At 48.1% G+C, this 72,089-nt stretch overlaps 1 protein-coding gene across 1 annotated transcript; it reads right to left on the minus strand.

Annotated features, from left to right (window-relative positions):
• Nucleotides 1-870: 870 nt before the first annotated feature.
• On the minus strand, nucleotides 871-44,624 carry EIF4E3 (eukaryotic translation initiation factor 4E family member 3). The gene is made up of 7 exons (XM_062200202.1): nucleotides 44,458-44,624; nucleotides 24,957-25,029; nucleotides 15,291-15,385; nucleotides 14,158-14,218; nucleotides 11,674-11,740; nucleotides 7,242-7,397; nucleotides 871-2,814 (listed from the first exon to the last, which is right to left on the minus strand). Exons 1-7 carry the CDS (start codon nucleotides 44,622-44,624, stop codon nucleotides 2,768-2,770), a joined length of 666 nt encoding a protein of 221 aa, XP_062056186.1. The 3' UTR covers nucleotides 871-2,767.
• Between the last annotated feature and the right edge of the window lie 27,465 nt (nucleotides 44,625-72,089).

Here is a 72,089-nt window from a genome sequence, read left to right on the forward strand (position 1 = left end):
GTCAACTTACCCCTACAGTTGGCTACTGTTCGGCACAGCAACTTTATAGTGAATGTACGTGTTTGCTGTAAATGCCACATTTGTTTCAGAAATGTGAAAAAGTTGATGGGCAAGAGGAAATCTTCAAATAGAACAAGCCAACCTCGGAAGGTGCCTACGAAAGTTGACATGTGCACAGGTTACTTGAAATGGGCGCTAACCCTCCTCGTTTAATGGGTGTGACTTTCGCAGCCTAAGCAAGTGCCTACAGTAGGCCGTCTGGGCAAGAACGGGAGCAAAGGACACGTATTTGTTTCAGTGAGATGTCCTGGCTCTGCCTTGCAGACCCTGCGAGTTCCAGGAAAGGGAGCCCCGGGCTTCTGAAGGCTGTTTGCAGAGAGCACAGAGCTGCACCTGCAACCGCTCGGCTGCCCAAGATTCTACTGCAAGTTCCCGCTTTGCCCAGCATTGGCCACGATGGGTAAACCGCCCCAACACACAAGTCACATGCCCTGCCAGCTATTTCCTTCTATCTCAGGAGAGTATTAGCTGCTTTAATCTAAGAAGGTAATGAGAGGTTTTTAAACTGATTAAATCAGCTTAGTTCATACCAAGTCTATTATGACTAAATATTCAATTAAAACAATTTCCAAAGCAAAATCTGACAAAATCCTTTCTTAAAGCAATTTAGATGATAGGTTCTTAACATCAGGCAAACTCAATCCTTCTCACAGTTGGTATTTTCCAAAGGGTCAGAAAAAGTTGCAAAAGTTCACTGGGACAAAAATCCACTTTGTGTGCGAGCCATGTCCCATGAGCGTACACGAGAGAAACTAGGAAGCATGGATGTGAGCCTAGCATTCCTATTTATTTCACTTTATTTTTACTTCAAAGGCTACATACATGCAAAAGTTCAACATGTCATCACAAATCTTTTAATAAAGTTCAAAAAAATAAAAATGCTTCAAAATCCATTCACTTGTGGAAATATATATGACAAATATAATGAAGTCAATTATATCTTTTTTTCTCATCTATCAGAAAAATACTTATATTATTTTAAAAAAAAGTTTTAATTCATGTCCAGAATAATTTTTTTTTAAAAAAGCCTTTAGGAACAGTCATAAAACAAGGTGAATGTTAGTAAAGTGTTTAGAGAATCGAGTCCCAGGGTTTTGCTACATGGGTCTGATAGCCTCACACTTCAGTTTTGAAACTCATGTTTAGAAAAGAGCATCGTATAAAAGGGATTTTGATGATGCTGGCTGAGGCGTCAGTAACACAACTAAAGAGCACAGCGTTCATAAGCAGACGTTGTGGAAGTCCTTTAACATGTTCGAGCAGAGAATTTTATTTCACAAACACATGTTGGCAGCATAGAGTAGCCTGTCTCTGCTGGTCAGCACTGCAAGAGGCATTGGAGGGACAATGACATCCTGAGTGCACGCCTTTGGAGAAACGTGCAGGGGATGCCTGAGCTCTAGACACTGACAAAGCAAACTCACAGGAGGGAGCCTCTCTAGCTGGCCCTGGCACTGTTCAGCTAAAGGCAGCCAGAGGCTCGGCCAGGTCAAGAGAGGGAAACGGGCTCATTCCCAGTGAGCCTCCGTGTTCCCTGGGGTGACCGGTTCCTTCCATGAAAACCGGTATGCTGTTGGTAAATGGGATCAACTAGAGTGACGATTCCAACAGCTCCCGGGGAGAGAATGCACCCCGAAGCCCACCTTTGTGAATGTTCATATTCACCTGCGCCATGAGACTTGGCTTCCTGCTCCTCGTGAAGAAGAGCGGGGAGAACGGGCCACCGATGGCTAGAAGGGATGCTCCAGGTGAGCAGGAAAAGAGGGCACAAAACCGGGTGGGACTGACGTGCAAAGCCCTCAGTGGGCAGACACAGCCACCCTTTGGCAGAATCTTGGTTCAAGCAATTAAAATGTCACCTTCTCTTGAAATCAGAAATACCAGGTTTCCCAGCAGGAAAAACCCCTTGCTCCCACTCTAAGTCTTTCATTGAAAAGGCCGAATTGAAATTCTGCTTGGAAACATTTCCACGAAGGGTCCAAAGACCTCAGGCTTTGGTTTATATCCTGATCTGAACTGTGATGACCGTTTTCGTGTCAGGTAAACCCAACTCTTATTTTCCTTTGATCGCTAACAAGAACAAAACAACAACAAAAATATTTTAAAAATGAAAAATAAGAGATGTGTGTGCTGTTAGTGCCAAATCAAATGAAATATGGTTTTTTTTTTTCCCCTGGGTGAGAAAAGAACAATACCCAGCTCAGAGTGTGCAGGAATGTGTCACAACAGACAGACAGGAGACAGGTTTCACCAAGCTCGTATTCCTCCGTGTACAGCGTGGTTTTCAAAAACAGTATTGTCATGGCTGTGCACTTTCTCATTAACTAGGTACAGCAGAGCTACTTAAAGGCAAACTGATGCCTTGTGCCTCAATGAAAGAGGAGTGTAGAAAACAATAATTAGACTGAATAAGGAATTTTAAAGGGACCCCCAAAAAATTCAGAGTAAAAAGAAAACAATTTAAAAAGCAAAAATAATAATAATGTTTCTTCCCCAAGGAAACAAGTAATGTGACGGTAGGAACCCACTCCCTCTCCCCCCACCCCACCTGCCACTTTGAGTCCTAATTGCCCACTCTGTAATCACAGAAACCCACTCTAAGTGCACCAGCTCCGGGCTGCGGCAAGTCTTCTCTTCACTCTCCCTCCTGTTAAGACCGTTTCCAAAACCAATCAGCAAAGGACAAAGAATTCTTTACAGAGTGCAATTAGTGTTTTCCACGTCCACCTTCAAAAGCATGATGCTCTTCATGGGCTAAAGGACAGAAAAAAACAAAAAAGAAAAAAAGGAAAGAAAACTTTAAGCAAAGGATGGGCCAACCCTTCTCTCGCCATCTCATTCAGCTTCCCCAAATGTTGGCAAGAACTCAAAACACCTTTTCTGCCAGTAACTCTTAGCTAAGGCGTGCATTTCCTGAGAAGCGTAATAATGAAAATTAAATCAAGGGCTACACAAGCCATGGGCCGCACTGCCTGCTTCTGCTGTTCCCGAGAGGAGGAGGCAGCTGGCAAGCTCCGGAGGTGAATACACCCGAGCTCCAGGCAGAGGGTGCAGGGATGGGGGTTTGCACCCCACAAATGCAAGGGGAGGTCCTCCCATTACCCACAACAGAGCCATTCACAGGCCTACCTTTAAAAATAAAATAGAACAAAAACAAAATAAAACAGAAAACCACACAAGGGTGACAGCCATGGTACTCGACCCCTTCCCCCCAAGCACTCTGCTGGGGAAAATGAAGTCTCAAGATACTGAGAGGTCTTTTCTCATTCCCACTCCCCATTCGTTGGTTTGTTCTCCCCAGTGGATTTCCCGCCCCCTTGATGGCTTTCAGAATGACTAATTATAATTAGGAACTTGAGAGTTAAAAAAAAAATTATGCTACTGAACATACTTTCAAAGCATTTCTTAGAGTAGGAGGTGGGAAACAGGAGATCTGTGAAATGCATAATAAAGGCCAGTGGCCAAGTGTGAAAACCCCCATGCTGGCCTTGGTTAACCATCAGCAAGGTCTGACTCAGCAGGGGGGCGCTGAGCCAGAGCCTGTGCACTTTGCATCCTGGGCCCTTGCAGCCCCAGAATGGAAGGCACAGAGAAGGCAGACCCTGAAGCCCCTCCCACTTCGCTGTTGTCCACATGGACTGGCAATCCCTCAAGGATGGCTGCGTCGGGAGGGAAGACAGGACTATTTTCCCTTTAAGGCCATCTTTGATGTTTGCTCCAACCTGCTCTTTCCTTGCACGAAACACTGGGAAAGGCACACCTTGGAGATCCTGGGGATAGCTCAGGCTGTCCCGAAATCTGAACTAACTTCATTGAACACTTATGACAGCTGTTAACTATATAAACATTGCGTTTTGTGTATGTGCTCAGGGCAGTCACCGCCGCTCTGCCATAAAATAGATGGTGCTTTATGGCCGGGCAGAGGAGCGGCAGACCTATAGTGATCCTGGTCTTCAAATGATAACTCTGGAGGTGTGGACCAGCCAGGCTTCTGTGACTTATAGGTGTGAGAGACAGTCTGAGCTGGGGTGCCACCACCCTGACGTGTAAAGGAGACAGCAGAACAGAACCTTCAGCCCCTCCGAGCATCTGAGGGACCACAGGGGCTGCAGCTGCCCCTACATGAGCCTCGGCACAGAGGGACTTTATAACCGCTCCCAGCCACGGGCCGGAAACTTCCTGGAAAGGGGAAAGGAATGAATATTTCAGTCTTCATGGGCCCTACGGTCTCTGTCCCAACCATGAGCTTTGGCACCTTGGCAAAGCAGCTATGGACAATATGGACACAAGTGTGTGCTGCCGTATGCCAATAAAACTTTATGGAAGGACACTGAAATTTGATATCCATGTTGTGCTCAGGTGCCACAAAATATAGTTCTTTTGATTTTTTTTCGGCCATTTAAAAATGCAAAAGTACCATTCTCAGCTGCACCCCTATGCAAACGGGCAGGAAGAAGGGGAGGGGAGGGGAAAAGGCTGATTTGGCCAAGGTTCCCAGTTTGCCAATCCCTGCTCCACACAACTCGCCTACCAGAAAAGACCTCTGCTATCCAGCCACTCTGCAGAACTTAACAAAACGGGGAGGGAAGGGAAGGGTGTTTGCACACAGTGAGGTTCTCGGTGAAATAATCATATGCAAGTTATCAAAGGCCCGATCCTCGTCTCCCTGCTGTTGGCCGAGGGTGAACACGCTTGGGTTCTTTCTACGCACAAAGTCTGCGGTCCGCCTGCTTCTGTGCACCTGAGAATGCTCACGCCAGGATGCCATTGACAAGGCAGAGCAAAAGCGGGCTCTGGCCATTTCCAGCTGAGCACCCCCTGCCCCTGGGCTGCACCGTGCTGCGAATGGCGCTTCGGCCCAAACCTCAGCTTTCCAGACCACTTCTGCAGCACGTGGCGTGTAACCCTGCTCAGGAAAAGCCGCCTGCTTCATGTCAAGTAAAGTAGATCACTTGTTGTTTTTCCAATTTTTTATTTCAATAAGCCTTGCATTTTGAAATGTCCAATGATGAGATTCAAACCGTGGATGTCTGCGGAGACCCCGCAGCCAGTTCTGCAGCCCTCGTAACCTGCCATGGCATCCGCCTTTAGGGTGTGGTTCACCTTCATTCAACCGGCTGGGTACAACTTTCTTCCCCTCTGTTTGGCTTTCTTCTTCCCCCACCCATCACAAGAACTAAGCCATCAATCATCCTGCTCCGGGTCAGTCTTACCTGAGTGTGTGGCCATGGCTCTAGAAACTAGCCTAACACTCTGTGGCCTATTTATCCAACAAACCAGTATCTGTTGAGCCTGCTGTCAATCATCATGTGCCCTGGGAATTTAGTCAGAGAACTCTGAAGTGGAAGGAACCTTGGAGATCATCTAAGACCAACCTCCTCGATACTCCACAGTGGCACTGAAATCCAGAGTGCCCGGCTCAGCGACTCCTCCCTTGGGTCAAGGCTAGGGCAGAGTGAGTGATAAAGAACGTCTTAGCCCCATGCGTAAATGGCAGCGGAACACACTTCCGTCTGTGGACCTTCTGCCAGTTAGGTTTGCAGCGACCTTTCAAGTAGTATCTGGAGTGAAAATGCAATTACCGCAGCCCTGGAGAGTAAAAATGGCACCAACGAACGTGCCATGTCCATGCTGCGAGCCAATGAGCGCCTTCGGCGCTGCCACCCTTCTGGCTCTCATGGGGAAACCTTCATTTAGATTCCGGAGATGGGCACCTCCAGACCAGACTCACTGGGCACAGCCTGAATCGTTGGCCCGCATCACGCTACTCCTGACATCAAGCCTGAGCTGTAACAGCCTCTATCGCACTAGGACAATCGCAAAACAAAAATGTGATTGAAAAAAATCCTTGTTGGGAAACATGAAACAACCAGGCAGTGTATTTCAGCGATTCTAAGATGCACTGGGCCCCCACTGCCACACACACACACATATTTGAAGACCTCTGGAATCAATAACTGGTTGGGAGCTTTTTATTTTTCTTTCTTCATAAGACTTCAGTAACAGGGCATCTTGTCATCAAAAGGCACCTTAAGATTCAGTGAAATGTAATAGTTGAAAACAGTGGGTTCTTGATTCTAGCTTGGGATGTAGGATATTTATCACCTGATTCTAGCTTGGGGTGTAGGACATTTATCACTTGTGTGTGTAGGACTGTCCATCCTACCCTCTCACTCTCAGTTAAAAGTGCAATCTGGGGCTGGCGCCGTGGCTCACTTGGTTAATCTTCCACCTGCAGCACCGCTATCCTATATGGGCGCCAGGTTCTAGTCCCGGTAGCTCCTCTTCCAGTCCAGCTCTCTGCTGTGGTTCGGGAAGGCAGTGGAGGATGGCCCAAGTGCTTGGGCCCTGCACCCGCATAAGAGACCAGGAGGAAGTACCTGGCTCCTGGCTTCGGTTCGGCACAGCGGCTGCCGTAGCAGCCATTTTGGGGGTGAACCAATGGAAGGAAGACCTTTCTCTCTGTCTCTCTCTCTCACTGTCTATAACTCTACCTGTCCAAAAAAAAAAAAAAAAAAAAAAAAAGTGCAATCTGCAGTCTGATCTACCACACATTGGCTTTCATGGCGCTAAGATGTTTTCATTATGGAAAAGACGACTTTCTCCAAAGAGCACACAAAAGCAATGGACGTGAGTCACGATGGAAAAATGGGTCCACACACCTGTTCATCCTGGTAACCTCTCACCCAGCACGCGGGTGTTCTCTCGGTTCTGTGGCACAGTCACCCGCAATGAGGAAGTACTAGCACTTCAGCAGACCAGTCATGCCCAGGCTCAGAGCGAGCTGCCTCCACACATACAGATGCTACATATTACACACTGCTGTTGAGGAAGGCATGGCTGAATAGCCACCTGGCAGTTCACGTAATGGCATTTTTGTGATTGCTGTTTCCAATAGAATATCATTTTATTTTCTGAGCATAACAAAATTCAAACTCAGGTTTAAATTTCTGAGACTTAACAAAGACAGTACGTACTTCCTTTTCTGATCCAACCCGTGAGGCAAGAATCAAAGCTCGTGTTAATTTCTGAGACTAAACTTATCCAAAGGTATTTTAGTGAATTCTCTGCATTGTAGAATCTCAAATGATGCTGCCTTCGCCTCATTTGCAACACAGATTCTGACTCTGAGAGAACGACAGACTAGGTTAGAAAGTAGGAACCGGAAATGAAGCACTTACGTTTATAAAATACTGCTTTAAAAGAGAGGTGGGGCAGAAGTTCATGGATCTTCTCTAAGACGGTGGCTTCGCCTGCTAACGAGGCGTTGGCGTTCCACACCTGGACCACATCCTCGCGGTCCCGCACACTGACGCTCACTCCTATAACTTCGTCATCTGCGGGGAGGGCAGAGGAGGGGAAACCAAAGGGCCATGAGTGACCACGGCAAGGCAGCCCGATGGTCTTCAAGCACGGAGACGCTTTATCTGTAAGCGCGGGACAAGACAGGAAGAAGAAGGTGGCGCAAGAGCACCTGCAATCAGCCCGCATCTCTGTGAGGACGTGCGGGGAACGAGAGTTCATACACCAGAGCTGCTGCACTCCCATCTAGACACACAGATAAACAAAGCGCCTCTGGCCAAACGCGCCTTCCAGATAAGTCCATTTGCCCTTTTAAACAAGTTACCAAAACTTCTCGATTTGTTTCGATGAGGCTTTTTCTAAAATGGGTTGCGTAATTCCCCACCCTCCAAAAGCCAAGTGACCTCAAAGGAACTTTTCCTCCCTGCCCTGCAGTTTTTGTTAAGGACAGCAAGAATGTCTCCAGACTTCCTGCAGCGCTGCGGGGGACCCTGGGGTGCTCCTGCTGTTTGCCCCTGTGCTAAGGGGACCCAGCCTGTCCCTTCCCAGTTTTTCCTGGCTTTCTGTGCTTCGCTTGTCTGCCTGCTTCTCTCCCGTTACCTCTCCCTGCTCTCTGGTGCTTTCCTCTGCAGTAATCCCCCAAGGTTGTGGGCACTGAACTGGGGGCTAGCGACCCGACTGCCACCTGTTAGCACTGCGTGCAGAGTTATAGTAACTCTGTGCTATTTGAGTCCTTCAGTGAACGAACATTAAAATAATGACCCACGGTAATGAGTGCAGGCATTCTGGGTTTGGGGCTGCCTGGTGGACCCTTGAGAAGGCTGACCAGATAAGGAGGTTTCACTATACTGTGCTACCCTCCCTCGCAGTCACTTTGTTTACAGCAAAACAGTCAGAGCCCAGACTTCCGACTCCCACTTGGACATGTTGATGACACAGTGATGACGCTGGGTCAGTGCTCTGCCCTCGCAGGCTCCGCATTGATAACTTGCATGCAAAAGATGTCTGTCTGAAGTAGGGGATTTCGCTCTGGTTACTGCGCTTTGCCTGATTGGCTAGCCTCTGTAAATCTAAATATTCACGCCAATGGTTTTTCCAGCCGTCTTCTGGAAACACCTCAGTTTTAGGATATAATTTAAATAAAGACGCATCCAAGTCACTGAAAGAAATCACCTTCTTCTTCCCGTCTCTTCCTCCCTGCCTGCTTTCTCTCCTTTTCCAGTGAACTTGATCCTGGCCCAATGGAGAGGATTTGACATTGAGTCCATTTAGGTAAATGCTCAAGAACAGGTGATAGTAGCGCATGGTGTTAGAAGTTAGACCAGTGGCTGCCCTCAAGGGGAAGGGTTTTTGGGGGGATTCTGGGGAGCCGGTAGCGCCTTCCTCTCTGATCTGAGTGCCAGTGTCAGGGATAGCTTTGTCAGCGAGCACTGACGAGGCTCTATACACACAGTGTATGTAGTTTGCTGTAGGCAAGTCAAACTTAAACAGAAAGTTCTAAACAGATGAGTCTGGCCATCGCCATCTACGGACATTTATTACCCTGTCAAGAAAAGACCATTTTTAGGTATAGGTGTGTTTTTAATTTATACTTTAAAAACACTTTGAGCTGGGGCCGGTGCTGTGACGTAGTGGGTAAAGCCCCCGCTTGCAGTGCTGCCATCCCATAGGGGCGCTGGTTTGAGTCCCGGGTGGTCCATTTCTGGTCCAGCTCTCTGCTAGGGCCTGAGAAAGCATTAGAGAATGGCCCAAGTCCTTGGGCCTCTGCACCCATGTGGGAGACCCGGACGTTCCTGGCTCCTGGCTTCAGATCAGCACAGCTCTGGCTATTTCAGTCACCTGGGGGTTGAATTAGCGGATGGAAGACCTCCCTCTCTCTCTGCCTCTGCCTCTCTGTAACTCTGCCTTTCAAATAAACAAATAAATCTTAAAAAAAAAAAACAAAACATTTTGAGCTAGAGCACAACGTTAAATTTTATGTGAAAATAAAACCAAGACAAGAGGGAGGCTTTGCAGTGTGCTATTCTCAAGGATGGAGCCACCTTTCGGAGGGAGGTGTGAGTTTCTCCGACTGTCGGTCTCATTCATTCCCCACGCTCCTGGTCCGAGGCTACACTGAGCTGTCACCATCTTGGTTTGGCTTGACTTTTGGTCACTCGGCATAGCCCCGAGCACAGCCCTGTCACAGGGGCAGATCCATCAGCAAATGTGTCATATTCCTAAGTTGGATCCCACAGCAACATATAAACTGGCAGCATAAGACACTACAGTGAGGGGGTGCCGCTGTTTGAAGATGACAGCGTGAGGTCCACAGAGACTGGCTGACTTGCTCCAAGAGGCAGGGCTGGTTAATGGAAGAGCTAATGGTTAATAGTTAATTAGTAGGTAACCATTAATAGTTAATGGTGCTCTCCCCTTCCTAAGTCAATTGCAGAACAATTGCAAGTGTTTACTCAATACTGGCTATTTATTATTACTTAGGCTATTTTCTCTGGTCCTGGAAACAAGGAGAATTCATTCTGAAAACCTCCTCTCCCAGGGATTTAGGTGTTTCTAATCACGCACAGGATGCATTTAGCCTAAGGACTCCCTATCGGAATGGAGGGACTCTTAGGTCAATTTTGTCTTAAACCGGGATTTATCTGGAGTGAATAAAAAGTGGTGGAAGAAGTAAGCAAAACAAAAGAGGAATTATTGGAACTGTTAGCGAGATGGATTTGAAACTTGCCATGGGAATGGAGGGACATCCGGGGCTGGCTCTCAGAGCTCCACCTGAGGAGTCGCAGGGCCAGCAGATCAATACCAATTAGCTAAAAAAAAAAAAAAAAAGACAGGGAAAAAACAGCACTGAAAGCTGAACGGGAAAAACAGGCCTCTTAGTGTTACCTCCAAAGCACTCAGAAGACACGAGAAGAAAGTGCAACTTCAAAAACAAACAAACAAACAAAAAAAAAAACAAACACCAAGCAGGTGAATTCTCTTCTTTGAGTGGCTTCATGGTCAACACGGAGCAAAGCGAAATGTGCCGACGGAGGCTCTTGGACATTCACTCTGTGTTCGCAAATGGTCTCCAAAGACAAGTCCTGAAGGCCTGAGCTTTGCATTTCATCTTTACCATCAGGGTGAGAATGGCGGCAGCTGCTTGCCCCCGCTGTGCAAACCTCTCTAAGCAGGGGAAGAAGTGCAAAGGTGGACCGAGACGTGCACAGGGACTGTGCCTGCCTCCTTAGAGACACCTCACTGGGCACCAAGGGCACTTTGCTCTTCTGGAAGAACAGGGACAGAGAAAGGAACTCCACCACAAGTGGTGTCATGCCCAACTGACGCCGTCTTTTTTTTTTCCTGCTTCCTTATTTTGGACAGATGGTTATGGATACAGGGAAGCTGAGCTTTGGGGGGAAAATATGCATACAATTCACGCTGAGTATGCTGTATCTGAAATGCTGGTGACTAAAAGTGTTTTAGATTTGAGATTTTTTTCTGGATTTTGGAATACTTATAGATATAAATGAGGTATCGTTGGGGATGGACCCATGTCAAAACAGGCAACTCATCTATGTTTCCTTCTTTTTTTTTTTTTTCAAAGATTTATTTATTCAAAAGGCAGAGTTACAGAAAGGCAGAGGCAAAGAGAGAGAGAGAGAGAGAGAGAGAGAGAGAGGTCTTTCATCAATTGGTTCACACCCCAGATGGCCGGAACGGCCAGAGATGAGGAGCCAGGAGCCAGGAGCTTCTTCCAGGTCTCCCACATGGGTGCAGGGGCCCAAGGACTTGGGCCATCTTCCACTGCTTTCCCAGGCCATAGCAGAGAGCTGCATTGGAAGTAGAGCAGCCAGGACTTGAACTGGCGTTCATATGGGATGTTGGCACTGCAGGTGGTGGCTTTACCTGCTACACCACAGTGCCGGCCCTTTGCCTATGTTTCATAAACACCTTATACACAGAGCCTGAAGCTAACGTCATACAATGCTTTCAGTGACGTTGTGCATGAGACAAATTTTTGTGCATAAGAGGTCAGGCGTGGAAACTTCTACTTGCGGCTCAGATTTCAGAGCATTTTGGATTTTGAGATTAGGGATGCTCAACCTGTATCCGCACATGAAAATAAATGTACATATTCACACACATCTAACATGTAAACCTCACAATCACATGGGGAAAAAAAGTCTCAACAACCTCACAATTACAAATAAACAACTCTAGGACACACGAACGGCCAAAGACACACTTGACACACTTGTGCGAGTAACAGGCTGACCCGAGCACACAATGCGCGAGGCAGGGGTGGTGGCTGGAGTGCGGGTCCCTTACCTGCTGCTGCACAGTCTGTGAACTGTTCTCCGATAGTTGCTAACAACAATTCTTTCCAAACTGTGGACTAGTGTGGGAGAGGCGCAAAACAGAAAAACAAAACACATACATATTTTTGAGAACATCTTCAGGAGCCAGACAAGTTACATTTTCCTCAACTGTACCTGCACTTCCCATGCCAAACCTCTGGGGTCAGCAGATGGCTGCAAACCCCAGGTGTAAACAGGTCCCGCAGTGGCATATGCTGTTCTGGTAACTTCTCCAAGGGAGCTACAACCTCATGGAAAGTCCTCTCTGTGAGACCCCGAAGATGCCCAGAGACTGGGGGGCCAGAAAGGAAATCAAATGACTTACTTAGAATGTTCTCATTTCTTTACCTCTTGCTGATACAAAATGCATCAGCTGATAGTACCTGGATGCCCTTAGTAAAACCCTCTTTAACACTCTTTCCTCTGTTTTTCTCATTGCGTATAAGGTTCTTCATAGGCTTAGGGCAATTCCTGGTTTGTTGAATGCTAGAGACTTCTGCAGAATTCCATTACTTGAAGCTGTGCTAAGTGACAGCATGGTAAGGATGAATGGATGCAAGTTCCCTGAAAGAATTAGTCAGGCTCTGGTCAATCTCCGACCTCTTATTACGAAGTCCTTCTCCTAAGGGTCTACTAACGGCACCCAGGGAACAGTGAGCAGGCAGAACCCCCTCCCTCCCAGCCCAGTGGGAGCCCGGAAGCTCTCCCAGTCAGTGTTCTTGCCAAGCCCCAGGCTCCGAGGTCTCCCAGGACCGGGCTGCTGACTCTCGGGGACCTGGGAGTTTACAACCTGAGAATCAGCTTCGGTAGGTGAGTAAAGCCGTCCCCACAGGCCTGACCTCCTAGGGGTGCCGTGAGTGTGAGATGAGTCAACAGATGCCTTTACAGGATTTAGCTCAGGGACTGCAACAAAAGGGCTCCACTTTGAGATCCAACTCCTCAACCACGACATGTTTGCTTTAAGCCAAGTACTGACACATATTAACTACAGTGACAGTGTTTAGTATTATGTTCTAATGAGCTTAATGCCGCCTCGGGCATTTTTTAACCAGGGCAGGGCAGTTAACCAGGGAGCAGAGCCCTGACCCCTCGGCCTGCAAGTGGCTTTTCCTTTCTCTTTGCTGGATCCTCCCTTCGGGTCTGCTCCTCTCCCAACTGGCAGCCACCGCTTTCCTTGTTTGTCTGTCCAGTTGCAGCCTTTTCCACCACGAGGGGTGAAGGTGAGCGTGGGGAGAGGAAGCCAGGAGAAGGGAGACTTCATGCTCCCGGCTGGACTTCTGGCATAGCCGGCTCACCAGACTCCCTCCCAGAGGCCGCAACGGAAGCAGGCTGAACTGCCTGGGAGAAGGGCACCTGCCCGGCCACAGGCGCCTTATTATTTGTTAGACAAAGAGCTTTACAGCCACTTTTCAATTAACACTGACATCGGGAGTGCTTCTACTACAGCTCAAAGTCTGCAGTGAACATATAAAGAAGATGAAAAGGCGCGAGAACACACACTTGGGGGAATTTTGTAAAATCTCAGATTCTTCCGTTCTCTTACAGATTCTCTGTTCTCTCTTTTTTACAGGGTGAGGCAGTGGGGCTTCTTACTCTCACCTGATCTGTTACCTGTCCCTCTGATACTTTTTATTACATGTGCTAAGTAACAGTTGGACCTATACAACTTGACATGGAGTTTGTGCCTTTAGCCAATGAAGCTGGTGCTAACTTCAGGTGTGCGCTTATGGGGCAGGGACCCCAGCTCAAACCAGGGGGCTCCCGGAGACACGTCCATCCTGGGAGCTTCTCCACATGAAAGAAACCATGAGAAGGTGACACTGGGGAGCATGTGCCCTTCCGTCCACTTTCAAAGAAGCCTGGGGGTTTTCTAGGGTTTCGATGACAGATTTCATGGTCACGCTCATCATTTGCAGCCAATACGATGAGTGAGAGCCTAGTCCTGAGAAACCAGGGTTCTGATGCATGACCACTGCACACCTGCAGCCCAGCAGGCCTTCCTGAGAGGCTGTACATAGCTGGGCACAGCTAAACAGTGGGCAGGTTCCACACCTCCCCATTCTGCATGCCAGGGGCACTCAGAACTGCTCCTGCCCCACAGCACAAGAGGGAAGAGCCTCCCCTCCCACTCTTTAGAACCAGTTCCCTCATGTGAGTTACAGTGGGGCAGGAACGACCCCCAGAGAAGATAGTCAAAGCTGGAGGGGGACGCGAGCTTGCAGGCTCCGGGGTATAGCGACACTCCAATACGGTGTCTGTATGGTGACAATCCCTGTTTGGTTGAGGTGACCGTTTGAGGCAGAAATCCACCCAGGTCAGACCTGAACTTCTCACCCCTGGGCCTGGGAGGAGACCCGCAGGTGGGCTCTCTGAAAAAGCACAAAGTGCTCCTCGCATGCAGTCAGCGACCAGCGTGGCCCAGCCTGCCCTGGAAAAGGATCAGAAACAAACCTACCGTGCTGTCCTTGGGAACTTTCATCTTCCAGACGCCGCCCTTTGCATTACTCTCCTCTTCCCTGGACCAAAGAGCAAGGGGGAGAGTTACGTGCGAGGGAGGACTGCTCACGCGAGACTTAGCGGCTCTGCGTTCACCTAGTGTGACGACGCAGAACCTCAGCAGCCAGGGCAATCGGGCATCTTTTGATAAACTGCCCCCAGTCCTTTCACGGAAGGAAACAAGAGGGAAAACACAGGAGCAGGGAGGGAGAAGGGGAATTCAGGGGCCCCCAGGGCAGGGAGGGTGAGGGGGTCAGGAGGTCTTCCTCCAGGAAGGGCCCCCAGACTCTCTAGGGTGGGCAGTTCATATGACTGCTGCCCATGGGTGGAGGCCTTGGCATTCCAGCAGCGTGTTCCGGATACTTTCTCATTTGATTCTCCAGTCACCCCCGGGGCCACAGGTGTCCCAAGGTGGGCACTCTGCTGTTTAGCACCTGCACCCTGCTCTGGCAAGAGCACCCCATTTTCCTTAAAAGGAGCCGCTGCCCCTGCTCTTCTGCTAGGTTAATTCCACAACCCGGCTTCCAAGGCAGGCCCACGGCCCGCATCTGCCCGAGAATCCTGCCTCTTCGGGACTCCGGGATTGGCCAGGGCTGGTGGGGTACGCCACCGTGAGAGGAGGGATTCTGCCGGGCTGCTTATTGCTGACTTTGACCTTTGCAGGCTGCAGGGGGGAGTTTCTGAAAGCCATCTTGCCTCTGCAAAGGAGGAAGCCCGCCTGAAAAAATTAAAGCAACGCAGAGCAGAGCAAAGGGAAAGTGATGGAGACTAGCGGATTGCTGCCGGAAAGCAGCCAGACTTCCCAGTCCGTCATTCGCTCCTGAATGAGCTTAGCTCCATCTACGCTGTGTGAATGACGAGATAGCGCAGGAAGGCTGCAGGGTGTCATAGGAGGCCTCATCACTAACAGGGACTCCAGCCTGCCCAGGCCGACTGCCCCACAGCCCCAACACGACACCGCCCCCGAGACGACACGGCCAGCTCTCCACCGGGTCCGCGTGTGAGAGGCACGTCTCAGGTGCCAGATTCTGCCATGCGTTCACAACCACTTCCCCCCTTGCCTTGACCTCAAGTGGCACCTTAGACACTCACCAGAGTGGCCGCCTCTCTCCTCTCATTAAATGGTAGCTACATCTCAAAGGCAGGCTGGTCACGGGAGGTATGTTATTGTACACGCTCCAGAATATCTTGAAAAGAAGAACACTTTGCTTAACAGCCCGGTATTGACTGCACCACTAGATCATAAGATGAATGCATTATAGAAAAAAAAACACCAGTGGTTCTTACTTAGTACTACACATTCAAAATAGGCTTTTCTCAGTATCCCTTCTAATTTTCTATTAGAAAATGTAATGGCACATGAAATAAAGTTCCTTGACATGGTAGGGCCAGCCAGGTTCTGTGTTTTAGGAAGCTACGGTGACTAAGGAAGCATTCCCGGGTAACCCAACACATGAAACTGGGAAGGCAATACACAACAGCAGGACTGAAGTTAACAAACTGTACTGTATTACAGAGTTTTTGCTATACAGACTCTAGCTCTTCCTGTCACAAAATTTAACTATACGAGGTGACAGACACGTTAATCTGCTTCACTATAGTAACCATTATCTATATGCATCCCATAACATCATGTTGCAAATCCCAAATATATGTGATAAAATTTGCTTTTAAAAAAGAAATTATCAATTGACACAGGAGGAAAATGTGCATTTTTCCTACTGTATAAATAAATGTTTATTTAAAAATATTAGATTAACTTTAATTTGTAAGGAATGTAAACCTTTTTTTATTTTTTATTTTTTAAGAGTTACACAGAGAGGAGGAGAAGCAGAGAGAGACAGACAGACAGACAGACAGAGACAGAGAGACAGAGAGAGAGAGAGGTCTTCCATCTGCTGGTTCACTCCCCAAACGGCCACAACAGCCAAAACTGGGCCCATCTGAAGCCAGGAGCTAGGAGCTTCTTCCAGGTCTCCCATGCAGGTACAGGGGCCCAAGGACCTGGGCCATCCTCTACTGCTTTCCCAGGTCATAGCAGGGAGCTGGATCGGAATGGAGCAGACGGTCTTGAACTGGCGCCCATATGGGATGCCAGTGTCGCAGGCGGTGGCTTTACCCGCTACGCCACAAAGTCAGCCCCCTCGCTATTCTATTTGAGAGAGACAGACTGATACAGACAGCATTCTCATCTGCAGGGTCACCTCTCCAAACTGGCAACAGCTTAGGGCCAGAGCTAGGAGGTGGCAATGCAATCCAAGGCTCCCCCAGGAGTGGCAGGAACCTAATTACTTGTACCATCAATGCTACTCCCCCTCCCCACCCAGGGTCTCCATTAGTGGGTAGCTGGAGTCAGGAGCTGGAAATGGGAACTGAATCCAGGCACTCTGATGTGGGACGTGAGCATTTTAACCACTAGACTAAATGCCGGACCAGTCTTTGTATATAACCTAGGGTTTGAAGCACCTTGAACAATAATGCTTCTCCTGCCCCAAAGATAAGGAAAACACTCTGAGGATCACTCGAAGCGCTGTAGCTTTAGAAGCGTCTCTTGAAAACCGAAACAAAATCAGATCACGGGTTTTGTTTGTCCTGATAAAACCGACAGGAGGAGATGACAACCCAACAAGACACAGCGAGGGCCTCAACTCTGATTTCAGTACTTATGCAAGCATATCTTGGCATGCTGGTGCATGAACACAAAACAGGAGCAAAACATCCTGTGATACCACTGAAAAGCGTCCCCTTTAAAATGTCTTGGCATGGAGCAGGCCTGTTTCCTTGTTGCAAGCCTCACTGCATAGGGAGAACACCTGTTACCTGGGCTATAGAGTGAGGTCGCTGACAGACAGGCTCTGCAAAGCCTCCACTCCTAAGACCCTCTTCCTCCCCTAGAGGTGAAAGGGCTCAATAATTTGGGATTTGACCCTAATTTTTCTTAATGGAAACCACCTAAATTTCACCATAGATAAAACCTTAGAAATAGATTGCAAAAGCCATTGGCTTATAATTAATTCTACTTTGCTTGCAAGTAGAAGTTGGAAGGAAAAGTAAACTGGGAACAATGTTTATTGACGATGGTTGAATGCTTTAAGAAAAAAAGCACACCCAGAGACTGAAAGTAGTATTAAAGTTGGGTGTCAGTGAGCAGGCAGTCATGGCAGGGTGCTATGCTGAGTACCCGGGGCACTGACTGTGCGGGAGGGGCAGCCTCTGGCCGTGGGAGTCCACTCCTCCAGCTGTGGGTTCCCCAGCATCACCTGGCATCTCGCCTTGAGGAGCCAAGGCCCGGCCACGCCTGTCCAGTGGATACTTGGGATAACTTTTACAGGCCATACTGCTTCTGAACGCCAGGGGCCCCTTCTGTAGAGTGAGTATGGCACAGCAATCTCATTGGCTGATTTTCAGCTAAATACAAAGTGAAAATCCTGGGGAGGATTACATCAAGGGAGCAAGGTGGGGTTAGCACATGAAATATAGGGGCCACTTGATAAATCCCCAATGTACTAGCTTTTGATAAAATGATAACATCGGTAGCACTTTTTATTTTCATTTATTTGAAAGGCAGAGTGATCTTCTACCTGCTGGTTCACTCTCTAAATGCCTACAACAGCTGGGGCTGGGCCAGGCTGAAGCCAGGACCCTGGAGTTCCACTCCATCTCCCAGGCAGGTGGCAGAAACACAAGCACTTCAGCCACCATGTACTGCCTCCCAGGATACGCACCAGCAGGAAGCTGGACTGGAAGTGGAGGAGGGACTGATCCTAGGCACCTCCATGTTTCGGGATATCCCAGGCAGTACTTAACTCCCTGCGCCACAAAGCCCACTCCCCAGTCTCTGAGTTCTGACCGGAGCAGTTACGCCCCACCTGACAGTCTTCTACCAAACAGGTCATCGTTTATTGCTAGGAAAGCAGGGCTATTTCCTCCTCAACTTCCTACTGGAATGTTCTAAAGAAAAAGAATACACTTGAAAATTCTGGAGAAGAAAGGATGCCCTGTGTGCACTGACAACAAAGTGGTACATTTGTTTTGTCAAACAAAACAGAAACAAATCCACCCAGCACATACACTTCAAAAAGCAAGAAAGACATCCCAGACTGCTTTTGAGGGTCTTATAGTTGGGGTAGCAGGAGCCTAGCAGTTCTTTGAAATAATAAACACCGATTTCTGCTCCTTAGGTGGTTCCAGTTGCCCGGGGGCTCCCCATCAATAGAATCAATGGTCTTTTCGGGGAGGTGGATAAACTCACAGCAGACTCAAAGCTCAGAGTTTCTCATCTGCAAGAGCTGGTACTTGACAGAGAAATGGGTTTTGCTTTGAATTCCAAAAGGGCTTGACTTTACTCTGAGTCGGGAAGTTACAAGCTTGGAGTGAGAGGAGGGGGGCATGGTGGCCAAACCTTGGGAAGACTGGGAGAAAGCCCCTGGGGAGTCTGGGAAATCCAGAGCAGAATAGAGTGTACCCTGCTCTCTGCGTACGGCCCACGAGGCCCCAAGCCCACCACAGAAGACCCTCTTCCTGTGGCACAGTAGCTAGGTCAGAGGACAGTGGGAAGGTGGCAGGGGTGACGCTCCTGCAGCCTGACAGAGCTCCTCTCATTCTGTCGGGGAGTGGGGCAGTGGCCAGTGACTCTAGGAAGCCGAGCTGGGAGCACAGGCCATGGAAGGGCTGAGGATGGTCAGTGAATACCCCAAGGACAGGAAGGAGCAGGTGCATCTCTGCGAATGCCACTTCCGGGGAGGAAGGAAGAGAGTGAACCTTTCCCCCTAGAATGATTTAAACTGGAAGAGACCACGTGCTCCATCCAAAGTGACCGATGTAAGATTCCGATTCACTCACCATTCCACGGTGTCCACTGCCATGAGCAAACATGGTGGGTCACGGGCAGTGTGACTTCTGATACATGTCCACATAACTGAGTTTTGACGACAGAATGGTGATCCCATTTTATATATCATGAACAAATGAAATCATGGACAAAGACTCCTGCTACAGGAGATATTAGGTCTGTGCTAGACATAACTACAAAGCAGATCCGGCTTCAGCTCCTTCTCTCTCATTACAGTGTTGAGCTTCTCCCTCTCTCCCCTCGGCCCCTCCCCTTTACCCAAGTGGTTCATTCCAGGCTGTGCAACTGCACCACCCCGCTGTGGGCTGCCTTGGGTCCAGGGCAGTGAGCACTCGGAATCAATCTGTCCACCATCTTCCATTACCCACACTGACCTGAGAAACCTCTCCTTCTGAAAGAAGAACTTCACTTCCCCCAGGCTTGGGCACTCAATCAGTTACCCTGACTCAGCACCCTGCAGCGACAAGTCTCCTCCAGTCCAGAGGCCAGACTTTCAGAGTGGACGTCCTAGGTAGCACACGAGACGATTTTAGCAGACACGGGCGGGACATTCCGTCAATTTTAATAGACAGCACAGGTTGTTCATTTTCCGTTTTTGATCAATGTGGCTGAATTTCCATTTGCAGAAGAAATATGACAATTCTGTTTCACATAAATTTCAGTAAGAACTCAACTTATGGGAAATACTGAGCGGAACATAGCCCAGGAGGGCTGAATGTGTGGAGATCTGGAAGATGATAACACAGATCGCTGGGGTTGGGGACAGAAAGCTGCAGAGTTCTCAGAGGTGGGATTGCTGTCTGTGGCAGACACGGCTGAAGAATACTGGGGCAGGGATATGCTGTGGCGTAGCGGGCAAAGCCGCTGCCTGCAGTACTGGCACCCACCATGGGCGCCGGTTCGAGTCCCGGTTGTTCCTCTTCTGATCCAGCTCTCTGCTATGGCTTGGGAAAGCAGTGGAGGGTGGCCCATGTCCTTGGGCACCTGCACCCACATGGGAGACCTGGAAGAAGCTCCTGGCTTCAGAATGGGCCAGCTCTGGCCTTTGTGGCCATTTGGGGAGTGAACCAGTGGATGGAAGTTCTCTCTCTCTCTCTCTCTCTCTCTCTGCCTCTGCCTCTGCCTCTGCCTCTCTCTAACTCTGCCCTCCTAATAAATAAATGAATCTTAAAAAAAAATACTGAGGCCCAGGGAGCCTCTCCTGGCCAATCACATGTGGCAGGTAGCTCTTTCCTCTCCCACGGGGGAGACTGGCCTTGCTCAGCAGCCAGGTTCTGTTCTGTACTGCATCTTCTGAAGATGCAAAAACGTGGGGAAAACGTGGAAAATCTGCACACATTCGGGAAAGAGTAAAAGGAACCAGTAAGCCTCTGGAGACACACCTAACTGCAAAGTGGAATTTTCCAAGAAAGACAGGAAAGTAGGAAATAAATTTAATGCCCGACAGGCAGAATTATTGTTGGCCTGGATGAGAGCGTCCTCAGCAGGGGCTGCTGGGTCCTGGGGAGGCCACACCTCTTCCACTGTGCAGTCAGCGAGGAGTGGACCGAACAGAAGTGGAGTTCCAGTACCAGGGACACCGCAGGGCTGGCTCTTTGCATTGGCTGTGGGGCCACTCACCTCCCAGCCTCAGTCTCCCCAGCTAATAAATTCTTCCCCCACCCCAGCACTTTAAGGCTAAAGGGCCTTAAAGTGTAAAAAGACACAAATGTCTTGGTGTAAAGCAATCACTAATAATGCATGATTCTTACATTTCATCCAAGCACAAATGTGGCAGGGAGTGTGGCAATCAGCAGAGAGAGAGAAGAACAAAGAAGGGCATATCCTGGGGCCAGTGCTGTGCTATAGTAGGCTAAGCCTCTGCCTGCAGCGCCGGCATCCCCTATGGGCGCTGGTTCATGTCGCGTCTGCCCCTCTTCCGATGTAGCTCTCTGTTAATGGCCTGGGAAAGCAGCAGAAAATGGCCCTAGTTCTTGGACCCCTGCACCTGTGTGGGAGACCCGGAAGAAACTCCTGCTCCTGGCTCCGGATCGGCCATTTGGGGAGTGAACTAGCAGATGGAAGACCTTCCTGTCTCTCTGTCTCTGTTTTTCTCTCTCTGCCTGTAGCTCTACCTCTCAAATAAATAAAATCTTAAAAGAAAAGGGCATGTCCTCAAGTGACTTTAAAATCAGCACCCAGGCTATTTCTTTAGTACTAAGTACTATTCAAGAGATGCCAGGGCCACTCACGGGCAGAAGTCCCAAAAGTCAGTGGTAAGTTAAATTCGCTTTCACAAGCAGACAGTTGGCATTCCTGTAATCTGGGTGTGACTACTTGAGACCAACAGCCTAGAAGCAGTGGTATGTGGTTTTCTGATAGAAAACATGAAAGGGAATTAGACGAATTTCCAGAGAGCAGCATTTGACCTGCTGGTTAAAGTGCTGGTTGGGACGCCTGTATCCCACACTGCCCTGGGTTTGAGCCCCAGCTCTGCTCTCACCTCCAGCTTTCTGCTAATGCAGACCCTGGGGGTCAGCGGTGACAACTCAAGTCACTGGGTTCTTGCCCCCCGACGTGGGAGACCTGGACTGAGTTCTAAGCTCCCGGCTTCAGCCTGGCACAGCCCTAGTCATTGGGGGCATGTCGGGAGTGAACTAGTAAATGATTGGGAACTCTCTCCATCTACACCCCCCTCAAATAAATGAAAAATTTTTTAAATTCAAAAATATATCTCCCACTAGAAGCAGGCAACTGGTGGCAGATGAGTTTACCATTACTGCTAGATACTTACTATGCACTTTTTACTTCATTGTACCATTTCATTCCCACACAACGGCATCATGTAATTGCTAGCATGATTCTTCCCATTTTACAGACGAGCAAACTGAGATACAGAGAGGCTGAGGAACTTGTCCAAGCTAGCAAAGGGCCAGCTGTGGGCCAGGAAGCCAGGCAGTGTCACTGCCCCACACTCTAGCCCATGCCATAGCTGAGAGTTGGGATCCAGTCACACTTTAGTAAAAGCCAGCCACATCTGAGGGCTTACTAACTAAGTGCCAGGCACTACAAAGAACCCTTGTCAGCTCTAGGGAGCAAGCTCTATTGTTAGCTCAGGGGAAAAGGTGGGCAGAGACACCCGAGGTGGAAGCCACATCCTGACCCCTCAGCGCAGTTTTCTCAACCGATCTTTCACCGTTGTCCTTCCTCACCCCATCTCTGCCCCCTGGCTGAAGGGACCCCTTCTCCCAGTCATCCTGGAAGAAACGTTCTCTAGGATTTATTTAATTATTTGAAAGTAGAGTGACAGAGAGAGAGAGAGAGAGAGAGAGAGAGAGAGAAAGAGAGAGAAGAGGGGAGAGACAGAGATCTTCCATCTTCTGGTTCACTACCCAAATGGTGGTGACGGCTGAGGCTGGGCCAGGTGGAAGTCAGGAGCCTGGAACTGCACCCAGCTCTCCAGTGTAGGTGGCAGGGGCCCAAGCACTTGGGCCATCATCCACTGCCTTCCCAGGTGCATTAGCACGGAGCTGGATCAGAAGCGGAACAGCCAAGACTGGAACCAGGGTGCATATGGAATGCCAACATCACAGGCACTGCCTTAACCAGCTGTGCCCCAACGCCAGCCCTACCCTGGATGAAGTTCTAACAGCACAAACTATACTTGTTTATGGACTGTGTGTCCATGTTCTATACATAACAAGAGGAAGAGGAGCTCACCTATCCCCCAAGAACCAATTTTTGCCCCCACTGAGAATGTGTGGTTACTGCTGAGTGTGCTACAACACAGCAAAGTGGCTCATTGGCAAATTTCTCATTCATTCCTTCAATATTTACTGCTTGAAAGGGTAGGGATGCAACAGACTGCAGACCCATGATTCCATTTATACGAAGCTCAGTAACAGGAAAAATCAATGGAAGGTGTCGGCAACGAGAGCAGGGGCTGCCTCTCGAGGAGGGGTCTGTGGGGAAGGGGGCCTGAAGAACTTCTCTGGTGCAGAATGATGGACATTTTTTGACCTCCCATCTGTGTGATGGTCACAGGTATGCATACCTTTGTCAAAACTTACACATAAGAAACCTGCATTTCTTGGATATAAACTATACTGCAATAAAATACAGGTTTAAGAAAAGCATGTCCTGGAGTGTGCCAGCCCAGGCATTTTTTTTTAAAGATTTATTTGAGAGGTAGAGTTACACAGAGAGAGAGAGATCTTCCATCCACTGGTTCATTCCCTAAGTGGCTGCAACAGCCAGAGCTGGGCCAGACTGAAGCCAGGAGGTAGGAGCTTCCTCTGGGTCTCCTGGATGGCTGGCAGGGGCCCAAGCACTTGGGCCATCTTCTGCTGCTTTCCCAGGCCACAGCAGAGAGCTGGATCAGAAGTGGAGCAGCCAGATCTTGAACTGGTGCCCACACGGGATGCTGGCACTGCAGGTGGCGGCTTGCCCTGCTACACCACAGCACTGGCTCTGGCCTGGGCACTTTACTAAAGATGCCAACACATTGCTGGGCCCTGACGCCTACCCCAGGACTGTGTGTTATCCAGTTGAGGTGGGGAGAACAAGCCAGTCCCCACTTCTGACTTCACGGCTGTCAGCCCCAGGACCCCACACGTGGCTCTGAGGATCCTGTGTCATCACAGCAGAGTGGGAAAAACCCCAGTGCATCTTTCAAAAGAGCAGAAGGCTCTGAGGGCTTCACTCAAGGACAGGCCTTATGGTCGAGTGCTCTGAGGGTCACCCAATGGGTGCTGGGAGGCGGGAGCTCAGGTCCAGAACCTCACACACCAGGGGACTCCAGGGGAAGCCTCTCCCTGACTCGGTGCAGCAGCCCGCGAATCCCCCAGCTTTGGGCCCGATTCTGGGATGAGGGGCTGGAAGGGGATCTCAGCGTGACTTCTGCCTGTGAGAGGCTGCGGACAGAATGACCTACATGCCAATCTGCCGGGCCTTCTGCCATGTGAAGTGACTTAGGGACACACGGGAAAACTACCTGAAATCTGACCCTTCCAGAAAATTGATGGACATGTGGTCAGTCCAAGTCTGAAGCAGCCCTTTTCAAAAAAGAGGCAGAGGGGCTGGTGCTGTGGCTCACTAGGTTAATCCTCCACCTGCAGTGCTAGCATCCCATATGGGTGCCGGTTTAAGTCCCGTCTGCTCCACTTCCAATCCAGCTCTCTGCTACGGCCTGGGAAAGCAGTAGAAGATGGCCCAAGTCCTTGGGCCCCTGCACTCACGTGGGAGACCCGGAAGAAGCTCCTGGCTTTGGATCTGCTCTTCTCTGGCTGCTGCTCTCTCTCTAGCTCTACCTCTTTCTGTAACTGTCTTTCAAATAAATAAAATAAATCTTTTTTTAAAAAAAAGAAAGAAAACGGTCACACTCCGAGTTGGTGACATCTGCTGAGAACCTGCCACGCGCCAGCTACCCCACTAAGCAAGCGCAAACACGATTGTACTGAACCCTCCCAGGAAGCCGCGCAGGGAGCTGCTCTTTTTCTAGCAATTGTACAGAAACGACAGGGCTGCTTGATCCATGCCGAATTTAGGGTGATGGAGTCGGAAGGCGAGGCGGCAGACTGGGCCGAGACCCCCGATCTCCATGCTCCACGCTGTCCTGCTCTCCCCTTGTGACCTCTGTACTGTCCATGGCCCTGTACCCGCGGGGAAGTCGCACAGACAACGTGTGGCAGAGATGGAGTCTCAACAGGGACACAGCAAACTGGCCTCAAAACCTTCATCCCGTGCCACCATGGTCGGCTTCTGGCGCAGGCCCGTGCAAGGTGCAGGTGGCGGAGACTGTACTAAAGTGCACCACAGAGCCCTGACCAGAGCAGCCTCCCCCGGGAAGGGGCTGCAGGCACACTAGTGGTTTCCAAGGTGGGGGGTGGGGTGGGGGAATGCCCAGTGCACCCCTCTCCCGCTCTTACCTGTACTGTCTCCACTGTGTAGATTTTCTTCAGGTTCGACGCACACTCGGCCGCCGTGGCACCAGGGAGGGACCTGAGAAAACCAAGCCCAAGGACAAAGACACAAACAGAACGAGTGGTCACTGGAAGGTTCCACCACCCCCACCGTGAGGACTTAATGCAACTCAGGTCTAGAACGACAGGTGGGGCAGCTCCAAGAAGCCAGGCCGAATTTAGAATGTGAAATCTCAACTCTGGGAAGTCATGCCCTTGCTTTTCCCGGAAGCTGACAGGTGCATTCTGCAACACTTGACCAGGAAATGAGGAAACCTATGTCGGAAAGGTGTCAGAAACTTCCAGAATCACATTTTAAAAAAAATAACGTAAATCACCCAGTAAACACTCTGGCTTTTTGCCTAGGACTTTAGACGAGAAACTGCTTCTGGTATGGACGGCAATGAGACGCAATGTCTTGACCTGGTGATCTGAGTGGCACTCTGCTGGTAAACACGCACCCACTCTTGAGAAACAGCGTGGCCCCTCACCTACTTTCAGAAACCCTGACTTGGCAAAGTCAGCTTTGGCTTCGTCCGAATCTGCACGCGTTTCCCAACCGCTGGCCTTTGCAAACTACTTGCTGTTGTTTCACGAGCTCTGCTGAACTTGCTGGTCACAAGGCATTCGGCTTTAGTTTGCTACACATTCCACTAGATGGCAACATACTACAGGCTTAGTCACCAAAAAAGCCATGCAACCAAACCCGCTTTATAATGAGTGCCATTATTTCCTGAGATCGGAGGGAAATGACCACGTCTTGTGATCTTTAGATGTGTAGACCCGGTTGCTGCTGCCTTTTCTTTCTCCCTGTACCACCCAGCAGTCTGTACTCAAGAACATTAGGATCCAGGGTAGCAAGCCTAAGAGACGTTTCACCACACGGATCCGGCTTAAAAGCCCCTGGGGAGACGTAACCCTGGGAAGTGAAATCCTAAAAGAGACAGTGTGTACTGGTCATGGGCGCCCAGGGACACAGCCTGCAGAGACCCGCAACACAGTGGACTTTTTGCAAGGCTACAGGCAATCATGAATTGCCCACTGGCTCAGAGGCAGGGGCAATGGGTGGCAAAGCACCATGCTCCTTGAACTATGGGCTGAGGAATGCACCCCAGGTGTTGCACCGGAGCACAGATCCCTTGTCTAGAGGTCATAATAATGGATTACTTTGGGGGCAGAAAAGGGGCCCTCGTTGGGCAGGTGAAGTCCACTAAGTAAATGGACCCCAAAGCACTGTGGTTCCAGCTCTTCCGTGGTTGTCTGTACACTTGCTGGACATCACTTTTAAAAAGCAAATTGGCAGTCACCACCAGGACTGCATTTTGCTGCCAGATCTGAGGCCTAAAATAACTGCTGCACAGTGTGGTGAAGAGCAGGTGCTCCATAAACACCCTGCTAAGAACACTGATAGGCGCTGGTACTGTGGCCTAGCAGGTAAAGCTATAAGGACTCCGGTTCGAGTCCCGGCTACTCCACTTCTGATCCAGCTCTCTGCTATGGCCTGGGGAAGCAGTAGAAGATGGCCCAAGTCCTTGGGCTCCTGCACCCACGTGGGAGGCCTGGAAGAATCTCCTGGCTCCTGGCTTTGGATCGGAACAGTTCCGGCCGTTCCAGCCAATTGAGGAGTGAACCAGTGGACTGAAGACCTCTCTCTCTGCCTCTGCCTCTCTGTAACTCTGCCTTTCAAATAATAAATAAATAAATCTTAAAAAAAAAAAAAGAACACTAGTAGAATCCACCATCTGCAGGGATCCAAGGGTATCGGCACCACTGAAGAACCAATCTGGATAAATGCAGAGGTTTATGCCCTTTTTTGGGCTTAATTCATAAAAAGATTAGGGAGGAAACTAAAAAAATACCTAAACTTTCTCTGACTAGATTATTATATGAAAAACCCATTGTTTTTAGATGGAAAATCTACCGGCATTTATTCCAATACTAATTTTTCTTCCTTTGAAAGGTTGAGCTGACTGCTCCCCAAACATGCCCAGCAAATCAATTCATGGACTCTCACATAGGAGTATACAGATGGCTCCTTCCCTAACTCTGGGGGGTGTGTGTGTGTGTGTGTATGGGAAGGGAGGAGGTACTTCCATTTTTTTTTTTTTTTTTGACAGGCAGAGTGGACAGTGAGAGAGAAAGACAGAGAGAAAGGTCTTCCTTTTTGCCGTTGGTTCACCCTCCAATGGCCGCTGCGGCCGGCGCACCACGCTGATCCGATGGCAGGAGCCAGGTGCTTCTCCTGGTCTCCCATGGGGTGCAGGGGCCAAGCACTTGGGCCATCCTCCACTGCACTCCGGGCCATAGCAGAGAGCTGGCCTGGAAGAGGGGCAACCGGGACAGAATCCAGCGCCCTGACCGGGACTAGAACCTGGTGTGCCGGCGCCACTAGGCGGAGGATTAGCCTGTTGAGCCACGGCACCGGCCCATTTTTTTTTTCTTAAGATTTATTTATTTAATGGGAAGAGTGTCAGAGAGAGGGAGACAGAGAGACAGATCTTCCATCTGCTAACTTCAGTACCCAAATGGCCACAATAGCCACGTCTGGACCACAGTGAAGCCAGCAGGCAGGAACTCCATCCAGGTCTCCCATGTGAGTGGCAGGGGCCCAACCACTTGGGCCGTCTTTTGCTGCTTTCTCAGGTGCATTAGCAGGGAGCTGGATCAGAAGTGAAACAGCCAGGACTCAAAACAAGTGCCCCAATATGAGATGCCAGTTTTGTAAGCAGCAGCTTAAGCCACTGTGCCACGATGCCAGCACCCTTTACTAATTTTTTTAAAAGATTTATTTATTTACTTGAAAGCCAGAGTTATATAGAAGAGAGGAGAGGCACAGAGAAATAGAGAGAGGTTTTCTATCTACTGGTTCACTCCCCAATTGGCTGTAATGGTCAGAGCTGTGCCAATCTGAAGCCAGGAGCCAGGAGCTTCTTCCAGGTCTCCCACGTGGGTGCAGGGGCTCAAGGACTTGGGCCATCATCCACTGCTTTCCCAGGCCAAAACAGAGAGCTGGATTGGAAGTGGAGCAGCCAGGTCTCAAACTGGCACCCATGTGGGATGCTGGTGCTTCAGGCCAGGGCATTAACCCGCTGTGCCACAGCGCCGGCCCCACCCTTTACTAACTTTTAAGTTGTGCTTCAATTAAGGATGGTTAAGAATGAGGCAATTTCATCTTAAGTGTTAAAGTGATCATATGGATAGGATTAAGTATCTGGTAATAATAATAGATACAATTAAAAAGGAGTGAATATCCAACATGGGAAGAAATCCACACATGCGACTCCTAGAATGACAACTGCTTTAAATAGCACTCTGACCTCAGAATCAGCCCTTAAGGCATTCCGGTCTGGCTGAAAAGCCCATGAGAGCATTTCAGGCAAGGAAAGCCAAGATACTGAGGCAAAAAAATGTCCTACATGAAGGACTTCTGTGAGTGAGACCCCAGTGGAAAGAAGTGGTCATCAAAGAATGTACTTTTATCTGAAGGGAGGAGAGAACTTCCACTTTGCTTATGGCTTGTCTAAATACTGAAGGAGTTTCTGGATTCAAAAGGCTTCCATAGCCTAGGCAGCTCATATCAAGAGCCTTGGGTGATCACTGACGTCATACATAAGAGCGTTAACTATTAAACTAACAATAAAAGTCATGTGCACTAACTTCCCATGCAGGATCTCTGTCCTCAAAGAGTTGTATTATAATTATGTCTAAGTAATCCCAAAAGATATATCATTCTTGGGTGCTTCACTAAAGTTTATTAAGTTTCTAAAAAACAAACAAAAAAAGGAAGTGAAATTAACTTCAAGATGCAATGAGTTTGAACAGCCCTTGTCTCAACTGTTGAGGAACAGGTTCTTTTTTGTTTTATTTTAATTTTTTTTTTACTGTGCAAATTGTTAAATTGTTTACTTAGTAGAGAGTTGGTCTTATGTGTATAAAATTAATTGAAAATGGATCTTAGTGGAGAATGGGACTGGGAATGGGAGAGGGAGGAGGAGGAGTAGTGGGAGAGTGGGTGGCAGGGCAGGTATGGTAGGAAGAATCACTATATTCCTAAAGTTGTACTTATGAAATGCAGGAAGTCTGTATTCCTTAAATAAAAGGTTTCTTGGGGGGGGGGTGTAAAAATAAATAAATAAATAAAAAGCAAAAAATAATGAGGTAACTTAAATTCTCACTCATATAGCATCATGCCAATTTAAGCAACCACAATGTGAAGATAATACCATTAAACCCAGAAAAAAGTCACTGAAGAACAGTGCTTGACATGCCTCTCTTAAAAGTTTCTGCCCCCACTTTTGGTCTTTTGCTTGCATTCCTGAAGAGGAGACAATCACGTATGTCATTCAGGTTCCCTTCCCTTCACTGTTCAAGGTTTTCCAAGAAGCTGAGTGTCCAGAGGCCAAGAAAGAAATCTCTAGAATGAAACAACGAGGGGCCGGCACTGTGGTGTAGCGAGTTAACGCCCTGGCCTGAAGAGCCGGTATCCCATATGGGCACCAGTTTAAGATCTGGCTGTTCCACTTCCGATCCAGCTCTCTGCTATGGCTTGGGAAAGCAGTAGAAGATGGCCCAAGTTGTTGGGCCCCTGCCCCCGCATGGGAGACCCAGAAGCTCCTGGCTCCTGGCTTCGGATCAGCACAGCTCCGGCCGTTGCAGCCAATGGGGGAGTGAACCATCGGATGGAAGACCTCTCTCTCTCTCTCTTTCTGCCTCTCCTCTCTCTGTGTAACTCTGACTTTCAAATAAATAAATCTTAAAAAAAAAAAAAGATGAAACAATGAGGCAGTGATTCCTAGTGTAAGACAACAATGCCAGCAGCAGAGGTGTACAAGGGTGTTACAAAATGTTCATGGGAAACTGCATTAAAATATGTCTATGTTGGTGCAAACAAATACTTGAAACCCACACACATGTTGTGTGGACCTCCTGAGACACCACAGATGCACTAAGCTCTTGCTACTGTGATGAGCACTTGGCCTCCATTGCATTCCTGCACCGTTACTATGCAACTGTCTATTACCTACACTGCTTTGCTGAGGAATTTGGGCTCACCAAGGTTCAGAAATGCACCCACAGCCCCTGAATGTGTTCCAGCAACACGTGACCCATCTGCCATCTCCTGCTCTTACACGCTTACAGTTAAATGGGCTTTCCCAGCTGACTCCTGGCGTATCCTCATGCTGAGTCTCATTTAAAAACTGTTTTCTTTAAAAAAAAAAATGTACTAGAGGGGCTGGCACCATGGCATAGTATGCTAAGCCTCCACTTGTGGCACCAGCATCCCATATGGGTGCCGGTTCTAGTCTCGGCTGCTCCACTTCTGATCCAGCTCTCTGCTATGGCCTGGGAAAGCAGCAGAAGATGGCCCAAGAGCTTGGGCCCCTGTACCCACATGGAAGACCTGGAAGAAGCTCCTGACTCCTGACTTCAGATTGGGCCAGCTCTGGCTGTTGTGGCCAACTGGGGAGTGAACCAGTGGATGGAAGACCTTTCTCTGTCTCTTCCTCTGTCTGTAACCTCTCAAGTAAACAAAATATTTTTTGAAAGTTTTAAAAAATGTATTAGAAAGGCAAAAAAAAAAAAAAAGAGACAAAAACAAGGAGCCCCCATCCACTGGTCGACTCCCCCAACCTGGGCAGGGGCTGAAAACCCAAGCCAGGCCTCCCCCAGGGGTGGCAGGAACCTAATTTCTTGGACCAGTATTGCTGCTTCCCAGAGTCTATGCCAGCAGGAAGCTGCAGTCCGGAGCTGGAGCTGGGAACCAAAGGCAGGTTCTCCAACATGGGACATGGGCACCGACCGCTGTCCCTGCTGCCCCAACTGCCAGATCAAATGCTCACCCCTGAATCTCATCTGTATTTGTAACATTATAACCCTATGATTTGCTTAGAGAAAACAATACAAGGAGCCTCTGAAAAGCTTATGGTAAACGTGATTTATGAAAAAACTATGCAGACATCTCAAGACATCTCTGCACCCCAAATAAACTTATCCTTTAATTCCATTGTCCCACAACCTCTTTGAAGAGGCTCATACGGAGAGAGTCTTTCCATTGGAGCAGGGTAGGGAGTGTCCTCAGAGAAGCAAGGGTCATGCGCAAAGACACCTCTCCTTGATGGATCAAGACCTCAGGGCGCTGAGGACAGCAAAGACACCTCTCCTTGATGGATCAAGACCTCAGGGCGCTGAGGACCGCAAAGACACCTCTCCTTGATGGATCAAGACCTCAGGGCGCTGAGGACAGCAAAGACACCTCTCCTTGATGGATCAAGACCTCAGGGCGCTGAGGACAGCAAAGACACCTCTCCTTGATGGATCAAGACCTCAGGGCGCTGAGGACCGCAAAGACACCTCTCCTTGATGGATCAAGACCTCAGGGCGCTGAGGACTGAGGCTTGGGAGGAGGCGCAAGTTTCCTAGAAGCTCAGTTTGCTAAGTTCTTCCTGCAGGAGGCGAGACTCCCTGCTCGGAAGGTTCCTTCCTGCTTCCGGAAGTTCCATTAACTGCTGGCCAGTTTCATGGACACTCAGGTTTCAAAGCAAACAAAACAACGTTGTCAGAGCGACCACAATAGCTAATGGTTGGCCGGCTGGCGGGAAGACAAGGCGCTCTTCAGGGAGCCAGATCTGATTCTGACAGTCACTGGAATGCACTGCTTCACCAAAATCCCAGGACTGAACCTCAGACTTCTTTCACAAGCAAAAGTGGGCCATGTGCATAGAATCAAGGTCAGCAGGGCGAGCGAGCTGAGATCGTTCTCTGGTCTGCCTGTGATCGGCTCAGGCTGTACTGGACTCACTGATGACAGGTGCAGCCAGAAGCAGTCCTCTACTGTTTGTTGCGTTTCTTATAGTGCTGCAAGCTGTGCCTGGGCAGACTGCGCCCTCGGCAGCTGGCGGCCTCCCCTCTGCTCCCTGTCACTCCAACAGTCAGCTGCCGCAGCTGGCAGGTAACGGCTTGTGAGGCAGCTCAGTGAAAGAGACACTTGTACCGGTGGCATGCAGTCTGCATCTTATCTTGAAGATAAGTGTATATAGGAAGTCTCTTATCTTTAAACGAAGTCGTTCTAGTTCATTCATGCTGCAAACTTTAATTTCCCAACAGAATCCTACCTTAGCTGGCTCTTTCTGCAGACCAAAGGCGCTCATCTGGAAGTGATGTGTCACCCTCCTCCCCCATAGAACACCTGGCCACATCTGGAGACCCTGTTGGTTGTCCTAGTGCAGGGGCTTCTACTGGCATATAGAGGCTGAGGGGGCTGCTGGACGACCCCCAGTACCCAAGACAGCCCCGCCACAGAGGATGACCTAGGACAAAATGCCAGGAGCATGCTGGCCCGGAAACCCTGCAGTGGACACTGACAGCGGTCTCCAAGATCGGAGACACACAGCAGATGCTAGCTGCTGGGGATCGCTCCAGACAGGGTCTTGGTCCCCATGGCACTCCTGCTCCGGAACCAACATCCCTGCTCTAGGAACTCTCAGGCTCCTGAAGGCGGTGAAACAATGCTCAGATCCTTCTTACTAGTGTGGGAGGGACGAGACGGAAAAGAAAAGCCAAGAGGGGAATACACAGCCCGCCTCCCACTCCTTGGGTTTCACACCTGTGAACTCAGACGACTCAAGTGACTTGGATGGGAAATATTTGGGAGAAAAAATGGCATCTATACCAATTCTTAGTTTATTTCCTCTTGTTACTATCCCTGACAAATACAGTTTAATGATCACTTAAATAGTATTAGGCATTATAAGAGGTGACTTAACGTATGCTGGAGGTTGTATGTAAACAGTACACTGTTATATATGGGACTTGAACGCCTAGGGGGTTTGGTATGGGGTTGGTCCAGACTCAGTCCCACCTAGATACCAATGGTCGCTTATTCCGACCATTCCTATGGGAAGACACGGCCGGAGCTGTGCAACTCCAGAGAACCAAGGAATGAGGACCCACTTTCAACTACTCTGAAGGCAGAGCACTCTCTCACAGTACACAGCTAGAGCTGAGATACGACGATGGAATAATAAATGCCCTCGTGATGGATGCATCGGTTAAGGAAACTGAACCGTCCTTCTAGGAGTCTCCCTCTATCTGATGCTTGTGATGTCACAATGTTACTGAGCTTCTATTACAGGACTGCAGCTGCATTTGCTGAAATCATTACACCAGTCCTGCAAGACAGCTGTCATGATCCCTACTTTATCCTGGGGAACCGAGGCTCAGAAGGCTCATTTCTAAGTAGCAGGTCCGGTTCTGCTCCTGGTTTGTCTGGCTCTGATGCCCACAACTTTCCCCTTGGACTGCGCTGCCTCCCAATGGGACTGGAGGCGTCACTGACAGCGGTGGGTGAACACATGTAGCTCATCCTACAGTGAATCCCCTTCTCAATCCTTCCTAGCCCACCGGCTCCCTCCTGGGGTCTACCCACTGCTCCTGCACTGATGCACATCTGGCCACACTGTTGGAGGCCGCAGAAACAAGAGATGCAGGAAAGGGTTAGGTGCCACTGGACTCCCTGGCAATAATGATACTTCAGATGTGCATAGCACATGCCCAGGTCATCACTTTGGAGCACTGGTCAAGGGAGAAAGCTAAGGAATCGACAAAGACTGGGATGGGCGGGGCAGGATGGCAGAGGAGGACAGCAATAGACCTCGGCTCAGGTCCCAGCTCTGCCACCTCCTAGTTGTGTGACAAGCCCTCACCGTCCTCTCTGGAGACATGGTCTCTACTCATCGCTTTGCTGCTTAGCCTACATGCTGCCAGTGCTACATAAAGTGTGTCTACAGTACATCCAACAGCATCTAATAAGCAATTGCAGCTGATACCATCCTCGTTGAGAAAGAGAGAACAACAGGATACAGACGGGGAAGCCATTAGGACTAAGAGACACCAAGATTATTTCCTAATCTGTGGAATGGGCAGTAAGAAGGTTTCCCACAGAGCTGAGCACCTCCTGCACCCACCTGCAGGGGGAAGAAAGCCGACTGACAACACCTCTCGACCTGAGGCCGTTTCGACTAGGACGTGGCAAAATCCACAAGCGGTGATGGTCAGGACAGAAGTGGGAGTGGGAGGAGACTCTTCAAAGCCTGCCACGTGTATGATTAATGTAAAGACACGAGGGGAGTGGCTTATGTTACCTAAGAGCAGAACTCCCAACTCCAGCTTTATGTCACTCCTGTGCATCTCCAACTTCAGAACAAACTAGGACTGGGGAAAACTCCTTTTCTTTGGAGAGTTAGGAAAGGGCAGGACGTCGGATAAGCGTGGACCAACTGCTCTATGAAAATGGTTTTCAGGCACCTAAGCACCATTTACGTGCAAAAATCTAAAATGATATTTATTTAATCACTCAAGAGGTCCCCGGGAATCTTCACAAAGCCTTTAATTTAAGTCTGAAATGTTTGAAAGCGTTGAAGCTTGAGCCGCCCACAACTGAGAAGACTGCCCATCATGCAGGACCTATTTGCATGATCTCATTCTCTCCTCATTCAAACACCTTGTGGGAGATCAGAGCGCAGCCCCACCTGGCACAGAAGCAAACTACTTCTGAGAGTAAGTACTAGGGCAACTTGTTTAAAGAAACAATGTGTGAGCAGCTCAATTCACAATAGCGAAGACATGGAATCAACCCAAATGTGCGTCAACTGAAGACTAGATAAATAAATTATGGGATATGTACACCATGAAATACTACACAGCAGTGAAAAAATTAAATCCTGTTGTTTGCAACAAAATAGATGAAACTGGAAAACATCACAGTTAGCAAAATAACCCAGTCTCAAAAGGGCAAATACCATATGTTCGCCTTGATCTTTGATAACTAATAGAGCACCTAAAAGGTAATCTATAGAAGTGAAATTGACACTCTGAGATGTGATGACTTTGAACAGCCCTTGTCCTGAGTAACAGTTTTTTTTTCACACTAACTGTTGATCTCTCAGTCTAGATTAATCATATGTGTATGAAGTTAAATGAAAATAGATCTGAGTAAAAAACAGGAATGGGAATAGGAGAGGGAAGAGGAAGAGGCGGGGGAGGGCGGGTATGGTGGGAAGAATCACTATGTTCCTAAAGTTGTGCTTAGGAAATGCATAAATATTAGATTCCTTAAATAAAAGGGTTCTGGGAGGAAAAAACAATGGTGGTCAGAAGCCAAGCTGGACTTGAACTGAGGGCTGCTAGCCAACCTTGCTCCTGGTCTCTAGCCTAAACCAAACACAGCCACGTGCATGAACACCACTCTGTGTGGCACTGGGACAGGCTCTGCACCCAGCACGGCCTGAACTCTCCTGCAGTTCGCAATTCTCGATTGGGACTTTCCCAGTGATGCACCTGCTGTGGTCTTCAATCACTGACAATGTTCTCGGGGACATGGCCTTCGTAAATACCCAGAGAAATGATCTTAACCATTTCCTGAGTAGCCCTTAGGGGGCCATTACTCCACTCATGAGCTGTCTGGGTATCTGGAGATGCTTCTTACAAAGCAAAGATGCTGAAGAGATTCCCCCAAACTCTGCTGTATCCTTGTCACTGAAAGTGTGATCCATGGATGGGCAGCCCTGCCTGGGAGCCTGTTAGAGGTGCAGACTCCAGGCCCCACCAGACACCTGCTACATCCCACGTGATTCAGATACACAAGACAGTTTGAGAGATGCTGGCCTATGTTACGGAAGTCAGGTCACCAGGAAAGGGTGCTTGGCTAGAGGGTAAGATGTCATCTGGGATGCTCACAGCCCACACCAGCGCTCTGGGGTTCAGTCCTGGCTCTGCTCCCAATTCCAGCTGTCTGCTCATGTGGACTCTGGGAGGCAGTGGGTGATGGCTCAAGTACTTGGGTCCCTGCCACTCATGTTGGGGATCTGGATGAAGTTCATGGCTCCTGGCTTTGGCCTGGCCCAGCCCTAGCCATTTCAGGCATTTGGGGAGTGAATCAGCAGATGGGAACTCTGTCTTTCCCATAAATAAACAGATAAGGATACTAAATTAAGTTATCATAAGAAGCCAACAGGTCTGAGAGTAAAATCTAATGGGCAACAGCATCCCAAGAAAAATGTAAAAGTCATTATTCTCACAGATGCATTTGTCATCATGTGACCAAGACGGGGTTATGGTTCAATGTGAAGGATGAGTCTGTATGGGGGCTTAAATGGGGCTTTGCAGGCAAAAGCTTTCTTTTTCTCTGTTTTTTTTTTTTTTTAAGGAACTAAACACTTTTTAAAAAAGATTTACTTATTTGAAAGGCAGAGTTAGAGAGGCAGAAGCAGAGAGAAAGAGGGGTTTTCCATCCGCTGGTTCACTACCCAGCTGGTCACAATGGCCACAGCTGGGCCAACTGAAGCCAGGAGCCAGGAGTTTCTCTGGGTCTCCCATGTGGGTGCAGGGACCCAAGCACTTGGGCCATCTTCTGCTGCCTTTCCCTGGTGCATTAGCAGGGATCTGGATTGGAAGTGGAGCAGCTGGGACTTGAACCGGCACTCATATGGGATGCCAGCACTGCAGGTGGTGGTTTTACCCACTATGCCATAGTGCCGGCCCCTTTGTAAGTTTTAAAGGAGGAGGTCTTAGGCTTACTCTTCTTCCATGAAACCAGCCTCTAGTTTCTAGGTGACCAGACCCTGGCCCTCTTGAGCCCTGTTCAGCTCCCACATTTTTGCTTATGCCCCACCTGGTGTTCTCATTCAGAGTGAAGCAGCATCCAGCTGGATTGGAATTGCCAGTGCCTGGGGGCACGCAGCCCCTGATTCAAATCCTGCTTGCGTTCTGCATCATCGTGGGACTTCCAGCAAGTCACTTCTCCAGGACTCTGTTTTTTCATCTGCAAAAGTTGCTGATACATCCCATGTAGACAGCATGAGGACTCTGGTGGATAACTCTGGCTGGCACTCAGTTCAGGGCCCAACACACAGGACTACACTGCAGTTCATGTGAACAGGTTGCAGCAGAAAAATACACCTGGCACTTGATATGGTCCAGCTGCTGGTCCCATGTGCCCAGTACCCAAGCACGTTCCACACATATGACTGGAAAAATGAATGCTGATTCCACCATCTATGGGAGAGGACTTCGGTTCAGCCAGGAGAGGCCAAGCTTAAGGGGAAAGTCTCTGAAGCCAGGATGAGGTCTCTTAAAAGCCAGTGTTCCTGTGGCATCTCCACCAGCATCAGGCTCAGCTCTCCCAGAGACGATCTGCACAGGCCTGGTTACATGATTAAATACGCTCCTCACATATCACTCACTCCATTAAAGATAATTTCATTTTAATCACTCTTGGATAGATCTGTGGCTTGCGGCTACATCAGCTTCCTGTCTGAGAAAGAGTCATACAAAAATGATCCTAGTCCTATTACGGTTAATAATGCATCTGCTGAAACTGTCTGCATGATACAAATGTCTTAGTTCTGCATCTTTGTTTATACGATTTTGATTTCTCCCTGCTTCCCTCTGTTATCACCGCTAAGCTACCCATATGGCTCCTTTACGGTAGTAACTGGGGCTGTTTGCATCTCCATGTAGAACGGACCCTTCAGTGTGTGGCTGGTGGGGGGAAGAGAAGTGTCACAGTGGCAGAGTTCACGACAGACCTAAACAAGGCCTGCGTCTGAACTGTCACGGCGCCACCCTGCACATCTTGCCAGCTGCCTTCTGTCTCGAAATAAGGAAATGGCAACCGTAATATTAAAAGCAGGGGAGAAATTTTTTTGAGCAGTTAGTACCAGCTAAGGATTAGCAACTTTTTGGAGTGAGGATGTTTACGGCCCTGGGATCATTCTGCAAGAAGCGATCCCTGAGCCCCCAGCCAGAAAAGCCGTGAGTCCCCCAGGCCAGGGTCGTTCCCTGCCACATCTACCCACAGGTCTCTTGTCCCTCACAAAAAGTAAACCCTGGGCAATTTGGGGGTCTGTGGGTTTGGAAGGGCAAGTGTGAGGGAAACACAGGGAAAGTGGCGATGCCAGCACTGTCCCCTCCTGCCGTGGCTCTTCTGCCCACATTGTCCTATGGACAGGGATGATGGTGGGGTCTCCTTCGTTGAGCCTGGGCCCTCCTTTAGCAGCTCTGTCACTAGGCAGCACACCACTGGGATGCGTTTGGGAGCTCTGCCCTTTGGAAGGTGGGTCCCTGCAGAACTCAACACGTAGATTGAAGCAGGTGGCACATGAGCTGTCCCTCCCAGACAGCAAGGCCCAGGCTGCGGTCTCCTCTGCTTCCTCATGACCTACAGCTCCGCAAGTAAAAGATCAATAAACAGGGAGACAGGGCCAGCACTGTGGTGTAGCCAGTAAAGCCGCCACCTGCAGCACCGGCATCCCATATGGGTGCTGGTTCAAGTCCTGGCTGCTCTGCTTCTGATCCAGTTCTCTGCTATGGCCTGAGAAAGCAGCAGAGGATGGCCCAAGTCCTTGGGACCCTGCACCCACGTGGGAGACCCAGAAGAAACTTCAGATTGGTACAGCTCTGGCCATTGCGGCCATCTGGGGAGTGAACCAGCAGATAGAAGACCTCCCTTCCTCCCTCCCTCCCTCCCTCTCTCTCTCTTTGCCACTACCTCTCTGTAACTCCACCTTTCAAATAAAATAATTGAAAAATAAATAAATAAAAAATAAACAGGGAGGCAGTGACCTGCATGTTCTGTTGCCTGGGGCTTTTTTTTTTTTTTTTTGATCTGCCTTCACCACCAGAGGTCTGGGGTGGGGCCGGGAGCCCTGTGGTTCAAACGAGCACAGCTGGGATGTGGGACTGTGCTGTGAGAAGCAGAGGCAGTGAGACGCTATGCTAGGGGAGTGGGAGGGTAGGGTTGGGGGATGTGTACGCGATGCTTCACGTTTGTGATGACAGGTTCACAGATACTCATGAAGTACCTCCTGGGTGCCAGGCACTGCCACAGGCACTTCCTGAGGATGGGAGGCAGTCGAGAGTCTCACAGAGAGAGGCAGGGCCAGGCAAGGAATCGATGGTCTGAACATAAACACCGGCCTCGGTGCAGACACAGAGGGGGCAGGCCGGCTCGCACTGGCAGCAGAGGCTGCTGGGGGACAGGCACGGAGCACGGGGCATTTTAGGAGGGCCTTGAAGGATGCGGGGCAGGTTTTCTGCAGACAGAGGGGAGGAGGCAACCCAAGCAGAGGGAACATCAGGAGACAAATCTCACAAGCTGGCAAGTCCACGGTCGAGCCAAGAAAAGGGCCAGCAGTCAGATGCTACTAGAAAGAACGAACAGATTGAGTGGTATCTTGGCATTGAGGAGGGGGACACACAAAGGAAGTGGGTTTCCTGTTAAAAACAGCAATACAGCTACAGCCATTTGTATCATAACCTGTAAGCCTATGGGTTTCCTTGAAAGCAGTAAAAGTTATTATTTACTTATTTTTTTTTTTACTAATTTAAATAATATTTTAAAAGATATTTATTTACTTGGGAGACAGGGAGAGTGCTGCCCATAACAGCCAAGGAAAGGGCCAGCCCAAAGCAGGGAGCCAGGAACTCAATCCAGGTCTCCCTCGTGGGTGGCAGGGATGCAAGTACTTGAGCCATCACCTGCTGCTTCCCAGGGTCTGCACTGGCAGCAAGCTGGACAGGAGTTGGAGCCGGGAATCAAATCCAGGTACTCCAACATGAAGCAGTTGTCTTACCTGCTAGCCCCAAGTACCCATCCCAGAATCCCTTCTTTAAATGCAAACAGCCCCATTTCAAAAAGCCAAGTGAGCCACCACTACCATTCAGAGTTGCTTTGGTGAAAGATCCAGACCTCCTTGCCTGGACCACACAAACCCATAGCACAGAAACCCCTGGGTGGTAAGAAACAAAGTGAAAACCCACTGTGGAGGCAGAGGAGCTGGACTAGGGAGTTGGGCATGACAAGATCAGGGCAGTATAGGAGGCTAAGTATGCCAGCGCAAGTCGGGGTGCTTGCGGAAGGGAAGTCTGCTGAGCAGGTGCACAGTTAGGCAGGGAGAGTGTAACCAGGACCTGCAGGGGGTCGGGGTGCAGAAAGTGGGGAAGAGGGAGAAGTATAGATTCAGACCCTGTTTTCCAAGAGTTATCAAAGTATGAAGTACAGAATGGGATGGAGCAGGGTGCTTGGGAGACAAAGAGATCCAAGGACAGAATAGAAATTCCAGTTTTGAGAAACTGGTAGTAAAGTGGGATTGTTAACCGACATATGATAAGCAGAAAATGAAGAGTGGAGAGAAACCAGCTCAGCCCCTGAATAACCAGGGCTGCCTGTGGCCACACCGGCTCTAGCAGTGCATCCAGAACTTGGGGGGAAGTCAAGGGCTTGGCACTGAGATTTCCAAGTGAGCAGAGGACTGTGAGCCCAGAAGTGAGATGGACCACTCTGGCTAGAATTCAACACCACCGTCGGCATCTGGGGCTGACCAACCTGGGCCAGGCTGAGCCCTAGGAGCCCACAGAACCCACAAAGCTTACCTTCTGGTGAGAGATGACAGCAAACGGTGACGATTGAAGGGGAGAGTAAAACAGGGTTGGGGCCCAGGCAGTGTGTGCCAGTTAACACTGGTGGACAGGGACCATCTGCCGAGAACTTGACACACAAGCAAGGACTTGAAGGACAGGAAAGAGTGACCATGCAGGTAACTGAGGGACGGGCACGCCAGGCAGGTGGGAGCAAAGGTCTGGGCATGGGCTGATGGAGAAGGAGCAAGGGACCAATGAGCTGGAGGGCGTGGGCAGAAGAGTGGCAGAGAGAGAAGGGAGGCCTGGGCAACGGCAAAGAAACCTGCAGCCTGGGGCTGCTCCAGCCCTCCGGCTTCCGCTCTGGGCAGGCTGGGGGTGCTTATAGATGGATCTGCGGCATCTGCACTGAGCAACTGGAAGGATTAGTCTGTTGTCAACTGCTCTTATCTGAGATTAGACAGAAGGCGGCATGTGTGGGATGGCAGCTGAGCAGGTGGCTTGGCACACGTTGAGTCTGGATGTACATGACCAGGGTACTGCAAAAAGGTCATGGGAAAGGTATATTATGGTGTATAAGGATTCTGAAATTTTTCTGCATCACAAGGAACTTATCTTTAAATTCCATTTTCCCACAAATTTCCCAAAGTACCCTCATGCAGACGGGACGGGGAGCTGGCTCTGCGAGTGGAAGTTTCAGGTGTCCGCTGCCCTTGGATGGCATAAGCCTGGTGCCCGGATGAACTCCCTCGTGTAGGCAGATGAGGGAGGCAGCCTGGGACAAAGCTTAGAGAGAAGGAGCCGTGCCACAAGAAGCAAACGAAGCAGAGACACACAGCTGAGGGCGCCTCCCAAGCATCAAGACAGCACAGGAGGGGCTGGTGCTCTGCAGATCCACAGCCTGGTTGCTCCACTTCCCATCCAGCTCCCCGCAAATGTGCCTGGGAAAGCAGCAGAAGACGGCCCACATGCTTGGGCCCCTGCCACCCATGTGGGAGGCCCGGATGAAGGTCCAGGCTCCTGGTTTCAGCTTGGCCCAGCCCCGGCTGGTGTAGGCCATTTGAGGAATAAAACAGCGGATGGAAGATTTCTCTCTTTCTCTGTCTCTATCTCTCTCCATTGATCTGCCTTTCAAATAAATAAATAAACGGGGCCAGTGCTGTGGTGCAGTGGGTTAATCCTCCGCCTGAGAAGCCAGCATCCCATGTGGGTGCCAGTTCTAGTCCCGGCTGCTCCTCTTCCAATCCAGCTCTCTGCTGTGGCCTGGGAAAGCAGAAGATGGTCCAAGACCTTGGGCCCCTGCACCCATGTAGGAGACCTGGAGGAAGCTCCTGGCTCCTGGCTTCAGATCGGCATAGCTCCAACCATTGCGGCCATTGGGGAGTGAACCAATAGACGGAAGACCTTTGTCTCTGTCTCTTCCTCTAACTGTCTGTAAATCTACCTCTCAAATAAAAAATAAAATATTAAATAAACAAATCTTGAAAAAAAAAAAAAAAGCCAACAGGGCAGGACTTCAGAAGTCCAGAAAACAGGAGGAAAACTATTCATTCCATATTCCCAACCCCAAACTACTCATCCCAGCTGCTTAAATTCTTAGCTGCAGAGCCTAATTTCTTTTCACCACACAGGATTTACTGGAGTTGACTGTGTGCGTGTGCGTGTGCGTGTGTGTGTGACTTCCTAACACTGAAGTCAGACAGCTTCCCCCAGAGCCTGCTGTGGAGGTACGTGGGTGCTGTGCGAGGCCAGTCACTGGGGAGCAGGCTAACAGCAGTGCTAACAGCTGGCCTTTATTAAGTCCTCCAAATTTTGCGCACCTGCCGGGTGTTTTGCCTCCATGGCTCTCACGGAATGGCCAGAACAGCCCAGGGAAACACAGCTGGCTATGACTACCTTCAGTTTACAAACAATGAAAGTGAGGTTGGGAGGGCCAAGGTCATGTGCCCATCACCATCCTGGAGGCTGAAGGTGGGCTGGAGAGCAGGGAGATGCTAAGGGCAGCTTTAATTAGCAGAAGACTTTGCACGCTGGGGCACACATGTATGTCATTTGTGACACATACGGGCCAAGCTGCAGCCACAGCTGCCTTGCAGGGCTCTTTTGAGAACCTTGTTCCTCTTTAGAAGGTTACCACATGAAGTTCTAGAACATGCGTACCCCAAGGAAGAGGGGGGCAACATACATACATGTGATGGATTCCAAAGTTCAATAAAAACTATGGGGGCAACTGATCAAAATGAATGCATATGGGAAATGTTGAAACTCATTATTTCTAAATTCTTACTGCCATTTCTGTCAAAGACGTGGACACTGTGGCAACAACACTGTGGCAATAACAGTTTATCTGATTACTGACTTTCAAAGAAAACTGCAGACCAATAGTACAAAAGATACAATTTGTATCTTCACTGACGTTACACAGTCCTGAAAGGTACAAGGCAATCTTGAGAAGCTGGTGTTACCCAGCACCGACATCTTGGGCCCTTCCTAAAATGGGCTGTAGCTGTAGACCCAACTGTTTGAAGAGAAACTGCCAAGGGTTTCCATCAGTCAGCAGTCTCCACAGCTGTGACCACAGGGCCAAGCGAACACCTTGAAAACAGGTACCAGGTAACAACAGCAGAGCTACCGCACACCTTTGAAAACAAACACCCACGATTCCATTCTGCTGAAGTTTGCCAAAACCACGGTGGTTACGAAACTTAAAGGCGCTCTCAGCATCCCGTACCGAAAGTGAAAATGCTGAGAAGCCAGGCTCCCTCCTTCTCCACCCCCAACTTCTTGGGCTCCCCAGCAGAGTCAATGGCTCCAAGTGTCCTCATTTATGGGTGAGCGCTAATCCCAACAAGGGAAAAAGGGAGGAGTTTGTCTCCCTTGAAGCAGATGATTAGGACTTTCTAGAAATCTTGCACGCAGTGTAGGCAATGCGTTTTAAAAACCAGGCTTTGTGTCTGCTCAGTGAGTCTCAGATAACTATTGCGTGCATTTCCTCCTAGCCAGTTTCATCACAATTTCTGCAAGTTCTGGAAACAGCTTGGAAGCGTCAGCAACAGGCACCCACGGCAGCACAAATACTTAGAGGGAAGCTTGCATTCACCCCGTCAGAAATCTGCGCGTTCCTATTACCCGTTGGGCTCAATTCTAGGCACCGGCACTGAGCAAGTGTTCAAGACAAGGGAAAAAAAAAAAAAAGGCCCTTTGATCTTTAACGGAAGGCAGCGGCCGAGGCGCCGTGCAGACAGATTGAAGATAAACTCATATATAACAGACTGCGGTTAAACGAAGCGCTAAGGCGAGAAGGGACTGTGGGCAGAAGCAATCAGAATGAGGGGGGGTGGGGGTGGGGGAGTTTCTGTTTCAGCACCTTAGACAAGGAGGCCTCTGCGGAGCTGTCACTGTCCCCTTGACTGACAGGGCGAGCTGTCACCGTCGGGTTCCCAGTGCACGGCAGGTGTGCACTCCCGAACACCTGCCCGGCGGACGAGCGAGAAGCGGTGCCGTGCACCGCTCACGCCACCACCGCACGTCCCCAGGAGCTGCCAACTTCTCCGGGGGCTGCCATGGCCAAGGTCGTGTCCTGGGCTCCCCAAGAGTCCCGAGGATAACCCGGACAGCCGCTGCCCATGACGGGGACCCGACGACCCCGGCCGCCCCTTCTCGCACGGCTCAGCCCGGGCGCACGCGCGCCGGCTCCGTGGTGCCGAGCGAGCCCCAGGGAAAGTGCGGCCGAAACTTTCGGGGCAGCTGCGCTCTGCTCTCCCGGCCCCGCGGCGAGGCGCGCGGCGCGGCCCAAGCCGTGGCTCCCGACCCCGCTCCGCGCCGGCCCCCGAGGGCGCGCGGCCGGATGCGGACGCGCGCGGGGCCGGGGTCTGCGCCATTGCCAAGCGGGGTCGCCGTGGCTCGCGGCGCGCGGGGCGCGGGGCGCGAGGCCGGGTGGGGCCGAGCGCACTGGGCCCCGGGCCGCACCGGGGACAAAGCGGCGGCGCAGGCCGGGCGGACGCGCGCCGGGGCCGCAGCCAGGACGGAAGCGGCGGGTCCCGCGACCCCTCACCTGTCGAGCCAGAAAGTCCAGGGCGAGTGCAGCGGGACCCCGCCCGGCTCGGGCCGCAGCGCCGACAGCTCCTGCAGGCCCAGCGGCGGCTCGGCGGCGGCGGCGACGCGGGGCCCCGGCGGCTCCCGGGTCCCGGTGGGGGGCGCGGCGGCTGGGGGCAGCGCCATTTTCTCCGCCCCGCCTGCGAGGCCGGCGGACGCACGGACCGCGGGGCCGGCGGCGGCTGAGTCACCCCGGCCCCGCCCGCCCCGCCCCGCGCGCGCCCCGCCCCGGGCCTGGGAGCCGCTCGGCGGGGCTGCCCGGGGCACGGCCCTGCTGGCCGCGGCCACCGCACACAGGCAGGCCGGCGGTGGGGAGGGGGCTGGTGAGACGGCGCGGGCCGTGGCGTGAGAGGGCCGGAGGACCGGCCAGGGGCTGGCCGAGCAGCCAGGCGGGAGACGAAGCGGTGGCAGGCGGGCTGCGCACAGATGGAGCGGCGCGGGGCCCAGAGGATGGCGTCCCGGGCTCCCGCGGTGCGAGGGAAGGCGCGATGGAGAGGCTGAGGACGGATGGGAGAGCTGGCAGATGGCTGGAGGCGGGAAGCAGGGCCGCAGGGATGGCAGGGCAGATGGAGGCACAGTTGGATGCGACAGAGATGGATCAAGAGACTCCGGGGCCCGAGAGTGCAGGACCGAGGGCCCGGACCGAACAAGACCAGGGGAAGGGCAGCTTTGCCTTCGTTACGACGGCGGCATGCTTCCAGCTGGGCGGAGGCAGACGACCCCACAGCACCCTCGGCGGCGTCACCGCGTGCCCGCAGAGAGGGGCTCCAGCCCGGCGCAAAGCACGGTTCCCAAGGCCCGCAGGGGTTCTCTGGGCCTGCCCCAAGCAAGGCCAGGAGCCGGAGGAAGGAGGGCCCTGTGTTTCCCGCAGCTCTGCACACCAGGGAAGTCCTCATGCCTGTGAGATTGCTGAGCCAGGGGTGACTGGCACCTCCCAGCACAGCCGGTCTTCAGGTCTCTGACACTCTCCTACAATAGAAAAGTAAAGCCTGCGGCTTATGCACATCTTTGGCACGAACCCGGCGTCCTCTCTGGCCTTGCTCAGCGAAGGATGTGGAGTTGCATCTCCACATGTTCTGCCTGGCCTAGCACAGGTTCTGCTGTGGCATGGACTGGAAGAGGTGCTACAAAGCCAGCGGGGTCAACGACTTCCCCGGCTTCCTAATAGGCTACCAGGAATCCCAGGGCCAGCATGCTCCCTCCAAGGTCAAGGTCAAGGGCAGGTAAACCAACCTTGAGAACCAGCCCTGCTTCAGACAAAGCTCTACCCATTTGATGTTGGAAGCCACGACCCATTTTGTTAAGTGCCTCCCCACACTGAGAAACTGGGGGTCCTCTTAGAGGCATCTGTTATTGTTCAATCTCTTCTTTTCAAGAAGATATATAGGGGCTGGCGCTGTGGTGGAGGGGGCCTGCAATGCAAGCATCCCATATGGACACTGGTTCGAGTCCCTGCTGCTCCACTTCCAATCCAGCTCCCTGCTAATGTGCCTGGGAAAGCAGTGGAAGATGGCCCAAGTGTTCAGGCCCCTGCACCTGCGTGGGAGACCCAGTGCTGCGGATCAGTGGATCAGCTCAGCTCCGGCTGTTGTGGCCATTTGAGGAGTGAACCAGTGGATGGAAGACCTCTGTCTCTACCTCTCTGTAACTCTGTTTCAAATAAATAAAACACATCTTTAAAAAATAGAAAAATAAAAAGTAAATCACATTATACAGTTTTAAAAAAAAAGATGACCTATATATGGTGTTGTTTGGGCTGTCGTGAGCACCTTTTTTTTCCTTACTGACATGTTTAACCCCACAATAATCCAGTGAGGAAGGTACTATGGGAGTCTTCAAAGAGTTCAAGGAAAATGTGTTTTATGAAAAAAGTAGGCATGGATTTCAAATACTTTTTTGCAACAAACTAAGCATCTTTTAATTCCATTTTCCACAAATTTTTTCAAGTACTATTGTGTGAGCCCATACTTTTAAAAAATATTTATTTATTTATTTGAAGCACAAAGTTACAGAGAGAGAGAGAGAGAGAGAGAGAGAGACCTTCCATCTTTTGGTTCACTCCTCAAATGGCTGCAATGGTTGGGATTGGACCAGGCTGAGGCCAGAAGCCATACAGGTCTCCTTTGTGGGTGGTAGGGCCCAAAGCACTTGGGCCAACCTATGCTGCCTTCCCAGGCACATTAGCAGGGAGCTGGATCAGAAGCAGCTGAGACATGAGCCCTGCACTCATATGGGATACTGGCATCCCAGTAATGGCTTAACTTGCTGCACTACCACACAGGCTCCTATATGAGCCCACACTTACTGTTCAGTAACAGAGAAGCTAAATGAACTGCAAGGAATACAGCTCATAAATGGTACAGCTTGGGCCGGCGCCGTGGCTCACTAGGCTAATCCTCTGCCTTGCGGCGCCGGCACACCGGGTTCTAGTCCCGATAGGGGCACTGATCCTGTCCCGGTTGCCCCTCTTCCAGGCCAGCTCTCTGCTGTGGCCAGGGAGTGCAGTGGAGGATGGCCCAAGCGCTTGGGCCCTGCACCCGCGTGGGAGACCAGGAGAAGCACCTGGCTCCTGCCATCGGATCAGCGTGGTGCGCCGGCCGCAGTGCGCCTACCGCGGCGGCCATTGGAGGGTGAACCAATGGCAAAAGGAAGACCTTTCTCTCTGTCTCTCTCTCACTGTTCACTCTGCCTGTCAAAATAATAATAATAATAATAATAAATGGTACAGCTTGGATTTAAATATATATTTATTCAAACTGGAGTCCAGGCTTTCCATCGCCTGGTTCTCTAAATAGAAAACTAACAGGTCCACCTAAGAGAAATAAGCCACAAATAGTAGCTCTCCTTCCTTCCCAAGACCATGAAGGTTCCTGCCCAGAGGAAACCATGGCTAACAGTTTCTTGCCAGAAAAATGCAAGCACTCACACACAAGCGTGCATCTGGATTTATAAGCTGTGTGTCTGCTTTTTAAAAAAACAAAACAGAAGCAATTACTAGAAGCTCTCGACCTTATTCCTGTACTCAACATTGCACAGTTGAAGATTTTTCCCTATTAAAATGTATAGATCGTTGGCGCCACGGCTCACTAGGCTAATCCTCTGCCTGCGGCACTGGCACCCTAGGTTCTAGTCCTAGTTGGGGACTGGATTCTGTCCCGGTTGCCCCTCTTCCAGTCCAGCTCTCTGCTGTGGCCCGGGAAGGCAGTGGAGGATGGCCCAAGTGCTTGGGCCCTGCATCCACAAGGGAGACCAGGAGGAAGCACCTGGCTCCTGGCTTCGGATTGGCACAGCAAGCCAAAACGGCCACTTGGGGGGTGAACCAACAGAAAAAGGAAGACCTTTCTCTCTCTCTCTCTCTCTCTCTCTCTCTCTCTCTCACTAACTTTGCCTGTCAAAAAAAAAAAAAAAAAGTATAGATCTACTTCCTCTTCAGGGCTACAAATCAATTCATTGCCAAGAAGTAATATAATTTAATTCACTAGCCCTCAACCCTGATGTGGTTGCTCACTATTTTCTGTTACAGATCCTGCTACCGTAAGCACTTGCACATCTTTCCTCACCTCTGCGAGTGTATTGCAGAATAAATGTGGCAAAGCAGAATTGTTGATGCCATTTAAAAACTTGGTACACAATGCCCAGTAGCTGTGCAGTGTGGGTCTGTGAATTTACAAGGAACTGATATGTAAGGAACCAGTTCTATATAAATCAGACTGATTCTAAACATTTATGTTTTCTAAATGGCATTCATCTGAACAAAATCTGAAGGCATTGGCAGGGAGGAAGTTTCACGTCCTGATGACTGGAACTAGTCAAACTGTCCAGCTGAGGGTCTTACGCCCCTCAGTAATATCCTTGACAAGTGCCAGGCTTTAGGCTAGCTGTTAGGATTGCGCACATTTCTGAGTGCTTAGATTAATCCCAAGCTCTGCCCCCTCACTCTAGTTTCTCGCTAGTGCTCTCATGAAGCTTCGGTGATAGCTCAAGGAAATGAGCTCCTACCACCTGCAGGGAAGACCTAAACTGCATATCTGGCCCCCAGCTTCTGCCCCGGCCCAGCCCCGGCTGTTGCAGGCATCCACAGAGTGAACCAGTAGATGGGAGCTCTCTCTCTCTGGCAGTCTTCCTGTCTCCGTGTCTTTCTGCCTCTCAAATGGAATAAAACAAAAACTAATACTCCCAGGAAGAAAACTCTGCCTGATAAATTTTATCTTCAGTATCTACAAAAGGCATTGTACAATGTAGGATACATTGCTTTCAGAATTTAGAACTGGAAACAGTCTGGCAGTTTTTCTTCATTAAATAGAAATCATATACTTCCCACTTTTTTTGCCTTGGCTCCCAGGACGCTCAAAATTACAATCACAACATTGATAGTGACCATGAGGAAACATCACAATTTTTATATTTATCCCCGTTTCTACTTAAATTAGGAGTAACCTAATTGCATACGTGTGTCTTATACTGTGAATTTCTAGTATATCAACACATAAAAGTTGTAATGGCTAATACAAGAGGCCAGGCCACATGGCTGAGAGGCACGGAGGTGACAATGGATTGGAGACATCTAAACACTCTGGCGCCCTCCAGAACCATTCCCAGAGAGCACAGATGGGGCCAGTTCCCCACCTTTGCCCCTCTTTGCAGCTGCTGGGCGGGAGTCAGAAGCTGAGGCAGGGAAGCAGATGTGGGGATCACCCAAGCCAAGCCATCACTTGCAGACCAGGAAACTGAGGCCCAGAGAAGTGAGAGGACTTACCCGAGGCCACAGCTCTAGGCAGTGGGAGGCAGGACTACAACGTGGGCAGAGTGAGGTCCAGGCCAAGGCGCTCCCCCACCGTGTAACACGCAGCCCAGACGGCTTGAGGTGGCGTGACAGAGGGCGAGAAGGTGACCCCACAGCCCCTAGCAACGGAAACAACAAAAAGGACTTGAGGCACTCATAAATAATTAAGCAATTAGCCGCAGCAGCTACCCCTCCCTTCCACCATCCAGTCACCAAGGCAACTTGGGCAGGGTGCCTGCTGGTTGCCTAGTAACAGTGTGGTCTGCTCCCCTGACATGCTCCCCAGGCATCAAAGGAGTTGCTAGCCAGGAAGAACCTTAGGCAGGGCTCACTGGTCCAATGCCTTTGCTTTCCAAATGGCGAAATGGAGGCTCAGAGAAGCTGGGTAACCTGCCCTAGGTCACACAGCTCCCAGCCAGCCTCCAACTGCAGTTGCCTTCTACTGTACCCAGGCCACCTCTGGGAGGCTGAGGATGGAGGAGAGGAGGAATGGAGGAGAGCTCTCCAGAGTTCTGAGAAGAATAAGAAAGAGCGAGTGAGCAAGCAAGCAAGAGACAGAGACCTTGAGCTCTCACACGCAATTAGCAGGAGCTGGTAATCCCATCAGCCCAACTTTCACCGTCACCATGGCAACATGGGTGAGGCGGGTGCTGGTTGCCTAGTAACAAGTGGTCCTCTCTCTTCCATTCATATCCGCTCCCTGGGAGTCACAGGAACAGTGGAAGGCAGGACAGGGATCTTAGTCTTCTCCTTTCACCCATGAGGGAACTGTGGTTCAGGAACACTGTGCCAGTCACACAGCCACAGAGCTGGCTGGTGCCGTTCCCTCCACTGATGGCCTCTGCTGGCCTCTGCCGCAGCCCTGCAGAGAAGGGACTTTCCACTCAGTAAAGTCAGATCACAGGTGAAAAGGGGCTGGTGGTCCCAGGACAGGAGCTACTTTTTTTTTTGACAGGCAGAGTGGACAGTGAGAGAGAGAGACAGAGAGAAAGGTCTTCCTTTTGCCGTTGGTTCACCCTCCAATGGCCGCCGCGGCAGGAGCCAGGTGCTTCTCCTGGTCTCCCATGGGGTGCAGGGCCCAAGGACTTGGGCCATCCTCCACTGCACTCCCTAGCCACAGCAGAGAGCTGGCCTGGAAGAGGGGCAACCGGGACAGGATCGGTGCCCCGACCGGGACTAGAACCCGGTGTGCCGGCGCCGCAAGGCGGAGGATTAGCCTAGTGAGCTGCGGCGCCGGCCGACAGGCGCTACTTCTAACACTTGTCTAAACAGTGACCATGCCACACACACCACGTGGCACCTGGTGTGTGGACACGGGAGGCACAGTGCACAGAAGCCTAGTCCTGGGTCTCCGCAGGCAGAAAACCTATAGACAGAAGCCGGTTCTCCCTAAATCCGGTGGGCTTCTCATCCTCTCTGGGACTCATCCGAGGAATGAGCACCCTGACAGTCTCTACCTCCCAAGCCATCATTAGAGTTAGATGAAAAAAAAAAAAAAAAAAGTATGCTGGGGCTGGCGCTGTGGCACATGGGCTAAGCCTCCACCTGCAGCGCCAGCATCCCATGTGGGTACTGGTTTGAGTCCTGGCTGCTCCACTTCTGATCCAGCTCTCAGCTATGGCCTGGGAAAGCAGTAGAAGATGGCCCAAGTGCTTGGGCCCCTCCACCTGCATGGGAGACCCAGAAGAAGCTCCTGGTTCCTGGCTTCAGATTGGCCCAGCTCTGGCCACTGGAGCCATCTGGGGAGTGAACCAGTGGATGGCAGACCTTTCTCTCTGTAACTCTACCTCTCAAATGAATAAATAAATTGTTTAAAAAAAAAGTGTGCATGTTGAGTAGAATGATGTAGCTGATGTTGACATTCATTTATGGCACATTCAGTAGATAGGTGTTGCATGTCTGCTGTGCACGTGCCGCTGTTCTAGGCTCTGGAGAGGCACTGGTGAGAAGTATAGACAACACATACAAAACAAATTCCAGTCTCAGGGACCTGATATTCTAGTGTGCATGTGTGTGTGATTATATATATATATGTAATATATATATATATATATACATATAATATCTATGTGTTTAAAAAATAGCGTGTGTTGAACGGGTGGAAGAACTCATTGGCAATATGCTTGTTTATGTTGCTGGGCTGCTTCTCTAAGACTGAGAAGTTTCCTGTTTACAGGGTGTGATGCTATAAATATGCAGGCCTGATTTCTACGTGGGAACTCTGTTTTCCTTTCTTTTAAGCGTAGGAGAGAAACGCAGGCAGTGGCCACTAGAGGGCAGTGCTCTGTCCCCCATGATCCAGGGCACAAGAAGGCACCGACCTGGGATAAGGACCTTGACAGAAGTGTCCAGGAATCGCAAGCCTTGCAGTTGGTCAATCCTGGTGCAGTGGCTTGGCAGGGGAGGGAGAGACTTGGAACTTCTCTGGGAAGCTGGGAGTCTGGGGAGGCTCTCATGGTGTTTGCTTTCAGCGAGACTGATCCTGCTTTGACCAAGATCCTGCCCTGGGTACACTGTAGGACCCCGGGCAGATAGTAGCCTTGCTGAGCTGATTGCTCATCCGGGGCATGGAGATGATAACAGGGGGTTCCTTTTCGCAAGCTGTACATAGAAAAAGCTCAACCTGGGGCTGGTGTGCTGCAGCGGGTTAAGACACTGGCATCCCATATCGGAGCACCAGTTCAAGTCCTGGGTGCCCTACTTCTGATCCAGCTCCCTGCTAATGTTCTGGGAAGGCAGCAGAAGATGGCCCAAGTCCTTGGGTCCCACGTGGGAGACCCAGATGGAGCTCCTGACTCAGCCTTGGCGAGGCCATTTTGGCCATTTGGAGAGTAAGCCAGCAGATGAAAGATCTCTCCTCTCTGTTTTTGTCTCTCCCTCTCTCTCTCTCTCTCTCTCTCTGCCACTCTGCCTTTCAATAAATAAATAATAAATAAATAAGTAAATAAAGGAGCTGGATTGGAAGTGGAGCATCTGCAATCAAACTGGTGCCCATATGGGATGCGGGAGTTGCAGGCATAGCTTTACCTGCTACACCACAACTCCAGCCCCTAAATAAATAAATCTATTAAAAAAAAAAAAAAAAAAAAAAAAAAAAAGAAAGAAAGAAAGAAAGAAGAAGCTCCATCAGTGTTACTTTCTAAAAGTTCAAAAGACCCCCAGAGGTCTGGTTCAGAGTTGCAAGGGGAAGGGGAAAGGAAACTGCATTTGTTAAGCATCTGCAATTAAGGGCCACGGTCGTGGCCAGCGCTGTAACATAGTGGGTAAAGCGCTGGCATCCCATATGGGCGCTGGTTCGAGTCCCAGCTGCTCCACTTCCGATCCAGCTCTCTGCTACAGCCTGGGAAAGCAGGAAAAGATGGCCCAAGGCCCTGGGCTCCTGCACCCCAGTGAGAGAGGAAGAAGCTCCTGATTCCCTGCTTCAGATCAGCCTAGCTCTGGCGTTGCAGTCATTTGGGAAGTGAACCAGAAGATGGAAGACCTCTCTCCCTCTCTCTTTCTCTAAATCTGCCTTTCAAATAAATAAATAAAATCTTAAGAAAAAAAAAAAAAAGAGCCAGGGTCACATGGTCACGGAGCCTTCAGAATGTGGCGTTGGGGGTTGGCCGCCCCACCCTCCACACCCATCCACCTGTCAGCGAGAGTTCTCGTCCCCTTCTGCCTGTACCCTGTGTTGATCTTTTTTTTCTTCCCCACCCACTCCAGGTCTCCTCATGTCCTGAGTGCCAGCCACATGTAGCAGGCGGGACTACAACGGCTGCTAATGAGTTTCCCAGCTTCCGGCCCCTGCCCTCCAAGCCCCCACGAGAGAGCAGCCAGCCTGAGCAACAGTGGCCGACACCACTGTGATCACGCGCCTCGTGCTTCCCAGCTCCCCACTGCTCCCAGGCTGAAGCCCAAACCCCTCCTGGTGGCCAACGGGACTCAGCATCTCCAGGATCCTTCCTAGCCATAGGGCGGAGCTGTCCCCCTTCCTCAGAGCACCTCTGTGGCCACAGGACACCTGCACATGCTGTTCCCTTCCCTGAGTCGCCAGTCTCTGCTCTGCACGGCCAGCTCCTTCTCCTGCCTCCAGCCCCCACGCTGAAGCATCCCGGGCTGGGCACATGTCACAAGCGGCAGCGCACACCGCACATTCCCCCACCAGCATATGTGGCCTCTCTCGTTTGCCCCTGCCTAGCATGAGGCCTGCTGTTGGACGGCTCGCTATGAGCATTTGTTAGGGAGATGAGGGATGCTCATGGGAAGGCCCAGTCATCTCCCTGTGTCTAGTCTTTCTCCTTTGCCAGCTCCTCTTTTCCGTGGCTGGCACATCCGTTTTCTGCAAAGCCCTTTTGTTCTCTTATTCCTTTGCTCAAAAGCCCTAAATGGCTCTGTGCCTCTCAGAGGCCACCTGAGATCTCCAGCCTAGCACTGTGCATCTCCACACTTCAAGCCATCTTTCCTAATGCAGTTGCAAGTGTATTTCCAAATATATTTGGTTATATATAGACCTATATTTATATATACTTGGATATAAAACATATGTGTTTGGAAGAGTGTGTGTGTGTGTGTGTGTATTCCAAACAGACCTGCCCCTCTTCCCTTGCTGCATGCATCTTTAGCTCTGTCTTGACATGGGCTCCCTCAAGACAAGCTGGGACCCCCTCCTCCACCCCTGCCCCCCAGGGCCTGGTGCAGTGCCTGGCTCCCGGCAGATTCCACTTCACCGCTTCAGTGATGGGTGCACTCCTGCTTGGTAAACATACTCTGTGTCAAAGAGAGGCCTCCCTGTTTGTCCTGGGACTCTGTGTCTCTTCTCTACACATCCATATTGTCTACCCAGTACAGGAGATCATTGCCAAACACCCCCCAGAAAGAGGTAAGACACCCAGAGTGTCCCCAAGCCATGGCGGGACTGATGACCTCTTTCCCCAGTGGTCTCTGTAGCATGGCAAAGGGAATTCAAGAAGGGGAAACATCCCTTCCCTGGCTAAAAAAAAAAAAAAAAAAAAGGCCTAATGATTTTTGGAGACTCTGGGTTTGAGGGCAGCCCAAGAATTCTGAGGAAGGGAGCTTTGTTGTGGCTCCCTGGTATTCCGCCGACCCGAGGAGAACTGGCTGGCAGAACCTTATCCTACTGCCAGGCACGTGGACTGTTGCCAAGGCTTGTGTCTGTCACGTGCAACCCTGCAGGAAACACATCTTGCCACCACCGGCTTCTTACCCAACAGCAGTTACTGAAGCCCCAGGGCCAGCCCATCCACTAGGGATGTGGGGATGGCTTGGATGGGAAGCTGGCCCGGAAAGCAAGGCTGGTCCACCATCACTTGGTCCTTGGTCATTTTGAAAAGAGGAGAAATGGGCCGGCGCCGCGGCTCACTAGGCTAATCCTCCGCCTTGCGGCGCCGGCACACCGGGTTCTAGTCCCGGTCGGGGCACCGATCCTGTCCCGGTTGCCCCTCTTCCAGGCCAGCTCTCTGCTGTGGCCAGGGAGTGCAGTGGAGGATGGCCCAAGTCCTTGGGCCCTGCACCCCATGGGAGACCAGGAGAAGCACCTGGCTCCTGCCATCAGATCAGCGCGGTGCGCCGGCCGCAGCGCGCTACCGCGGCGGCCATTGGAGGGTGAACCAACGGCAAAAGGAAGACCTTTCTCTCTGTCTCTCGCTCTCACTGTCCACTCTGCCTGTCAAAAAAAAAAAAAAAAAAAAAAAAAAGAGGAGAAATGATGGACAGTAATGAAGCAATGGGCTAACAGGGAAATCTAAAGGCGTGTGCTTGAGCCCGAGCTTCAGAGGTGTGTAATTTGGACCAAATCCATCAGCCTCCTCCAGTCTCCTTTTTCCCAACTGAACAAGTGTGCTCACATGACTCGCTCGGCAGTGCTGTCTGGGGAGTCGGATCCGGGCACTGGTGAGGCCCCACACAAGCCATCAGCTGCCACAACACTAGCGGTGGTGGTTAGGAGGGGACAAGCCACATCTCCTTCGCTCATGCAATGTGGGTTTCTCCGATGCGCTCTTCAGGAGCGCAGAGAAGAGTTATGTAGGGGGAACCACCATCCCAGTTGCCTGGGACCATCCTGACTTGTTCACCGAAAGTCCCGTGTCCCAGAAAACCCTTCAGTCCTGCGCAAACTGGAAAGGTGGGCCGGCTGGGAGCAGGTGCGTGGGGCCCTGCCTGCCGCGTCTGGGGTTCAGCACCCATGGTAGCGGCCGCTAGTCCCCAGTGTGGGTTGAAAACTGCTCATACAGCAGGCGTTCTTTTACCACAGAGAATCTGCTCCAGGGCTAAAATTAGGTTTGGGGCTTTTGGCTGTAGCTCACAACTCATTCAGAAGACCACCGGGCACATCAGTACTCTGTGCTCTCCAAAGCTTTATTTTTAAGCTGAAATAATCCTATTATTATGCAAGAAATGCTGATAGAGGAAATAAAACTTACTCTGCAAAACATAAGGTTATGCAACACAATGACCCCCTGTGCCATATGTCCCTGTACTTTGAGGCCCACGCTGCTTTTTCTGAAATGTATTTATTTTATTTGAAAGGCAGAGCAACAGAGACAAAGGGGGTGACAGAGAGAGAGAGAGAGAGAGAGGGAGTGGGGGGAGAAATAGAGAGAGAGGGAGAGATTATATCCACTTGCTCACTTCCCAAATGGTTGTAACAGCCAGGGCTGGACCAGGCTCCAGCCAGGAGCCTGGAACTCCATCCTGGTCTCCCACATGGGTGGCAGGGGCCCAAGCACTTGGGCCTCTTCTCTTCTTCCCAGCTGCATTAGCTAGAAGCCGTATCGGAAGTGGAGCAACCAGACTTGAACATGTGCTCTGATATTGGATGCTGGCGGCTTAACCTGTAGCACCACAATGCCGGCCCTGGCCTGCGCATCTTGAGGGTGAAGAGCACGCCTGCACAGTCCTCAGGGGATAGCACAAAGTACTGTTTGTGTAGTGGGTCCTTGATGAACACATGAATGAATCCTTTCATGGCTGAAATGTTTTACCAGTCATTGACTTATTAAGAGCTAAACACACTAACATCTGAAAAGCCATTTTCAATGGATGAGCAATCAGAACAGGCAAATAAAGTCATTTTTGAAATGACGTCACAGTATTTCTTTTCCAAAAAACATTTATCTAATTGCACAACATTTTCTGAACTACGGTGCGAAGTGCTGCAGCGGCAGAGCTTCTCTCCAACCTGCAGTGGACACCAGACCCTGCACACCCCCGCTGTGGCTGCTCTGTCTTGCTCCTGTCCCGTTACATATTACCCACATTGTGTTAAGTTGCACTTTTTGTTATTTCTTTATAAGTTTCCTCAGAGTTTATGGTGAGAAAATATCTTCTTCCCAGAGGCTAAAAATATGCAAGTACCCAGTAGTTCAGGTCCTTTATGGAGGTCATGGTGAACATGGGAACCCTAAGATGACTTTCTATGGAGGGTTTTAGGTCCCAAATATTCACTATCATTGACAGGGTTCTTGAAGATAAAGGAGAATGACAGTGTGTGGGGGTGTGTGGTGTTTAGGATTTAGTCGAAAGGCAGAAAGACAAAGAGAGAGGGAGAGAGAGCGAGAGATGGGGGAGAAAAGGGACAGCGAGAATGCGAGAGCAGGAGAGTGCCTGATCAATCTTCCATTTGCTGATTCACTCCCCACATGGGGGAACTAGGCAGGCCTGGACCAGGCTGAAGCCGGGAGACAGGAGCTCCTCTCCAACATGGGTGGCAGGGCCCCAAGCACTTGGGCCACCATCCGCTGCCTTCCCAGGCACAGGTACAGGAAGCCTGGTCAGACTTGAACTGGGGCACTGATAAGGGATGCCAGCATGGTGAGCAGCCGCCACCAGGGTGCCACAGTGCCAGCCCCTACTCTTGTGCTTTTAATACCTATTAGATCCTTCAGAACTACCTTCTGGATAATCCTAAATTTGCGTTGATCTCCTCTCATTCTTAATGTGCCAAAAGGTCATGTTTTCTTACCTTATCGGACTCAAGTTATTTTGTGTTACATTAAACATGATCTTGTCGATAAAATGCAGGACCATTATTTTTCATATTTTGCAAAAGCACAGTTAATGATGCAAATAATTCCCTATTTTTCATTCTGAGGGAAAATCACTAATACAACCATACTCCTGGCAGGAATCGAAATTGAGCAGGAAGAAGACACAAACCACCCATAAAGGCAGGACGTAAATTAGCAGCGAAGACACAAGCCTACGGATCACAACGGCCAGATGGCAATGAGCAACTGACTCACTCTGTGTCCAATCAAATAGCATCTTAATAAGTTGCTGCACCATTGCTGCCGACTTAATTTCATTAGAAGATATCGGAAAATGAGTATGACCTGCAAGAGCATCTTCATTTCCTTCGCTCAATAGCATTTGGCCCGGGAGCCCTCTCCTGTTAGATCCAGAAGTCAATTTACCTCAAACGTGGGCTTTTAGGCTTCTAACTCTCAAAAGCAGCCCATGTGAAAAAATACTTTAGCATCAAACTGGAATTACATTGTTGGAACTATGGTCCAATCTTTCATCGAAGAAAGAATTCAAACACTTCTTTTACCAGGCAAGCTGGTAAGCACACGTTGTCATGGAAACAGGACATGTTCAGCCCCTACGAGGGATGACATCCTTCATCTAACTAGGTGTTCACTTCCTCTAAACGGGGAGGAATTGTTGTAGCTGAAATCCATTACAGTTCTTTCAGATCTGCATCAAAAACAATCATTTCCTTTATTTTATATCGTAATACTCAGACACGGGGCCTCATTCTCATAAAACAGAGAATTAACATTACTTGCAAAAGAAGAGGAGCATAAACAAAAAGATATAAAAAAAAAAAAAGAAAACGAATCCTCTGCTATACATCTGTTCACGCACAGGGCAGGGATGGGAGGATGGGGGTCAGATAATAGCGTAGCTCCCTTCCCCAGAGTGGGGCATCCTTTTGCTCAATAGCATCAGCCACTGTTTTGCACAGAATGATGGAGACATCCATCAATTCTCGGAAGTAGAGGTGACTCACAAACAGGTGTTAACGTCCCCGTTCCCGTCACTGTCACCGGGAACAGCAGAGGCCCTGTTGACCCGCAGACGCCTAATGAACCTGCAAAGGACCCTGCTATGTTGAACGGATGCTTTCCACTCCCGGACAGGCACCTGCTGAGAAGCACCGGGCACCAGCTAACGTCCTGGGGAGGGCGACATTTACAACAAGAGGGGCCCCATTCTCTGCTTAAGAGGTGGCCTCAAGTTCTTCGTGGGTCAAGGTATCTGAGGAGAACACCTTTTCCTTTGCTTTTTCCAGCAAAGATCGTTCCTCCACCTCCCTCCAAAGAGAGAGTCCGTTTCCCATATTTTGCGTCTGACAATGCTAAGGTGTCAGTGAAGCCCTTGTCCGTGCACCTAACGGTGCAAAGAAAAGCACAAATGCTTGCTTGGGGGCAGGTGCTGCGGTGCAGTGAGGTTGTACCACCCCTGGGGATGCCTGCCTCCCACACAGGAGGGCCTGGCTTCAGTCCCTGCTACCCTACACTTCTGATCCAGCTTCCACCCCTGTGGGAGACCTCGATGGAGTTTCTGGCTCTAGTTTTGGCTTGGCCCAGCTCTGGCTGTTGCAGGCATTTGGAAAGTGAGCCAGGGGGTAGAAGATCTCTCTGTGTGTCTCTCCCTTTCTCACTCTCTTTTGAATAAATAAATTAACCTTAAAAACAATAAGAAAATGAGTCACCTGTCTTAAGGATGGGCCAAGGCAGAGCAGGTGTTGTGGTGCATTGGGTAGAGCTGCTGCCTGCTATGCCGGCATCCCATATGGGCGCTGGTTCAAATCACACCTGCTCCACTTCTGATCCAGCTCCCTGATAATGTGCCTGGGAAAAGTGGTGGAGGATGCTCCTGGCCCTTGGGCCCCTAACACCCACGTGGGAGATCTGGATGAAACTGGCTTTGGCCTGGCTCAGTTCCAGCCCTGGCCATTGTGGCCATCTGGATAGTAAACCAGCAGATGGAAGATTCTCTCTCTCTCACCCTATTTCTGTATCTCCCTCTCTCTAACTCTAACTTTCAACCAAGTAAAGAAATCTTTTTTAAAAAACAGACAAAAGACCTGTACAGACATCCCAGTAAGGATAGATACATGGCAAAGAAGCCTATGAGAAGACATCCAACAGGAGGGAATTGCAAATTAGAATGACTGGGGACCCGCACTGTGGCATAGTGGGTAATGCAGCCTCCTACAGTGCCATCATCCCATATGGGCACCAGTTTGAGTCTCGGCTGCTCCACTTCCAATCCAGCTCTCTACTGTGACCTGGGAAACCCAGATCCTTGGGTCCCTACACCCGCATGGGAGACCCAGAAGAAGCTCCTGGCTCCTGGCTTTGGATCAGCCCAGCTATGGCCATTGCGGCCATTTGGGGAGTGAACCAGCAGATGGAAGACCTCTCTCTCTCTCTCCCTCTCTCTCCCTCTCTCTCTCTCTCCCTCTCTCTCTCTCTCTGTAACTCTGCCTTTCAAATAAACAGTCTTTTAAAAAGAATTAGAATGACTGAACCCCACAGCACTGACAACACCAAATGCTGGTAAGAACGTGGAGCAACAGGAACTCTGACTCACTGCTGGTGGGACTACAAAATGGTGCAGCCACTTTGTAAGTTTATTACAAAAGTAAACATACTTTACTCGTGCATTCCAGCAATCACATTCTTTGGTGTCTACTCAAATGTACACAACACACACACACGCACACACACAGACGCCTACGGCAGCTGTCTTCATAACCACAACTGGCAAGGAGCCAATGGCCCTAAGCAAATGAGTTCTATGTCCAGACAACGGACTATTGTCTACTGCCGAGGATAAGCAAGGGATCACGCCAGGAGAAGGCGGGGAGGAAACTTAAATGCGTATCCCCATGTAAACAAAGCTGATCTGGAAAGACTGCCTATTGTATGACTGTAACCGTAAGACATTCTGGAAAAGGCTTAGGACCCACGGCTGTATGGCACCCGGGGAAAGAGGCAGGGGCGAACAGGCGGAACACAGAACACTGTGAGACAGGGCAGTTATCCTTTCCGATCCATGTTGTTTTATTCTCGTCAAAACCCACAGTAAGTCCAAAACCAGGTTTGCTGATTATAAAAATGTACCACCCTGGCAGGCGGTGCTGAGAATGGGGGTAGGGGGATGGCGGGAGTGGGGGGTAGGAAATTCCTTACCTTTCACTCAATTTTGCTGTGCATCTGAAACTGCTCTAAAAAATACAGTCTATTAAAGAAAAAGACCAGCAGCGACAACAGTTTCCCCTTTGTGAGTGCTTGACTATGTTCACTCTTTCTAATTGCAACTGCTCCACCAACAGGGACAATCGTCATCCCCATTTCACACACCAGCAGTTAACGGACATCCCCACCGTCCCACACAAGAGGTACAGAGTGCAAGTCCAAGGCTGCCTGCTCCCACACCTGTGCCCCTAAGAGGTGCAAGCTCCTGCAGAGGACCGGTTCCACCTTCCTGAAAAACGAAGTGTGTCTTTGATTTAGGATGCATTCAAATGATGTCTCTGAATGTTCGAAAGCCAGCTCCATCAGGGAAGGTGCTTGCTTGCCTATCTGGTGTACAAAGCACGAGGACACCTGTTAACTAAGCAGTATTGAACCTGGCAAATATCAGAGTTCAGCTACTTATTAATAGCAGTCTAGTATTTGCCATAAATCTGGTTGACTCATCCGCTTTTGGAAAGGGGCTGTTTAAATATCATAAACCCATATGGGTGAGAATCTCAATAAACTCTAAGCATAAAAAATATGAAGAAAATCACAGCAAGGCACAGCACAATTAAACTGCTCAGAAGCAGGACAAAAAGACCTATGACATACAGGACTATAGATTTTTTCATGGAAACCAATACAAGCAAGAAGGTAAGGGACCAATCTTTTAAAGTATTGAAAGAAAAAACAAACCCTCAACGTAGAATTCAAAACCTTGTGAAATATCTTTCAAAAACACAACAGAGAAGAAGTCTCTGCCCAAAGCATGCAATACCCATGCTCTCCCAGTTCCTCCCACTGAATGCAGTGTCCACCCTGACCATCACACACAAAGCAAACGCAAGATGGCTCTGCAAGGTGGCAAGCAGGTGATGCGACACCTAGGGGCCTCGGCGCCCAAGGAATGACACAGTGGTAAGTTCCTTGGGTTTTCTTTTTGCTTTACATCTCTCAGACCTGGAGCTGGAGAAGCTCATAAGACATTCCAGTGAGCTCAGATTTTTAAAAATAGGCTTCTTCTAGTCAAAGGCCCATCCCAGGAAGACAGGAAAATTTTATCCAACAGAAAAAAAAAAAAAAACAAACCAAAACAAGAAAACGACTGTGACGCTACCTTTACCGAAGCCAGCATGGCAAGTGGGGAGCTTAGATGTCTACCTCCAACATGTAGGGAAAATTAAATAAACAGCAAGAAAAATCCCGATCCCTCCAAAATGTTATCTCAAAACAAAACAAACATCTCATGTAAAATACAACGAGGTAGGAAAGCGGAAAGAAAAAGGGTGGGAAAAGATGTAACATGTAAACTCTAACCTCCTAGAAAAGGTAAAAGTAGCTACATATTGACATCAGATAAAGGAGATTTCAGGCATTTTACTAGAGACAACGAAGGACATTTCATGGTTATGAAAAGTTCACTCTACCAGGAAAGCACAATAATCCTACACACATGTGCACCAAGCAGCGGAGCCTTGGAATACACAAAGCAAAACCTGACAGAGGAAAGAGAGAGGCACGCTACAATTCCAGCTCGGAAGCTCAACATCCCCCTCTCGGCAATGGACAGAATGCACGACCAGACGGAAAATCAGCAAGGGTACAGAAGAGGCAAACGTCAAGGTCAGCCCACAGGATGTAACTGACATATACAGCACCTTAGCAGAACTTTCAGTTTTTTTTTTTTTTTCAAGAGTTCATGGGATACTCACCAACATGGATTATATTCTTGATCACAGAATGAACTTTAATAAATTTAAAAGAAGTCAATATAAAAAAAGACAATAGGGACATTTTCACTGCAAATTAACCAGTATATATAATAGCCATAAATGAGGTTATTGAGGGTGAGGGCATTTGGTACAGCAGTTACGACACGGCATAGGATACCCACATCCCATACTGGAGTGCCTGAGTTTATTCCTAAGCTCTGCTCAAAGTTGCAGCTTCCTGCTAATGCACACCCAGGGAGGCAGCAAGTGATGGGTCAAATAGTTGGGTCCCTGCCGCTATGGAGAAGACCTGGATGGGGTTACTGGCTTCTGGCTTTGGCCTGGCCCAGCCCTGGCTGTTGCAGGTATGGAATCTGGGGACTCAACCAGCAAATGTTCCCCCACCCCTCCAGTGCCTGTCTTTCAAATAAATAAAACTTCTAAAAGGAAGCCTCAAGGACAAGGTAAGTATACATAGACTTGAAAGAAAATGAAAATACAATGTATTAAAATATATCAGATGCAGCTAAAGCCCTGCTAAGAGGGCAATTCATAGCACTAAATGCTTACATCAAAAGAAAGAGAAAAGGCCTTACATGTCACAACCTAAATTCTTATATTAACAAACAAGGAAAGAAGATCCAAGTAACCTAAATTACACAGAAAGAAGGGAAAAAGAAAGAGCAAATATCAATGAGATGGAAAACAGAAAAATAACAGAATCAACGAAACAAGAGGAGGAGAGATAAAGACGGTTTAGGACATGCAAAAACTGGAAATATCTATGAGAGCAGATCCACACTGATAAGAAATAAGAAGAAATGAATGAAATAAGAAAGAGGAAAATGGTAGCAGAAAGTTAAGTAGATATACAGAATTGAATGAACACTGGATCTTGTCATCACATGGGAAAACATAAGAAAATTCTATTATTTAAAAAACTCTCTAAAAGGTAAGGAATGGCTTACACAAAAATAATAACAATACAGTTATTTTTATAACATGAATAACAGAACAATATATGACAACAACTGTACAAAGGTTGGGAGAAATGAGAATATGCTATAAAAATTCTTGCACACCATGTAAACAAGCACCATATCATTTGAAGGCAGACTGTGATAAAGTTATACACGACAAACCTAACTAAAGAGGTAAAATAACAAAGCAAAACGCATTACAGGAGATACAGGTGGGCGCTGTGGCCCAACAGCTGAGCTGCCTCTTGGGATATGCTCATCTCATCTTGGGAGTGCCTGGTTCCATTCCCATTTTCTCTGCTTCCAACCCAGCTGCCTGCTAACACACATCCTGGGAGCCACTGGTGACGGCTAAATTACTTGGGTCCTTGCCACCTACATGGGAGACCTGAATGGATTTCCGCCTCCTGGCTTTGATCTGGCCTAGCTTTGGCTGTGCAGGCATCTGGAGTGTTAACCAGGTAAAAGCTTGCTCGCTCGCTCTCTTGTTCTCTCCTCTCACCTTTTAAATAAATAAAAATAAAAATGTAAAAAACAGAATTATAGGAGATAAAAAGAAATCATAGATAATATTTAATTAATGTAAAAGAAAGCACAAAAATAGAGAAATGGAAACAAAGAGAAGGTAAGACAAGAGAACAAGGTGACAGATACAAATCATACCATATTAATATTGCATTAGGGCCAGCGCTGTGGCGTAGTGGGTAAAGCTGCCACCTGTGGTGCCAGCATCCCTTATGGGTGCCTGTTCAAGTCCTGACTTCTCCACTGCTGATCCAACTCTCCGCTATGGCCTGGGAAAGCAGCAGAAGATGGCCCCAAGTGCTTGGGCCCCTGAACCCACATGGGAGACTCAGAAGAAGCTCCTGGCTCCTGGCTTCAGATCGGCACTGCTCTGGCCATTGCAGCCAACTGGGGAGTGAACCATTGGATAGAAGACCTCTCTCTCTCCCCCTCCCTCCCTCCCTCCCTCTCTCCATTCTCTCTCTCTGCCTCTCTGTAATTCTGCCTTTCAAATAAATAAATAAATAAATACTTATTTAAAAAATATATTGCAGTATATGTAAACACTCTACCCACTCCACTTGAATATTAGGGTTTATTAGATTGGATAAAAAAGCAAGACCGAATGATAATGCTGCCTACAATGAATGCACTTAATTTTTATTTATTTATTTATTTGAGAGACAGAAAGAGAAGGAGCTTCCTTCCATCTGTGTTTCACTCTCCCAAATGCCTGCAACAGCTGGCGTGATGGGTGCCAGCAAAGGGAGCTGGGAACTCAATGTAGGCCTCCCAGGTGGGCGGCAGGAAGCCAGTTACCCCAGCCCTCACTGCTGCCTCCCAGGCTCTGTGTCAGCAGCCAGCTGGAGGCAGGCATCACACCCAGGTCCTGTGACATGGGACAGGGGTGTGTTAATCGCTTTAAATAAACACATACAAATGGCTAAAAATAAAGACAAAGTGTCTATTTTTTTTTCCTGCATGTAAAATACAAAGTCTCTCAATTTAACAATTATTTACAGAGCACCTACTATGAGCTGGGGGAAACGGAGAAGAACAAAAGGATTGTGAGAATCTATTTATAACCCCACAGCTGTGCACGTGCACAAACACAGACACATTCTCCCTCCCTTTCTTTCTCTCTCTCTAATCCTTACATTGTAAGCAAAATTAGATGTACGTGGGGGCGGGTATTTGCTACAGCAGTTAAGTAGCCACTTAGGATGCCCACTTTCCATTTCGGAATGCCTGGTTTGAGTCCAGAGTCCTCTGCTTCGGACCCAGCTTCCTGCTAATGTATACCCTGGGTTGCAGCAGGAGATGGCCCAAATACTCAGTCACCTGCCACTTATGCAGGAGACCCCGATTGAGTTCCAGGCTCCCGGCTTTGATTGAGTTCCAGGCTCCCGGCTTTGACCTGGCCCAACCCTGGTATTGTGGGGATTTGCAGAATGAACCAGATGGAAGATCTCTCCATCTATTTCTCTGTCTCTCTGCCTTTCAAATAAAAGGAAAAATAAGCAATAAAAAATAAAATGTTGATCCTCAACTTGATTTTATGAGCATATCCTAAAATAAAATACTTTTAAAAATGAGTGTAAAAGGCTCGCTCTCTGCTATGGCCCAGGAGTGCAGTGGAGGATGGCCCAAGTGCTTGGGCCCTGCACCCCATGGGAGACCAGGAGAAGCACCTGGCTCCTGCCATCGGATCAGCGCGGTGCGCTGGCCATGGCGGCCATTGGAGGGTGAACCAATGGCAAAGGAAGACCTTTCTCTCTGTCTCTCTCTCTCACTGTCCACTCTGCCTGTTAAAAAAAAAATGAGTGGAAAATAACATACTGTGATATTTCTAATCAAAAGAAGGCTGCACAAGCTGTATTACTATCACACTAAGTAAATTTCAGGGTGAAGCATATTATGAAGACTAAATAAGGTTAATAACATAAAAGAGTCAGTTCACCAAGAGAACATAATAATTCCAAAAACTTTTCCTTCTAATACCAGAGCTCCAAAACACATGAAGCAAAAGCTGCCAGAAATACAAGAAGAAATAATGCAAATCTGGAATTATCTCAGAGATTTCAACATTCCTTTCTCAACTGAGAGCAAGTGGACAGGAAATCTGTCAAAATGTAAACAATTTTGACATCATCATCAACCAATGTGACTGGATTCACACTTTATTCCAATACAGACAACTCTATACCAGTGGGCTGATTACACGGACAAAATGGACACATTCCTTAAAAAGACACAATCTACCAAAGTTTACCCAAGAAGAAATGAATTTGAATAGCCAAGTATCTTTAAAAGAAAATCTTCTCCCAAAGGAAACTCATGGCTCAAATTGCTTCACTGATGAGTTCTACCAAACATTTAAGGGAAAAAAATACCAATTCTAAATGAATTCTTTAAAAAGCAGAAAAGGAAGAGAGTAGTTCCCAAGTCATTCTACTAGGCCAGCCTCATCCTGCAACAAAACCAGATAAATTACAAGAGAAGAAAATTGGATATCGATAAGCTTCATGAATATAGATGCAAAAATTCTAAACAAAATGTAAGCAGAAAGAATACAAGAGCACATAAAGGGGATAAAACTTCATGTCCAAGTTGTGTTTATCTAAGGAATTCAAAGTTCAACACGTGGAAGTCAATCAGTACAACTCACCATTCAAGCACCTGGCTCCTGCCATCAGATCAGTGCCGTGCGCCGGCCGCAGCGCGCTACCGCAGCGGCCATTGGAGGGTGAACCAACGGCAAAAGGAAGACCTTTCTCTCTGTCTCTCTCTCTCTCACTGTCCACTCTGCCTGTCAAAAAAAAAAAAAAAAAAAAAAAAAAAAAATCCCTGGCTGAGAGCATCTCATGGTGAAAGGCCGGATGCTTCTCCTCTAACGTGAAGGAGGAGTTCTATTTTACATCGTATCAGAGGTTCCAGCCAGTTCCATGAGGTAAGCAACAGAGAAGAGCATCCGGGTTGGAAAAGAAGACACCGTGATCATCCAGGTAGGAAACCTGATGGAAATGACCCAAACCTCCTGGAGTAAGAACTTCAACATACAAGCTCAACATACAAAAAAATCAATTACATTTTATATACTGCAATAAATAATCAAAAATTGAATTTTAAAAAAATACTGTTTATCAAAAATATGAAATACTTATAGACAAATCTGCTAAAAGATGTACAAGAATTGTAACACTGATAGTTGGTATAAAACATTACTGAGGGGCCGGCACTGTGGCACAGCAGGTAAAGCCGCTGCCTGCAGTGCAGCATCCCATATGGGTGCCAGTTCAAGTCCCGGCTGCTCCACTCCTGATCCAGCTCTCTGCTATTGCCTGGGAAAGCAGTAGAAGATGGCCCAAGTCCTTGGGTCCCTATACCCGTGTGGGAGACCTGGAAGAAGCTTCTGGCTCCTGGCTTCAGATCGGCACAGCTCTCACCATTGTGGTCATCTGGGGAGTGAACCAGCGGATGGAAGACCTCTCTCTCTCTCTCTGCCTCTCCTCTCTCTCTATGTAACTCTGATTCTCAAATTAATAAATAAATCCTTAAAAAAAACACTTCTGAGAAATTGAAGACCTAAATAAATGGAGAAATATGCCTTGTTCATGCACATTTTGGAGTCTCAAAAAGTTCCTGGGAAAAGGGGTTAAAAGATGATTAATATTTTTGAAGTATGGGAAGATGCAGTATTGTTAAGGTGCCACCCCCCCCCCCCCACATTGATCTACGCACAACCCCAAGTTAAATCCCAACAGGCCTTGAAAATAATTTTGGTAACTTTATTTTAAAACACTTATATAAATGCTAATGACTTAGAACTGCTGAAATAAATGGAAAAAGAACAAATTTGTAGGAAAAACACTATCTACTTTGAAGGCTTATTATAAAGGCACAACAATCAACACAATATGGCACCAAGATACATAAACACATAAATTCACAGAATAGAGTCCAGGCATAGGCCCACACATCCAAAGAAAATGACTCAATGAAAACGGTGCAAGTAGAAATTGAGTGAATGATAAATTTTTCAACAAAGGATGTACAAATGAAAACCCATATGCAAAAAAGCACCCCAAAATAAAAACTTTTCAATTTAGACCTCAAGCCACTTATAGGAATTTACTTATATAGTATATAAAAGTACATTATATATACTTATAAGTATACAATATACTTATATATAAAAGTATAACATATATAATTATATATACTTAATATATATTAAGTACATATATTATATAATATGTATTTTATAAAATAATATATTACATATAATATAATTATTCTATATAATTATGATATTATAATATAATATCATAATATATCATTATATTATTATATATAATATAATATATATTATACTAATATAATACTATATTATATATACTAATATAATATAGTATATATAGTATATAGTACATAATATACTATACTATAGTATATATTAGTGTATATATATCATATTAATATTTAATATAATATATTATATATTAAGTATATAGCATATACTAATCAATATATAGCATATACTAATCAATATATAGCATATACTAATTAATATATAGCATATACTAATATATTAGTATATATTATATTAACTAATAATTAATAATTAATATATTAGTATATATTATATTAATAGTATATATTATATATTAGTATATATAATATAGTATATATAGTATATAATATAATATTATTTATTATAGTATATAATATATATAAAATATAGTATATAATATAGTATATACTATATAATACTATATTATATTATATCTATACAATCTATAATAATATATTATTATATAATATATAATATAACATATTATATAGAATACATTTAATATTATATATTATATAATAACACATTATATATTACATATCAATTAATATTATATAATATACATAATACATAATATATGATATATGATATATATCATATATGATATATTATATACAATATTATATATAATATGATTATATAATACACTATATATAAAATATAGTATATAATACAGTATATAATATATAATACTATATTATATTACATCTATATAATACATATATACATATACATCTATATAATACATATTACATATTACATCTATATAATAAATAATATGATATATATTACATGATAATATACTATTATATCATAATATATTATTGTATACTATATAAAATGCATATTATATAATATATTATATAGTATAATTATATAATATTATAATGTATAATACATACTAATATAATATGTAATATGTAATATACTATCATATAATATATAGTATATAATATATATAATTATATATTATGTGATTATACTATATAAATTATAATATAATAATCTATTATATATCATACATTATATAATTATATATACTATATCATATATTATGTATGATGTATATAATATGCATTATATAATAATGTATATATAACATTATATAATAGAGTTTAATATAATACATAATATATACAGTATAATATACAATATATATTATATGTTATAAATTATATAGCTATATTGTACGATTTGTAGTATGCTGTATATATCATATATGCAATATATTATATATTATATAGTGTATATATTATATTGCATATATAATATACAATATAATATGAATATATAATATGTTATAATATATAAATATATTAATATAATATAGTAATATATGATGATATAATATAAGATATAATAAGTATAATTAATATAATAATACTGATAGTAATGTAATATTAATATATTATATAATATATTATATATAATGTAATAATATATAGTTATATATTATCTATATTACTTAAATATAGAACATAAAATTTAAATGTACAACCTAAAATAATAAAACTTCTAGAAGAAGACACAGGAGTAAATCTTTGTGACCCTGGTTTAGGCAAGGATTCCCTAGATATGGTACCAAAAGTATGTTTCATAAAATAATACAAATTGATAAACTGTACTTCATTAAAATTGAAATGTTCTACTCTTCCAAAGACACCAATAAGATAATAGAAAGACATGCTACATTCCAGGAGAATTTGAAAATCACATATCTGAAAAAGGACTCATTTCCAGAATATATAAGGAACTCTCAAAAGTCAATAATAAGAAGTCAAATACCTGTTGACAAAGTATGGGTAAAAGCTGAAGAGATTCTTCAGCGACGAAGACTTATGATGACAAACAAGCACATGACAAAACACTTCAGTTCTTTAGTCCTTATTTCCAACCTTGTAGAATTCTATTCCCAGCCAAACTATCAACCCAATTGGAAGATAAAGCGAGGGCATTTTCAGAGAAGCAGAATGTTGAGACGTTTACCTCCAAAGCACCTTTCTCAGGAAGTTACGGATGTATGGACAGCACTGGGAAGTGGAAGGAAAGAATATAACAGAAAAGAGAAAGACGTGGACAAGTGTGACAGGGAACGGGGCTCTGATGGGGAGTGGAGAGCACGCTTTGTTAGAAAAGAAGCGATGGGGCAACAGCCGTGCAGGGAGCAGCAACCACATCTGAAAGGTAAAGGAGCAATCTTCATTTATGAGACTCCTCTCACCACACAAAAGCTACAGGCATTTTTACCTCTGCAAATGCCACCTCCACAACTGTAGTCATTCTGGCCAATTAAAGAATCTCTAACTCATCTAAATCAAAATCCAATGCAAAGCTTGGTGGCAGGGGATAGGACGAATTTATGTGTGTGAGAAGTGTACAGAGTAGGCATTTCAAAAAGATAAACTTTCATTTTTTTTAATTGCAAGAAAGACGTCAACTAGAAAATTGAGAAATAGTAGTAGGTACGTCCTCAAAGATAGTCTTGAGAACCTCCATTCCCCAGCTTAGAACATTTTATACTGATGCACCCCAAAAACCTTACAAAGTCTATTATCTGAAATTCTGTAGAATAGAAAGGAATCACAAAAATACTCTTTGATTTTTGGTAAGAGGACGAATGGATGCGAGCAGTTAGCAGCTTTGGTCTGTGACACTCACACCGTTGTTACTCACACAGGAAGAGGATGAGCATGGCACGCGTTAGATCCCATCAACCTCCTGCTCTCACCTTAGCGACCCTGCCCTGGTAGTGCATTCCATCTTTCATAAGCACCATTTAGGGTTACAACATGACTTAACCACTAGAGGGAGTTAAATCAGCTGTTACATGTAATGGAAAAGAGAGAAGTCAAATACAGACACTCCTTTCTTTCCCTCCCCCCTTGGAGCCATGGCCATAAAAAATTATAGAAATGTCAATAATTTCATTTCAAATGGTTATAGCATGTTGGTGTAGATTCCCTGTTTCATTTCAATATTGGAAGTGCTTTTTTTTTTTTTTTTTTTTTTTTTTGGTGATTAAAATACTGCCAGTAGCATAATAGGTTTCTCAATTACGTACTATCAGATACAATTCTCGTTTAATATTGATATCCCATCAGCATGTTTTCCTTCAATTACATATTTGCCGACAAAGTCTCTGTGTGTACTTCAGGCTTCCAGGCCAGAGGATGGTTTTTACCTTGCTCTGCCAGTTGGTGTTGTAGGATCTGTTGTAGACAGTGTAATCAACTGCCCTAAAGCTCCAGGGTTCCACATCGGAAAATGGGGGTATGTGGTTTTCTAGGGAATGCAAAGCACTTCTATGCAACTGGACCTAAAAAAAATCCCTATTCTAATGGATACACTGTAATTCAAAGCTATTGACTGGTAAGAATCCTTCATCCCTCCTCCCAAGTCCACCACAGCATCAAGGCCCTAAAGCACTGAAGCCCAGAGTGATCTCTCTTTACTATGAATTCTTCTTCGCAATTCTGTATTTTGTTTACCTAATTTTTGAACATTTGGTATCTTTCCAAAGCAAGCCCCTTACCCATTAGCACTTCCCTTAACCCCCAGGGAATGGGTCATCTACTTTCTGTTTTTATAGATCTGTCTGTTCTGGAGGCTTCCCATCAATGGATTTATAGAGTGTGTGGCATTTCTTGTTTGGCTTCTCTCACTTAGCACCATGTTTTCAAAGTTCATCCATATTGGAGCTTTGTGTACCAGTGCCCCATCCTTTTTATGACTGAGTAATATTTCGTAGGGCGGACAGGTGACAGTGGGTTTATCTGTGCACTTGCATGTGGACATCTGCATTGTTTCCTCCCTTTGGCAAATGTGAGACCTGACGCTGTGAGTATCTGTGTACAGGTTTCTGTGGGGAGACATTTCCATTCCTCTCGGGTACAAACCTGGGAGCAGAACCGCTGAATTAGAAGACAGCTCCATGCTCAACTTACTGAGGAGCAACCAGAATGTTCTGGCACACAGCTGTATTCACTTTACATTCCCACCAGCACTG

Source organism: Lepus europaeus, chromosome 9 (genome assembly GCF_033115175.1).
Source record: "Lepus europaeus isolate LE1 chromosome 9, mLepTim1.pri, whole genome shotgun sequence".
Taxonomy (NCBI): Eukaryota; Metazoa; Chordata; class Mammalia; order Lagomorpha; family Leporidae; genus Lepus; species Lepus europaeus.

What these genes read in the sequence shown, in the direction of transcription:
- EIF4E3 (XM_062200202.1), bottom strand. Translation starts at nt 44,624, where the DNA reads ATGGCGCTGCCCCCAGCCGCCGCGCCCCCCACCGGGACCCGGGAGCCG. An exon ending in AAGTTCCCAAGGACAGCACG is followed by an intron (nt 11,741 to 14,157) that starts GTAGGTTTGTTT and finishes CTCCCACACTAG; the next exon opens with TCCACAGTTTGGAAAGAATT. An exon ending in CACAGACTGTGCAGCAGCAG is followed by an intron (nt 7,398 to 11,673) that starts GTAAGGGACCCG and finishes CCCTCCCCGCAG; the next exon opens with ATGACGAAGTTATAGGAGTG.